The sequence below is a fragment of the Lithobates pipiens genome, unplaced genomic scaffold (genome assembly GCF_037356315.1).
Source record: "Lithobates pipiens isolate NorthernLeopardFrog02 unplaced genomic scaffold, aLitPip1_a1.2 Scaffold_30, whole genome shotgun sequence".
NCBI lineage: Eukaryota > Metazoa > Chordata > Amphibia > Anura > Ranidae > Lithobates > Lithobates pipiens.
In genome coordinates this window covers 11,164,561-11,236,649 of record NW_027507791.1, presented here as the reverse complement: position 1 = coordinate 11,236,649, position 72,089 = coordinate 11,164,561, and the positions used below count along the sequence as shown (strand labels likewise).

The window sequence follows — 72,089 nt, the reverse complement described above, 5'->3', positions numbered from 1 at the left end:
CAGAGACTTTGTTCGAGCATCTCACCAGCTGCTAGGTCAGTGAGAGAGGCCTATCCGGTGGTTGCTAGATCCAGCCTGTGGAAGCTGTTTGTCCTCTGGATCAAGGAAATACCTCTAACCTGCAATTACAAGGTACCCGAATTCCCCTTAGCTCTCTATCCCTCTATTGCAAAATTCATGTTCTTTCAAATAAATCTTGCACCGGGACCCCCTAAGACGGACACAGTGAGCAGGCGAGGTAACGGTAAGCCCAACAAAAACCAGCAGCCCCTTCGGGGGTCAGTGCTACACCATATTTTATATTATAATATTACAGTATCACTTTGTAAGCCTGGCTTCACACTGCGATGTGGTGCAAATTTGATGCAGGTTTTTGTCCAGGGTGAGGTGCGATTTGCGGTGCGGAGGTGCAAACAAATTCACATTGCACCATAGAAGTTCACGACGCACCCACACCAAAGGAGCACAGGAGTCTTCTTCTTTTTTTTTTTCCTCCCGCATCAAATTTACAACGCTGAACCAAACACAGATATTCCTTCTATTCAAGTGACATGCGAATCTTGGGCTCCCTAACCGCATCTAAACCGCTCAAGATTCGCAGCAGTAGCCGTGACACCATCACTGTGCTGTACAGAGTGCAGAGCTGTGGGAGGGGCTCAGCAGACTCCACCCACTACAATCTGCCTGCAGAAAACTACAGGAGGGGGCGGAGACAAGACCAGTCACCCTGCACAAGGAGAGAGATCAGCAGTGATTGGTCTTTGTTACAGGAAGTCTCACACTGGATAACTGCACAGATATGGAAGTATCCTGTATTTAGATAATATTTGCTGATCCCAGAGTTAAGCTTTATAGTGATTGTAAACTGTCACCTTGTAAAACAAGACAATCGGTTTAAAATTTAAATGAAAGGCAAAACATTTGTGTATAGATATAAAAAATAAAATAAAATTATAAATACATTTCTTTTTACTTTTTTATAAGTGATCACATTCCCTCTGCAGAAGAGCTGGCAGATCAGACAAAAGAAGGCTTGCAGCTCCAGTTGAGGTGATGAAGCCTGATGGGTGGGTGGCGGTGCCCGCCTCGGCTCGCCTCCGCAATCAATGTATAAGAAGAACAGGCTGCACACCACAGCATGTGATCCAAAATCCTTCATTACTGTAAAGACTAAGCACTAATTGTAGTGTGAAATGCCTCTACCAGGCACTCTGGTTCTATTGTGTCACTCTGGGATGTCCCAATAAATAATTTTGGATCACATACTGTGGTGTGCAGCCTATTTTTCTTATGCATAGCTGGGGGGGAGGAGAAGCAGCAGGGCACTCAGCTTTCCAGTGAAAGACATGGGGGGGGGGGGGGGGGGGAGGTGTCAGGACAAGTCTGATCATTGGAAGCAGAGAAGGTTGAGTTCCCAGCATAGCTAGAGAACTGACCACGGTATGCTCTCCTACTTAGTGTGGTCAGTTTTTAATAGGAGAATATAGGGACTGTCAGGAACACCAGAGATTTCACAGAAAGGAAGCAATACAAAGAGAGGAGACTTTCTCATACAAGTACATGGTACAGCAGCCACATATCAGCAATATGAAATGTTGGGGTAACCAACACTTTAAGTAGCTGATATATAAGTAAATAGATTATAGATAGAAGGATGGATTAATAGATAGATAGATAGATAGATAGATAGATAGATAGATAGATAGATAGATAGATAGATAGGTAGATAAATAGAAGGATAAATTATAGATAAGTAGATGGATAGATTGATAGATTATATAGATAAAAGGATAGATAGACAGATAGATTGATAGACAGACAGACAGATTGATTATAGAGAAATAGATAAAACGATACATTTTAGATAGGTAGATGGATAGATCAATAGATTATATCGATAGATAGAAAAATAAATAGATAAAAGGATAGCCTATAGATAGGTAGCTGGATAAATGGATAGATTTTATAGATAGATTTTATAGATAGATAGATAGATAGATAGATAGATAGATAGATAGATAGATCTATAGAAGGATAGATTATAGATAGGTAGATAGATAGAATTTAACTAGAAGCATCCAGTAGATCAATAGATGACTAGATTATAGATAGATAGATTATAGATAGAATAGCTAGCTAGATAATAGAAGGCTAGATTATAGATAAGTAGATGGATAGATTGATAGATTTTATAGATAAAAGGATAGATAGACAGAAAGAAAAAAGAAAAGAAAGAAAGATAAATAGATAGATAGATAGATAGATAGATAGATAGATAGATAGATAGATAGATAGATAGATAGATAGATAGAGAGACAGAAGGGTAGATGGATAGATTATAGAGAAATAGATAGAAGGATATGTTTTAAATAGATAGATCAATAGATTATATTGATAAACAGAAAGATAGATAGATAAATAGATAGATTCATTATAGATAAATAGATAAAAGGATATCTTATAGATAGGTAGATGGATAGATTTTATAGATAGAAAGAAAGATAGATAGATGGATAGATCTATAGAAGGTAGATAGATAGGTAGAATATAACTAGAATGAAAAAGTAGATCAACAGATGACTAGAATATAGATAGATAGCTTATAGATAGGATATCTAGCTACAGTGCCTTGCGAAAGTATTCAGCCCCCTTGATTTTTTTCAACCTTTTGCCACATTTCAGGCTTCAAACAAAGATATAACATTTTTATTTTTTGTGAAGAATCACCAACAAGTGGGACCCAATTGTGAAGTGGAACGAAATCTATTGGATTTTTTAAACTTTTTTAACTAATAAAAAAATGAAAAGTGGGGCGTGCAAAATTATTCGCCCCCCTTGCGTTAATACTTTGTAGAGCCACCTTTTGCTGCGATTACAGCTGCAAGTCGCTTGGGGTATGTCTCTATCAGTTTTGCACATCGAGAGACTGAAATTCTTGCCCATTCTTCCTTGCAAAACAGCTCGAGCTCAGTGAGGTTGGATGGAGAGCGTTTGTGAACAGCAGTTTTCAGCTCTTTCCACAGATTCTCGATTGGATTCAGGTCTGGACTTTGACTTGGCCATTCTAACACCTGGATATGTTTATTTGTGAACCATTCCTTTGTAGATTTTGCTGTATGTTTGGGATCATTGTCTTGTTGGAAGATAAATCTCTGTCCCAGTTTCAGGTCTTTTGCAGACTCCAACAGGTTTTCATCCAGAATGGTCCTGTATTTGGCTGCATCCATCTTCCCCTCAATTTTAACCATCTTCCCTGTCCCTGCTGAAGAAAAGCAGGCCCAAACCATGATGCTGCCACCACCATGTTTGACAGTGGGGATGGTGTGTTGATGGTGATGAGCTGTGTTGCTTTTACGCCAAACATATCGTTTTTCATTGTGGGCAAAAACTTCAATTTTGGTTTCATCTGACCAGAGCACCTTCTTCCACATGTTTGGTGTGTCTCCCAGGTGGCTTGTGGCAAACTTTAGACGAGACTTTTTATGGATATCTTTAAGAAATGGCTTTCTTCTTGCCACTCTTCCATAAAGGCCAGATTTGTGCAGTGTACGACTGATTGTTGTCCTATGGACAGACTCTCCCACCTCAGCTGTAGTTCTCTGCAGTTCATCCAGAGTGATCATGGGCCTCTTCTCCTTGTCTGAGCTGAAAGTTTAGAGGGACGGCCAGGTCTTGGTAGATTTGCAGTGGTCTGATACTCCTTCCATTTCAAAATGATCGCTTGCACAGTGCTCCTTGGGATGTTTAAAGCTTGGGAAATCTTTTTGTATCCAAATCTGGCTTTAAACTTCTCCACAACAGTGTTACGGACCTGCCTGGTGTGTTCCTTGGTCTTCATGATGCTCTCTGCGCTTTCAACAGAACCCTGAGACTATCACAGAGCAGGTGCATTTATACAGAGACTTGATTACACACAGGTGGATTCTATTTATCCCCATCAGTCATTTAGGACAACATTGGATCATTCAGAGATCCTTGCTGAACTTCTGGAGTGATTTTGCTGCACTGAAAGTAAAGGGGGCCGAATAATTTTGCACGCACCACTTTTCAGTTTTTTATTTGCTAAAAAAGTTTAAAATATCCAATAGATTTTGTTCCACTTCACAATTGTGTCCCACTTGTTGGTGATTCTTCACAAAAAAATTAAAATTTTATATCTTTATGTTTGAAGCCTGAAATGTGGCAAAAGGTTGAAAAGTTCAAGGAGGCCGAATACTTTCGCAAGGCACTGTAGATAGAAGGATAGATTAAGTAGATGGATAGTTCGATAGATTATATAGATAAAAGGATAGATAGACAGAAAGAAAACATAAAAGAAAGATAGATAGATAGAAGGATAGATTTTAGATAGGTAGATGGATAGATCAATAGATTATATCGATAGACAGAAAGATAGATAGATAGATAGATAGATAGATAGATAGAAGGATAGATCTATAGATTGATAGATTATAGATAGAAGATAGATAGATTATAACTAGATGGATATAGTAGATCAATAGATTACTAGATTATAGATCGATAGGTAGATAGATAGAAGGGTAGATTGATTATAGAGAAATAGATAGAAGGATATATTTTAGATAGGTAGGTAGATGGATAGATCAATAGATTATATTGATAGATAGACAGAAAGATAAATAGATAGATAGATTAATTATAGATAAATAGATAAAAGGATAGTTTATAGATAGATAGATAGAAGTGTTAGGAATTTAGGTTCTTAGCAGGGACCTCTATGAATGGTTCTCGGCTCCCTGTGCTCCCAATGGATCATTGCCCTGTAACTGAATAAAATAAAGTCGGTTCTAATAGATGAGCTCCTTTCTATCGCTCAGACATGGCTCCCCTCTATGTCGGTGATATACACGTATTGGTGAGAATAAATGAGGAAGACTGCAGGGTGACAAAGCCTTGTCTGTCCTTCTCGCTGCGTTTTGTCTGCACACAATGTAGGACACGGGGACGTCCCCTAAGGCACAACTGCCAGATGTGATAAAGATTCCCCCGGCTGTGCGGGGACTGAAGATCTGGGGTGACAAATCCAATTAATTTGTGTCTTCCCTGTAAGACGTGGCAGAGCCTCTGCACATAGTCAGCGAGGCCTCATTACTACCCATCCCAGTGCTGTGCTACAGGAGTAATGACTAGAACATTTGGTGACAAAGCATCCCTTATACAAGACAAGGCCTCCTCTACAGATCTCTGTAATGTCAGCCATGGATGGGAAGATCTGTCAGCTGCCTCTCCCAGCTTTTGTGTTCTGATGTGATTTGTAGTACTTCAGCATGTGCACAGTGAATGGATCCAATGGCATACATGTTCCAGCTTGCTTTACATTTTTCTGGGAGCACATGCTTATTTCTTAAAGCGGAGTTCCCACTGTTAACAATTTATTTTTATTTTTTTAGGATGAATATGTTTTGTTTCTAAACATTATTTATAGCACTCATTTTTTTGTTTTGAATCAACGCTAGATTGCAGATATAATAGAGGAATATATCTTATATTCCTCTATGCTGGAAGTTTCCATAGTGCTTGTGGGCATGTGAAGCCCACAAGCACTATATTCCGGGCTCTGGTGCAGCTGAGCGACCAGCATGCACCGCCCGTTCCTGCGCATGCGCCGTACACTTCAGATGTTGCCATCACAACGGGCAGCGTCATCGGAAGTGCCTGCCCCTGTTGTTATGGCAACTAAGCCCTCAGCGCTGCCCAATGACTCCTGGGAAATGATGACAAGCATCTCCCAGGAGCACTAGCGAGCACGAGTGCCGAGGAAAATGACGTCAGGCGCTAGGAAGAGGAAGAGGCAGATTACGAGGGACCCCCTAGAAACAGTCATGAAAAGGTGAGTAAAAGAAATATATATTTTTTTTCCAGATGTTATTAATTGCTGAATAATGCAAAATAATTTTAGGAGTGAAACTCAACTTTAAGCCTCGTACACACAATCGGATTTTGTGTGATGACAGGCTGTTGGCGGAAAATCCGACCGTATGTACGCTCTATCGGACAATTGTTGCCGGATTTTCTGAGGACAAATGTTGGCTAGCAGGTTTTAAAATTTTCCACGGACAAATATCTGTTGGCGGATTTTCCGAGCATGTGTACACAAGTCCGTCGGACAAAAGTCCAAAGTACAAACACGCATGCTTGGAAGCAAGGACGAGCCCGAAGAGGTCGGTCTTGTAAACTAGGATTTGTAATGGAGTATTAACATTTGTGACGCGTCAAATTATGAAATCTCGAAATGCAGCGCACAATTCTCTTCTTCTTTAATGGGATAATAATGAAGCTGTTTTGCTGGTGATACTGATGGAGTTATTGCAAATTAATTTTCAAAGGCTTTTTTTTTCTAGTGATATCAAGAATAATATTATTATGCTATTTATTTTTTATTTGGGCAACTTACCACAACACCATTATCCCGTAGTTTTTAAGATCAAAGATACAACTATGTTGGTGTCCCTTGTCAATTTTACATTGTATTTTTTTAAATGTAACTGCCTACTCCCAAACTGTCATTTGAAGTAAAACACATAGCCAAGTATTATTCTACACAATTTTTTATTGTGCATTAAAAAAAGAAAACAAATAAAATTAGACATGCTATCTGCCAAAAGAACTTAACCAAAAGTACATTCTATGCATCCAAAAATATAGAAAATATAACAAATCATATCATTATTATTCAACCAAAAAATTAAATAAAAGCCCCATGCATGTGTCCTCCTTCTTAATATAGGGGGTCAACAATGGCAAGAGTTGGTGAAAGCAGGGGTCCATCATCCGGAGAGAATTCTGAAAATCGTCCGGATTATTCTCCTGGAGCTCCCACAGCAAAAGCATATGACATAATTGGACACGATTAATAAAGCAACCAATTTTTGGTCCAAGAAATCCTCCTCTTCCTGTTACTGGACTGAACTTTGGTCAAAGCAATAACTCCAAGGCCAATAATAAATAACGTGTTATCTCCTCCGATTCCAAAACATGGCTGGTTGACGAAAGGCCGTTCAGAAACTAACTGAAAAGCGCAAAATGAAAAGTGTGAAATGAAAAGCTTGAATCAGCAAACTTCTACTAACACGAAATTAGCAGAAGGAGCCCAAAGGGTGGCGTTAAAGAGCTGAAAAACCACGTAGTACGTCACTACGTTCATGTTTGTTGGCCGCCAATTCCTTGCCGTTTGTATGCAAGACAAAATCCAGCCACACGCCTGCAGACAAATGTCCGAGGTTTTGTCTGAGGAAAATCCGATCGTGCGTACGAGGCATTAGTCAGATGGTCAACTTGTGAAAATATAGCGCAGCACTAAAATTTTTAAATAATACATAAGTGAGTATAGCATGTAATAACTATAAAGTGCAAATGAAAAAGTAGCTGTAACTTATATACAATAATAATTTCATATGTGACCAACATAATACAAAAATACACACATTATATTATAAGTGCAATGGAATATAAAGTGCCAAATAAAAAATCCTTCAGCAATACAAATGTGAAAAAGTTCAGTAGTAGGTGGAATTTAATGAAAAAGATGCCACGTGAGATATGGAGCCTGGATCAAATATTTGACCACGTGATACCCGTCACCACAGTGAGATAAAAGGATGAAAGTCAGCGACCACCCTTATTCAGGGGGGTCACAAAGCTCTTGTTGCAGAGATGCCATGGAAGGATGTCCAGATGTCCTGAGCTTCTCCCACCAGAAGCCTCCACATACATCGGGTGAAGGTCAGTCCAGATCAGATATCCCCAATCCCAGGAAGTGCAAGTATGCAAAGAAACAAAAAACTCCAATGGTGCAGTATTGTCTCTTTAAGGTATTTTTCATGGTAAGTATTGCAGTGCTGCATACAAGTATTCTGACTCAAAAACGAGTCTCCAATACAAAATGAATAAAAAGGAATTCCTTACAAGTAAAAAGTCCACAAACATGTGGAGACGATCGCACTTGCGCAGAGAAACTTACCTTAAATCATCAGTGATGGTAACTTACCTAAAATAGGGGGCTACAAGTGTGCCGCACATAATATTCAGTGATTGTAATGCTACAGAAAACTGTCAGAGACTGCAGACATGCAACAGGAGATGTTCAGAGACTGCAAACATCTTACAGGAGATGGTCAGAGACTGCGGACATACTATAGGAGATGATCAGAGACTGCGGACATACTGGAGGAGATGGTCAGAGACTGCAGGCATACTACATGAGATGATCAAAGACTGCAGACATACTGCAGGAGATGATCAGAGACTGCAGACATACTACAGGGGATTATCAGAGACTGCGGACATACTACAGGAGATGATCAGAGACTGCGGACATACTACAGGGGATTATCAGAGACTGCGGACATACTACAGGAGATAGTCAGAGGGTACAGACATACTACAGGAGATGATCAGAGACTGCGGACATACTATAGGAGATGATCAGAGGCTGCAGGCATACTACAAGAGATGATCAGAGACTGCGGACATACTACAGGAGATGATCAGAGACTGCGGACATACTACAGGAGATGATCAGAGGCTGCAGGCATACTACAGGAGATGATCAGAGACTGTGGACATACTACAGGAGATGATCAGAGGCTGCAGGCATACTACAGGAGATGATCAGAGACTGCGGACATACTACCGGAGATGATCAGAGACTGCAGTCATGCTACAGGAGATGATCAGAGACTGCAGGCATACTACAGGAGATGATCAGAGACTGCGGACATGCTACAGGAGATGATCAGAGACTGTGGACATACTACAGAAGATGATCAGAGAGTGCGAACATACTACAGGAGATAATCAGAGACTGCAGACATACTACAGGAGATGATCAGAGACTGCGGACATACTACAGGAGATGATTAGAGACTGTGAACATACTACAGGAGATGATCAGAGACTGCGTACATGATACTGAAGATGGTCAGAGACTGTAGACATGGTGCAAGAGATGTTTGGAGACTGTGGACATACCACAGGAAATGGTCAGAGGGTGCAGACATACTACAGAAGAAGGTCAGACTGCATACATACTACAGCAGATGGTCAGAGGGTGCAGACATACTTGTTGCCTGAAGTTTTGCCTGAATTTAAAACTGAAACAAAGCCAAAGACGCACAAGACCTCTGTGCAATCCGCTCTGCAGCCACCCCGGAGATGTGTAAACCAGCTCCATTGAGAGCCAGTGTTCTGTCAAAAAATACTGTCTGCCCCGTATTGCGCAGGTGCAGCGCTTGCGCAGTACGGAGCACAAGGAGATTCAGAAAATCTCCGAAGATGAACAGCGCCTGCGCCGTGAGTCCAGGTGCAATCTCCACCATCCAAGTGGACATAGGGCTGCACATATTAGAGGGCCCCTGGTGGGCTCGCTTAGCTCAGCGCGCTTTGGGTATGGCCTCCCTTTGCTCGGCTCTTTTATATTCTAACTCTATGTCCACTTGGATGGTGGGGCTTGAACCTGGACTCACGGCGCAGGCGCCGTTCATCTTCGGATATTTTTGGAATCTACTTGTCATGTGTACTGCGCCTGCGCAGTACACAGCGGACACTATCCGACAGGGAACAGTATTTGACAGGACACTGGACCTAATCTCGGGTCATGCAAATTGGATGCGGAGAAACCCACTTCCAATTCGCACTGGTGTGAGTGTAGCCTAAAGGTCCATTCTAATTCTGTCGATCCTTGAATGTACCCCCCCATGATATGTGGCTGCTTTACCCTATAATATAATAATGATAACATAATTATATTCACTGATAGGCCACTTTAGCATGTCTTAAAGTGGTATTAAACCCAAAAGCAAACATTTATTATACTACAGGTAACTGAGATGTGGTGTTCTTAGATGTGGTGGCTGTATTCATTTTTTAGGCTTTATTTATTTTGCTTTTACCTGGAGATCTGGCCAGTAAGTATGTTGTTTTTCAACAGAGCAAGCTGTCCTGCAGATGTAGCAGTTAGAGGACTGAAATTTTTTAACATTTAACATGGATAGAGGTGCTTACAATGATCTACTTTTATTTATGTAAAACCTTTATCCCTAAAGAAAAAAAAAAAAAACCTGTTGCTGTGATTGCTTATAAAGTATTAGCTGCAGTTCAGCTTTAATTTGTTATTGTATTAGTGTATCTAAATCTGCTAGTAGATTTAACACCCTCCTCCCACAATTAAAAATGCTACTGTTCAGAGGTGACCCCTGTGCTCCTTCGTCCAGACTGGAGGCGCTCTAATACAGGAGGTGGATTACTTCATCAGAATTAGAATTAGAATTAGATCATCAGGTGAAAATAGAGGCGAAAAAAGCTTTAAGGAAAAAACAAATGAAAAAAAAAACAAATACAGCCACCACATCTATTGATTTATAAGCTGAAATATTTAAATTTTTTTTGGTTTTGGATTTAACCCTGCTTTAAAGGGGTTGTAAACCCTTGTTTAAAAAAAAAATAGCAAACATGTCATACTATCAGTGGCCATGAACCTCCTCTTCTGGGGCCCCTTTAAAGTGGAACTAAAGGCACATTTTCATTTTGCATAAAGTAGGGAATGGTTATAACCTGTCTTTTTTTTTTATGTCCCTATTGGAGGCACAGACTATAAGGTTGGCTCAGATAGGTCCTTACAACAGAGCCAAGTCATCCCTACTCCAGATTCTTCTTTGACCGTTGCATTTACTAAACATTTCTGGGGCCATGAGACATGAGAATGAAGGCAAAAGGGGATCAAACCCGGTACTAGCAAGGTGTACCTAATAAATCAGCCGGTGTGTGTATATGGGAGGCTCTGGATTTGGTTTAGCTGTAGCTCATTTTTGAAAGAAGTCAATTGAAATCATATGCGGCGTAGTAGCTCTAATGAGGCTGCTTCCCCTCAAAAAAATAGATAAAGGAGAAGTGTGGGGTAGCAAAAAGACAAACACACATCCTCACCTGTGTGGCTGCCGCATCAGTCTGATACTGCAGCTGACCGACACTGGCTCTAAAACAGAACTGAGCGATCACAAGACTGCTGATCGCTCATTTCTCAGTCTTCACTGAGCGCCAGGCTGTGGAGGGGGTGGAAGCGGATGGCTCAGCTTCTCAGTGGCGCTCTGAAAGGCTGAGCCAGGAATCTGGGTGGAGCCCAACATTATTGTCGGTATCCCTGCAGATCGCTGCAGTTGGCTGAATCTGGGTCACAGGCATGGGCGTCCGCAGAACTTTTTCCAAGGGGGGGCATCATTTCAAGGCCACTCATGCTCCGCCCCTTTTTGGCAATCTCATGAAAATCTTTCCACTGGTAATACATATGTGTTATATAACAGATAATTCATCTTCACTTTGTATTGGAAGTTACTCTGGTGGCTGTGTTCCATGCCCATATAGCCTAGAGAATGTACTTCTTTTTACATTGCAATACATCTGTTGTGGCCATATTTTGATCTCATATTGTCACTGTATAGGCTTTTTTCATAAAGATAAAAATATGGCAACAACAGATGTATTGCAATGTAAAAAGATGTACATTCTCAAGGCTATATGGGCATGGTACGCAGCCACCTAACTAACTTTGCGGACGCCCATGCTTTCAAATACCAGCCCTGGAAAAAATTTCATACCATCCTCACAGCATTATTATACCAGCCCAACAGCATGACGTCATTATTTTCTTGTTCATGAAAGGGAAAAACCATGCATTTTAAAGCACATTTGATTAAGAGAGTATTAGATATATATATATATATATATATATATATATATATATGTATTAAAATTCCAGTTAATAGTGGTAAGTGATCAATCATCAAGGGGGACCCCAGAAACTCAGAACGTGGGGGGGCCACCTTCTGCAGAAAGAATATTCTAAGGTAAGGGGGGTGGGTTACTCTCAGTGCCCCTTACATTATCGTATTGACTCCCCCCTTACATCAGTGACCCCCCCCCCCCCCCCCCGACTGGCCTGGCGGTGCTTTCACTGACCTCCTCTCAGGTGCACTGTGCAGGGCTCAGTCAGCCGGCTCCAGCTTGGTGGCTCTGGTTTTATCCTATAGTCTCCTGTCCACAGTCCACACAAGTCTGACTTCTCCCATGACCCCCATCTCGGCGGTGCTCCCACTCTTGACTCCTCTCCAGACTCCCTCAGAGACTGCAGACATGCTACAGGAGATGGACAGAGACTGCAGACTTGATGCAAGAGCTCAATGCAGCCTCACCAGTGCCCATCAAATTCAGCCTCACTATGCCCACCATTGCAGCCTCACTGTGCCCACCAAATGCAGCCTCACTGTGCCCATTAAATGCAGCCTCACTGTGCCCAACAAATGCAGCCTCACTGTGCCCATCATTGCAGCCCCTCCTGTGCCCCATATCCCAGTCTGCAGTCCCTGTCTGTGGGAAGGTGTGTTGTTGATGCTCAGTACAGTACCTTGCATGCCAGCAGGATATCCATGACGGCCAGCAGCAGGCAGGGTCTGTTCTCGTTTTGGATGGGGACGGTGCTCCTTCCAGAGGATCTGTCTGCTGTGAGATGGAGTGGTCCCTGGCCACCTGCACCTTCAGCCGTCCTCATTTTCCGGCCCCAGTCAGCCTGCCCTCTGGTCCTGGGGAAGTGAAGAGCACTGAGTGGGAGTTGGAGAAAAGGGGAGCAAAGAGTACTGGCGGGGTTGGAGAACACATGGGTGGGGGCAAAGAGCGATAGGGAGTGGAGATCACAGGGGTGGGGAGCGGAGAGCGCTGGGGGGGGACTTGAGAGTACTGGGGGGGCCAACAAGAACAGGGGTAGAGAGCACCGTAGGCTGAGAGCACTGGGGGCGCTAAGAGTGTGGGGTGGTGGAGAGCACTGGGGGGCAGAAAAACAGGATTGGAGAGCATGGGGGCTGGAGAGTACTGGGGGGGGTACAAAGAGTAGGGGGGGTGGAGAGCAATGGGGGGAGCTTGAGAGCACCAGTGGGGGTCAGAAAGAACAGGGGTGGAAAGCACGGGGGACTGGAGAGCACTATGGGGGGTGGAGAACACATGGGTGGGGGCAAAATGCAGGGGGAGTGGAGAGTACAGGGGTGGGGAGTGAAGAGTGCTGGGGGGGAGCCAAAAAGAACAGGGGTGGAGAGCATGGAGGGTAGAGAGCACTGGGGGGACTGAAGAGCACCAGGGGGGCAGAAAGAACAGGGATGGGGAGAATGGGGGGCTGGAGAGCACTGGGGTGGGGGCTGGAAAGTGATGGGGAGAGCTGAAGAGCACTGGGGGGGGGAGAAAGAACAGGGGGGAGTGGAGAGCACTGAGCGGAGAGCACTGGGGGGGGAAAGAACAGGGGGAGAGCACTGGGGAGGAGAACGGGGGGAGAGCACGGAGGGGAGAGCACTGGGGGGAGTGGAGAGCACTGGGGGGAACAGGGGGGGAGAGCACGGGGGGGGGGAAGAGCACTGGGATGATGGCTAGAGAAGGATGGGGAGAGCTGGGGAGCAGCAAGAACAGGGGAGGAGAAAACTGGGGGGGGGGGCAGGAGAGTGTGGTGGTGGAGGAGAGCACTGTGGGGGGGGGCAGGAGAGTGTGGTGGAGGAGAGCACTGGAGGGGGTGGCAGGAGAGTGTGGCGGTGGAGGAGACCACTGTGGGGGGGGGCAGGAGAGTGTGGTGGTGGAGGAGAGCACTGGAGGGGATGGCAGGAGAGTGTGGTGGTGGAGGAGACCACTGGGGGGCAGGAGAGTGCGGCGGTGGAGGAGAGCACGGGGGGGGGCAGGAGAGTGTGGTGGTGGAGGAGAGCACTGGAGGGGGTGGCAGGAGAGTGCGGTGGTGGAGGAGACCACTGGGGGGGGGGGGGTGGCAGGAGAGTGCGGTGGTGGAGGAGAGCGCTGGGGGGGGGGCAGGAGAGTGTGGTGGTGGAGGAGAGCACTGGGGGGCAGGAGAGTGCGGTGGTGGAAGAGAGCGCTGGGGGGGCAGGAGAGTGCGGTGGTGGAGGAGAGCACTGGGGGGGGGCAGGAGAGTGCAGTGGTGGAGGAGAGCACTGCAGCCCCCCCCCCCCTCGATCCTCCTACCCAGGCACTGTGGCACGGATGGGCATCTACTCCTCTGGATCACAGCGCTGGATGGCTGTGTTCGGCGGCCGCTCTGTAACACAGTCCTGCCCCTCCAGACCGGCTCATGTGATAGGCGGAACGTGATTCTCTCTACTATCATACGAGCTGGTCTGGGGGGCGGGACTGTGTTACAGAGCGGCCGCCGAACACAGAGGCAGCGCTGTGATCCAGAGGAGAGAGCGGAGGATGCAGCCGCCAGCAGACTCAGAAAAAAAAAAGCAGAATGGCGGCGGCGGCGGCGGCAACACCTTGGGGATTCCAGGGGGGGCACTTGACCCCCCTTGCCCCCTGCTGTGGACGCCCATGGTCACAGGAGAGCAGAAAAAATGCACTCCTGTGACCCAGCACATACATTTTCTTATCTTGCCACAGATTCTCAATTGGGTTTAGATCTGAACTGGGTCATTCTAACACATGAATATGCTTTGATCTAAACCATTCCATTGTAGCTCTGGCTGTATGTTTAGGGTCGTTGTCCTGCTGGAAGGTGAACCTCCGCCCCAGTCTCAAGTCTTTTGCAGACTGTACCAGGTTTTCTTCTAAGATTGCCCTGTATTTGGCTCCATCCTTACAAGTTACATTTTGGTCTCATATGACCTGAACACCTTCTTCTACATGTTTGTTGTGTCCCCCACATGGCTTCTCCCAAACTGCAAACAGGACATCTTATGGCTTTCTTTCAACAATGTCTTTCTTCTTGTCACTCATCCATAAAGGGCAGATTTGTGGAGAGCACGACAAAGCCCTTGTACACACGATCGGAGATTCCGACAGAATATGTCCGATCGGAGCGTTTTGTCGGATATTCCGACTGTGTGTGGTCTGCATCGGACTGTTTCCGTCTGAATATCCGTCGGACCAAATTTTCCAACTTGCCGGAAATATTTTCCAACAAAATGCTCCGATCGGACATACTCCGATCATGTGTAGAGAATTCCGATCGGACCAAGTGCCACGCATGCTCAGATCAAATTCCTACATCAAAGCTATTGGCTACTAGCCTGAACGTAGTCCCATCGTAACGAAATTACGTCATCACGTTCTGAACGATTGGATTTTCCGACAACTTTGTCCGACCGTGTGTATGCAACAGTTTCAGACAAGATCCGTTGGACAAAATCCGACGGATTTGGTTGTCGGAATCTCCGACCGTGTGTACAAGGGCTAATAATTGTCTTGTGGACAGATTCTCCCACCTGAACTGTGGATCTCTGCAGCTCCTCCAGAGTTACCATGGACCTCTTGGCTGCTTCTCTGATGAATGCTCTCCTTGCCCGGCCGGTCAGTTTAGGTGGACGGCCATGTCTTGGTAGGTTTGCAGTTGTGCCATACTCTTACCATTTCCAGATGATGGATTGAACAGTGCTCTGTTCAGAGATTGGGATTTTTTTTATAACCTAATCTTGCTTTAACCACTTACAGACCGGAAGATTTGGCTGCTGAATGACCTGGCCATTTTTGCGATTCGGCACTGCGTCGCTTTAACTGACAGTTGCGCGATGATGCAACGCTGTACCCAAGCCAAATTGATGTCCATATTTTCCCACAAATAGAGCTTTCTTTTGGGGGGTATTTGATCACTTCTGAATTTTGAAAAAAAAAAAAAAACAATATTTTTTACTTTTTGCTATAATAAATATCCCCAAAAATGTATTTAAAAAACAAATTTCTTCCTCAGTTTAGGCCAATATATATTCTTCTACATATTATTGGTAAAAAAAAAAAAAAAAGCAATAAGCGTATATTGAATAGTTTGCACAAAAGTTATAGTGTCTACAAACTATGGGAAAGATTTATGGCATTTTTGTGGCATTTTTATTATTATATTTTTTTTTTACTAGTAATGGCAGTGATCTGCGAATTTTAGCGGTACTGCGACATTGCAACAGACAGATCTGACACTTTTGATACATTTTTGGGATCATTGGCATTTATACAGCGATCAGTGCTATAAAAATGCACTGTTTCTGAGTGTCGGGGAGTTTACACACACAAATCCCTGTTCCTGCTCTCGTGCACGTGGCTGGCGGCGATCGCGCCCAGCGGCCACGAGCATCAGGTTCCCCGCCGTGCAACGGGCACCTGTTATCCCCTCTTAAAGGTACAGATGTACCTATATGGTGATTTGCGGGAGCGAACCACTTTGCCGAAGTATATCGACATAAGCCAGTTGGCAAGTGGTTAAACTTCTCCACAACTTTATCCCTGACCTGTCTGGTGTGTTCCTTGGCCTTCATGATGTTGTTTGTTTACTAAGGTTCTCTAACAAACCTATGAGGGCTTCACAGCTGTATTGATACTGAGATTCAATTACACATAGGTGGACTCTATTTACTAATTAGGTGACTTCTGAAGGCAATTGGTTCCACTAGATTTTAGTTAGAGGTATCAGAGTAAAGGGGGCTGAATACAAATGCCCCCCACACTTTTCAGATATTTATGTATAAAAACATTTGAAAACCATTTATCATTTTCCTTCCACTTCACAGTTATGTGCCGCTTTGTGTTGGTCTTTCGCATAAAATCCCAATAAAATACAATTATGTTTTTGGTTGTAACATGACAAGATGTGGAAAATTTCAAGGGGTATGAATACTTTTTCAAGGCACTGTAAATGTGACAGCAGAACCTATTATCAGATGTACCTTAGTAGACACCAATTCATGGATTCGCTCATCATTTACCTGGTAAATTGTTAGTGGAAAGTACTTTGTACAGACTCCATTATCTGCTGTCCCTCTTCACCGCAGAGAGCGGGCGTTGTAGGCGCAGATAGGAATAGCTTGTTCTAATTTTACAACTCGAGGCTCTGTGTGGAATAGAATGATTTCACCCTGTACCGAACATCCTGTTCCATTGTTCCGGCTGCAGCAAATGATGAAAACAGCAGACAATTTATTATTATTATTTTTTTTTTTCAAAGAGAAAAATCTTGATGAGAGTATCAATTTTTTGGTTGAGCTAAGCTATCCCCATATTATCCAGAAGGTGGCAGTGTGGTACAATCCAGTGCAGAAATATTCTCAGCCATACATGGAGTTTATCGGAATTCTTTACAGGGAGAAGCTCACCCCTGGCTCCTGTTTGGAAATGCTGATTGCCTGGCTGTCTCAGTTTTTTTTTTTCAGAGTCATTGATCTGGCACAAGTATGCAGCAAGGGGAGAAACAACTCCTGATCTGATTTGTACCAGTAAAGTAATATAAACTGGATCGGCATGGCAGCCAGATCAGCGGGGACCGGTCTTGTGCTGGGAGGATCGGAGTATTAGGTAAGTGTATCCTGGCTCTCCGATCCCCTAGATCAGGGGTCTCTACACTTTCTAAACAAAGGGCCAGTTTACCGTCCTTCAGACTTTAGGAGGGCCAGACTGTGGTCAGTGGAAGTGAAAAATCACAAAGCTCCCCTGTGGTTAGGTGGAAGAGGAATAGTTCCCAATTATTGGTATTAGTGAGAGGAATAGTTCCCCCATTATTGGTGTCAGTGGGAGGAATAGTGCCCCTTCATTAGTGTCAGTGGGAGGAATAGTGCCCCATCATCGGTATCAGTGGGAGGAATAGTGCCCCATCATCGGTATCAGTGGGAGGAATAGTGCCCCATCATTGGTATCAGTGGGAGGAATAGTGCCCCTTCATTAGTGTCAGTGGGAGGAATAGTGCCCCTTCATTGATGTCAGTGGGAGGAATAGTGACCCATTATTGGTGTCAGTGGGAGGAATAGTGACCCATTATTGGTGTCAGTGGCAGGAATAGTGCCCCATCATTGGTGTCAGTGGGAGGAATAGTGACCCATTATTGGTGTCAGTGGCAGGAATAGTGCCCCTTCATTGATGTCAGTGGGAGGAATAGTGACCCATTGTTGGTGTCAGTGGGAGGAATAGTGACCCATTATTGCTGTCAGTGGGAGGAATAGTGCCCCATCATTGATGTCAGTGGGAGGAATAGTGTCCCATCATTGATGTCAGTGGGAGGAATAGTGCCCCTTCATTGATGTCAGTGGGAGGAATAGTGACCCATTATTGGTGTCAGTGGCAGGAATAGTGCCCCTTCATTGATGTCAGTGGGAGGAATAGTGACCCATTGTTGGTGTCAGTGGGAGGAATAGTGACCCATTATTGCTGTCAGTGGGAGGAATAGTGCCCCATCATTGATGTCAGTGGGAGGAATAGTGTCCCATCATTGATGTCAGTGGGAGGAATAGTAACCCATTATTGGTGTCAGTGGGAGGAATACTGCCCCATCATTGGTATCAGCAACACTGTATCCTGGCCCAGGCCTAAGGCAGCACTTTGCAGAGGGGCAGCATAGAAAGAGTCCCCGCTGGCTTGCGTTGCACTGTTAGTGTAGCGCCAGTCTTATGGGGTGGACTGGGCTGAGAGGCAAATTAGTCTAGCGCCCCCATAAAGCAGCCACACTGCTTCCAGTATGCGGGCGGCAGGCATTCCGCAAATTTAGGGGGGAGGGCAACGCTTCTAATTTTGACTGTCTCATCGTGCTGGACCACAAACCTTCCTCACTGTCCTATATGTTTTCTGCTGCACCATTGGCATGGTTATATCTTCTTAGTCCTCTCCATGAAATTATCACAAATTTATGTATAATGTAGAACTAGAGGCAACATTTTTCTTTCATTTTGGATAGAATAAGGGAGGGTTATAGCCCCTGTCAGTTTATTTTATTTTTTTACAATCCCTGTCCCATTGCAGAGATTTCCCTTCACTTCCTGCCCCATAGCCAAACAGGAAATGAGAGGAAATCTATGCAAATTAAGGGAATCCATTGCCCCCCCCAGGTCCACAGAACTCGTGTCCCCACTCGAAAATGTCTCGGTGAGTCTCAAACAGCAAGGGTTGTGGCCTTGACAGAAAGGGGTGGGTCATATTTAAATTAGAGGATGCATGAGTTTAGTCAGGCCTAGGGCAGCACAAAAGCTAAATACACTACTGAGTATCAGTGGGAAAAATTGTGCCCCATTATTGGTATCAGTGGGAGGAATAGTGCCCCATTGCTGATGTACGTGGGAGGCATAGTGCCCCATCATTGGTGTCAAAGGAAGAATTTATGCTCTATCACTGGTGTCAGAAGAAAGAATAATCCCCATTGCTGATGTCAGAGGGAGGAATAGTGTCCCAAGGGGCCGGATAAGGGCTAGCAAAGGGCCACAGTTTGGAGACCACTGCCCTAGACAAAAACAAGCAATTAACCAATACAGCCTCACTGTATGGAAAAAAAACAAAAAAATTGCCTGGAATTCAAGTTTAAGTCTACTGACCCTCTAAGGCTCCATTCACACCTGGGCATTTTGGGACTGCAGCAGACTCGCTGCAACTCTGCTTGCGATCTTAAAGAGCACTACAATCGCAAAACGCAGGCTCAGGTGCCATTATTTTCAATTCTAAAACGCTGAGCAGTTTTGCTGCGATTGTAGTGCAATTTATTGCCTGGCAAATCGCATTGTGGGAAGCTTGCCATCTATTTCTTTTGGGCGACAAGCTTCACGCGTGGAGATTTGCTGCGCAATAAATTGCGATTGCAGTGCGTGTTGAGATGGCGGGCAGAATTGCAGCGATCCAGGCAGGTGAGTTTCAATTTTACCGCCCCCCGACAGCCCACCTGAACAAAGACATGCAGCCGCTTGGGGCTGTACACATAATGTGGCAAAGGTGGGTGTTTCTGCCACTGAACGTGACCTATGCTAGTCTATGGAGCCGCACAGCAACCGTCACACAACCCAATGTACTGCAGCATTTACAGGGTTAACTCAGGTGGTGAGGAGGTGATATACCAAATACCTCTGAAAAAGCGATCCACTATGGGTTGCTTTTCAGTAGGGGCAGCAGGGGCTTCCGTACATGTGAAAAAGCCCTAAGAATCCTTTCCACCTGTGTGCCTTTTGCATTCCTGCATTCTCCTCTGGGGGAACGATTGGCAAATCATACACACTCCTGCAACACATGACAATGTCTGTCTTTTTTTGCAAACGCATTCATTTGTAATCGCACCGACCAACACTTAATCGCTCTAGAGCACATGGTAACTTTTTCCATCGCATCTTGGTGCAAAGGGCCATGCACTTCTGTAGTGCGATTTATTTCTGCAGTAGCAGTCTATTCAAAGTAATGGGTTGCCCTAATGCAACGCACATTGGGGGGGATTTACTAAAACTAGAGCACTCAGAATCTGGTGCAGCTGTGCATGGTAGCCAATCAGCTTCTAGCATCAGCTTGACAATAAGGTCTGGTTCATTAATAATAATTTTTTTTTAAACGCCCCCCCCTCCCCTGAGACCACACCAGACCCTTTGGTCTGGAATGGGCTTTAAAGGAAACCGCCCACGTCAAGAAAAAAAAAGGCACCCCCCCAAAATCCATACCAGACCCTTATCCGAGCATGCAGCCCAGCAGGTAAAGAAAGGGTAGGGGGACGAGCGAGTTACCCTCCCCTCCTGGACCATCATACCATGCCACATGCCCTCAACATGGGGGCGTGGGTGCTTTGGGTAGGGGGCACTTTTTTTGGCGTGGGGTTTTCCCTTAAAATCCATACCAGACCGAGCACCCATCCCCCCCATGTTGAGGGCATGTGGCCTTGTATGGTTCAGGAGGGGGGGGTTCTTGCCCCTCCCTCCGTTCCTTTCCTGACCTGCCAGACTGCATGCTTGGATAAGGGTCTGGTATGGATTACGAGGGGGGCCAAACAACGTTTTTTTTTTTTGGTTTGGGGTTTTATGATCCTCAGAGGACAAGTCGTATGCCACAAGTCGGATCATTTAATGATCCGACTTAGATGCGACTTACATTCAAATCAATGTGCTCAAATCATGTCCAAGTCAAACCAAAGTGGTGCAGGAACCTTATTCGAAGTCGGACCAGTTAAGGCGGCTCTCCTAGGGAACCGTTGATTTATAGACGTCATGCAACATGTGTTCCCAAAGTGGGAGCGGATGTCGCACCAGTGTGTACCGGGCCTACAACCTGCAAGCTGATTGACTTCTATGCACAGCTGCACCAGATTTCGCACTCTCCGGTTTTATTAACTCAGCCCATTTGACATGCAGGAAAATGTACATCAGTGCACATGCGTTGCTGCTGTGCATAGATGTGAACAGGGGCGAAGCGCATCCACTGTCAAGGTGACATTCACATGGATGTCCTAGTCCTGATGTACTGGATATGTCACCGAGGTGACCGCACTGATCAGAGATTGCTAGACATGACATACTTTGGATTCTGGGACTTTAAAGTGGAACAAACACACTTGGCTCAGATCTCAGCACATTCGGCAGATTCATAAAGAAAACAGAACACAGAAGACAAACAAACGATTGTGCAATAGAGGTGACTCTGAACGGATTCTCAGATGATGACAGCTCCGCCGTGCACAACCATAGATAAACAAGTCTTAGGGCTCATTCACACTAGTGCCGTGACCGCCATTTTTTTCTGCACTGGAAGAACGCATTTGTGAGGTCAGGTACTGATGTTGGATGAGAAGGCCTGGCTCACAGTTACCCCTCTAATTCATCGCAAAGGTGTTCTATGAACATGTCTTTATGGACCTTGCTTTGTGCACTGGTGAGCAGTCATATTGGAAAAGGAAGGGGGTATCTCCAAACTGTTTCCACAACGTTGGAAGCATGAAATTGTCCAAAATGTCTTGGTATGCTGACATCTTCACTGGAACTAGGAGGCCAAGCCCAACCCCTGAAAAACAACCCACATCATAATACCCCCTCCACCAAATGATTTGGACCAGTGCACAAAGCAGTCCATAAAGACACGGATGAGCAAGTTTGGGGGGGAGGAACTTGATTGGCCTGCACAGAGTCCTGACCTCAACCCCATAGAACACCTTTGGGATGAAATGGAGTGGAGACTGTGAGCCAGGCTTTCTGGTCCAACATCAGTGCCTGACCTCACAAATGTGCTTCTGGAAGAATGGTCAAACATTCCCATAGACACACTCCTAAACCTTGTGGACGGCCTTCCCAGAAGAGTTGAAGCTGTTATAGCTGCAAAGGGTGGGCCAACTCAATATTCAACCCTACAGACTAAGACTGTTATACTATTAAATTTCATGTGGGTGTAAAGGCAGGTGTCCCAATACTTTTGGTAATATAGTGTATAAAGTAATAGTAGTGAAAAAAAAAAGCACTTGTGGGTTTAACACATTTTTTTTTTTTTTTGGTATGATTCTCCTTGAAGGGGGTGTGGCAGGGAGTTTGTCCTATGACAACATACTTTTGCTAGGCCTCTCTCTTTTCTATCTCAAAAAGTTGGGAGATATGATGTGTAGCACCTTGGAGTTTGGCAGGGAGCTCCTCACAAATTTACTTGCCAGGAGTATTTTTCCTGGTTGATCGTTTGCGATCTACTAATTTCTCCCTAAGTTTGGCCTTGTTGCACTTTTCTCTTATACCACTAGGTGGCAGGGTACTTGGTGGTATTAGATATGAGAAGGGCAACTCAAGATCAGATTATGAGTATATGGGGTATCTCAGCCAATGGGCAGGGGTTTTCTTGGATCCCTTGGCCTGCTGGGAGAGCCTATATATTCGGGTGGAGTCAGGTGATCGGTGTTCTGTGCCACCTGGGCGGTTGTCTGGGGGGACTTGTGTTGTGCTGCCTGGGCTGCTAGGCCAGAGATTGGGCCTATCCCGGGGGCATCTGGCTGCTAGGCTGTGTGGGGCCTATCCAGAAGTGAGAGATGAGCGCAGGGTTGGGACTGCATCTTGCAGCAGAACCAGAAGTGTCGGTTCTACCAGCTAGAGGACCTGTCGTGGTCGGAGGTAGAGGGGAAGCTGACGCCACTAAGGGAACATCCACTTTATTACCCGGGACCACAGTGAGTAACTGAAGCAAGTACCGGGGCAGAATTCTCCCCGAACGGGGCAGGTGGAGAATCTGGAAACTTCAGGTGGTGATCAAGTCAGGGACCCAACCAGCGGAGGTGGCACTTGCAGAGCAGCTTTGTGTGCCAAGCCAGGGACCGAGCAGGCCAGTGGGGTGAAGCTTGAGAAGTATCGGGAGTGCCAAGCCAGGGATCCAGCAGAGGGTGAAGCTTGAGGAAGATACCACCGTAAAGATTGGAGGAGCTCACGGGATTCAGTGGCAGTGAATCATCAAGTCTAGTGAGAGACTGGGAACTCAGTGTGTAGAAGAACTACAAGGAGAAGTTGTAATGAAGGTGAAAGAACGTTGCCATAGGAGACAGCATTCCTACACATGCAGATGTGGCTTCTTGCTGGAGGCCTTTCCCTGCATGGCTGCCCTCCTGTTAAAGTCTCGGAGTCTGCTAATTGAAACCTACAACTATTCAAGGGTGTCCTGGCCCTAACCCTCTTTCCCCCCCAAAAAGTTTGTAAGAGAAATAAATATCTCTTTTGCATTCAAGAAGTGTCTAGTGCCCAATAACTTTGCACCCACAATGCCTCACAACCCACCACATACAGAAGGATGTCCGCTATCTCTGGCCCCGGAGGTTCTCATTAGACTGAAGGAGGCTGGAGACTTTGCTATGGATACAATACCTTAGCAGGAGGATTCCCCCCATCCACATTGAGCGTGTGGATAGGGAAATTTTGTCTTTTTTTTTCCATTCAACTTGCTGGTTGAATTAAAAAAAAACAACGGACCAATCTATAGGCTGCTTTAAGGCTTGTGTGTTGTTGTACAGCATGTACGCTGGTTCTGTGTGAATAAGGGCAAAATCGAATGTTATTAGGTTATTTTCTCTCTGGGTTGAATGTTATTCATTCATAAACAATAGTGTAAATCAGGAAAATACTGCATTATGGCCACTAGATGGAGCCAAAAATGCAGACACAGGTGCTTCTGGCTTCCACTAGGGGCTAATGTGACTGTGACAACACAGGAGCATAAATGGGAGACAGTTGTCACCCAATAACAGGAAGTGTCTGAACAATGACCTTCGTGGTAGGATCACCAGGAATTATTTTAATGAAAACTGCAGATTTGAATATATTGAAAAGAACTTGAATGACATCCACTTGTTGGATTGTACAGTATATGAGATTAATGGGTTTGGATCCCCTTTCAGAAGCCAGGCCTTGTCCCTTGTCATAGTCTCTGCACAACCTTCCAAGTCATTGTCCAACTGTCACTAAACCGAACAGTCCAACTGCCACTGACTCGAACTGTCCAACCTTTCTAAACTGAATTGTCCAACCGCCACTGAATCAAATTGTCCAACCTTTCCGAACTGAATTGTCCAACCGCCACTAACTCGAACTGTCCAACTGCCACTGACTTGAATTGTCCAACTGCCACTGAACTGAATTGTCCAACCATGACTGAACCAAACTGTCCAAACCCCACTGAACCAAATTATCCAGCTGTCACTGAACTGAATTGTCCAACTGTCACTGAACCAAATTTTCCAACTGTCACTCAACCTAACTGTCCAACTGTTACTGAACTGAATTGTCCAACCGTCACTAAACCGAATTGTCTAACCGTCACTGAACCAAAATGTCCAACTGTCACTGAACCAAATTGTCCAACCGTCACTGAACCGAATTTGTCCATCTGTCACTGAACCTAATTGTCCAACTGTCACTGAACCAAATTTTCCAACTGTCACTGAACCAAATTGTCCGTCACTGAACCGAATTGCCCAACCATCACTGAACCTAATTGTCCAGCTGTCACTGAACCAAATTTTCCAACTCTCACTGAACCAAATTGTCAGTCACTGAACCGAATTGTTCAACTGTCACTGAACCAAATTTTCCAACCGTCACAGAACCAAATTGTCCGTCACTGAACCGAATTGTCCAACCGTCACTGAGCCTAATTGTCCAACTGTCACTGAACCAAATTTTCCAACTGTAACTGAACCAAATTGTCCATCCGTCACTGAACCTAATTGTCCAACTGTTACTAAGCCAAATTTTCCAACTGTCACTGAACCAAATTGTCCAACTGTTACTAAACCAAATTGTCCAACTGTCACTGAACCGTATTGTCCAACTGTCACTGAACCGAATTGTCCAACCGTTACTGAACTGTTTTGTGAGTCAGGAGAGGTTGGGAATGTACAGCCAATGTGAAGGTATCTGGCTCCATGGCTTATCAGATTCCTGAGAAACATTGTACCCACCTACCTGCATGCCGGATACTCTGTATAATTATTACTAATTCTCAGACAAACCGCCCTTTGTACCAGAAATGTTTCAATTTGTTACAAAGGTCACTGTCTGCCAGAAAAATATCTTTTCTTTTTTTTTCTAGATTTTATTGCGTTCAGGTTTTCTCACAGTGTCGCCCATGGTTTAGGCTATGTGACCGTGAAGAATCTAATACCGTCTAGTTATTGCATCATATATGTATCATGATATATGGCTGAATTTGTACTCTGCCTGAAACATGAGACTGCCAGAGCTGTCTTTGGCCTGTGACTGTCCACTAAGAACAAGCCTCTTCATCAGTGCAGTGAAGAGTCACAATGATATGCAGGAAGAAGCCTTGAAGTAGAACTAATAATAAATATCATATAATTTATATACAGTATATAAATTAAATGTATTCATAATTATGGTATATTTAGCAATAATTTACATATAAACACTAGTAATATTTTATTTATATATTTATATTAATTTATTATTATTAATAATAATACAAGTTTATATTTTATTATGTTTAATATTACTATAATAATATCCATACCGTAAATGTATGCATTATTACAATTTTGTATTAATATTATTAATATTAATGTAGAACTAATAATAAATATCATTTCATTTATATATAGTATGTATATTGTAAATGTATAGATTATTATAAGTTTGTATTAATATTATTAATAAATTATTTATTTAAATTATTAAACAAACATCATTTAATTTATATACACTATGTACATTAAATGTATTCATAATTACAGTACATTTAGCAATAATTTACATATAAACACTAGTAATATTTTATTTATATATTTATTATTATTATTATTAATAATAATAATACAAGTTTATATTTTATTATGCTTAATATTATTATAATAATATCCATACTGTAAATGTATGCGTTATTAAAATTTTGTATTAATATTATTATTAATAATGTAGAACTAATAATAAATATAATTTAATTTATATATAGTATATATATTGTAAATGTATAGATTATTATAAGTTTGTATTAATATTATTATTAATAAATTATTTATTTAAATTATTAAACAAACATCATTTAATTTATATACAGTATGTAAATTAAATGTATTCATAATTATAGTACATTTAGCAATAATTTACATATAAACACTAGTAATATTTAATTTATATATTTACTGGTATATTCATTTATTATTATTATTATTAATAATAATAATACAAATGTATATTTTATAATGTTTAATATTATTATTATAATATCCATAATGTAAATGTATGGATTATTAAAATGTTGTATTAATATTATTATTAATAAAATAGAACTAATAAATATAATTTTATGTATTTCCTGGTTGATATGTAGTATGCATATTGAATGTAATAATAATTAAAATATATTTAATTTGTGTTATATAATGAATAATAATAATTTACATATAAATACTAGTAATATTTAATTCAGGGGTTGACAAATTTGCTTGGAATCTAGGAGCCAGCTAAAAAAGTTAGGAGCCGGGTCCGTGACGGCGATCTGGACCTGTCCCTGGCCTGACATGGAGACGAGTGAGGGGAAGATAGCCCCAAGCCCCTCACCTGTCTCCAAGTCATTGCCCATAGCTCTTAGAGGGACATTTTATTTATTTTTTTCAAATGACAAATTTTTTTTAAATTGCATTTTAGTGTAAATATGAGATGTGAGGTCTCTCTGACCCCAGATCTCATATACAAGAGGACCTGTCATGCTTTTTTCTATTACAAGGGATTTTTACATTCCTTGTAATAGGAATAAAAGTGACACACATTTTTTTTTTTTTTTTAAAGAACCGTGAAAAAAATAAAAGTTAAAATAAAAAAATATATATTTTAAACACGCCCTGTCCCGCCAAGCTTGCGTGCAGAAGCGAACGCATATATGAAAGTGGTGTTCAAATCACACATGTGAGGTATCGCTGCGATCGGTAGAGTGAGAGCAATAATTCTAGCCCCAGACCTCCTCTGTAACTTAAAAAGTGCAACCTGTAGAATTTTTTAAATGTCGCCTATGGAGATATTAAAGGGTAAAAGTTTGTCGCCATTCCATGAGCGGGCGCAATTTTGAAGCATGACATGTTTGGTATCGATTTACTCGACGCAACATTATCTTTCACAATATTAAAAAAAATTGGGCTAACTTTACTGTTGTCTTATTTTTTGTTTTTTATTAAATACATTTTCCCCAAAAAAGTGCGCTTGTAAGTCCGCTGTGCAAATACGGTGTGACAGACAGTATTGCAACGACCACCATTTTATTCTTTAGGGTGTTAGAATAAAATATATATATAATTTTTAGGGGTTCTGAGTAAAGGGAAGGAAGATAGGCTGGCAGGCAGGGAAAATTAGCATTGCATCCATTAGCATTGCTGGTTGTAATTCCAACGGCCACCACAAGAGGGTGCCAGATTCCAGAAGGAACCATAGGATCGTAGAAGGCCTCAAAGCCGGGGGCTAAATTACCGGCCGCCGGCGGCGCGGCCCGACGCGATCGCGCCGGGGGGGTCCGCGGAGACAGCATACCCCCAGCTGTGCTGCCCCAGGCGCCAGTTCGCTAATTCTAGTCGCAAATGCGACCTGGCGCCCGGGTTTTGTCGAGCCCTGATTTAATTTATATACTTATCATATCATTATTTTTGTTATTAATAATAATAATAATAATTATCATCATCATAATGTAAATTTAATTTAGATATTTACATTAAAACCCGCTCAAAGCCTCAAGGTATTTCCATAAGGCGATTTGAGATCGCGGGTGGAATCGCCGAAATTCTGCCTGCGGTTCCAAATCGAACTGCCATAGCGGAAAAGTGCACCACGAGTGTTTGGGCGGCATTCATTTCGAACGCCACCTCAAACGCGATGCAGTTCTGCCACGATTGCCACTATTTTAGAATACAAAATAAAAGTAAAGTAAAGTAATTTTTTTTAAATCAGAGTCAGTGTGTTTTAGGGAGCACAAAAAAAAAAGAAGCAAAATGCGCACTATTGTTTCCGGGTTGTACTACGGGTACAAACAACAACTAAGATGCACATATGTGGCATCGCTGTGATCATCAGGAGCAGCAGAATTTATTTTTGTGTTAGTGCCCGTTCACACTACCGCGACTTGTCAGGCGACTTAGCCGCCTGACAAGTCGCGCTCCGTTCTGTACTATGGAACCGTTCTAATAGGAGCGACTCAAGTCGCTCCGACTTAGAAAAAGGTTCCTGTAGTATTTTTGGGGCGACTTCAGGCGACTTGCATTGACTTCTATACAGAAGTCATTTTGCAAGTCGCCGCTGAAGTCGTGTGCAGGTCGCGTCTGTGAGTCGCGCTGCAAGTCGCGTCGCCCCTGTGTGAACGGGCACTTATTCTTTGGTGGTAGGTTATGGTAGTAGTAACAAGAAATATACACCTAAGCTAAAAGAAAAAAGAAAAAGTTTTTTTTTTTTTTTTTTTTTTACTATTTTGGATCAGTTTTCCTTTGATAATAAAATAAAAATCAGGAGATATCCATTACCATTTACCACCAAATGAAAGCCCAATTGGTCCTACAAACAATGCAGTATAATCCACCTGGATGCACAAAGTAGTTGTGATGATATGTACGGTTTTACTAACACATGTCAAAGTTGCAAATTGTGCTTAGGCATTAGCATTTGTTTTACCCTTAGGGTCCTTTCACACGGGGCGGATCAGTTCTGATCCGCCCCGTGGATGTCCGTTTGCTCAGCGGGGATCACTCCGCCGATCCCCGCTGAGCAGGGAGATGACAGCTCCGTCTCTGCACACTGCGCAGGGACGGATCTGTCACAGCGCCGCTCTCCCCTATGGGAGATCGGATGACGACGGACCGCAGTGCCCGTCGTCACCCGATCCGATCCGCAGACGGATGGAAAAATAGCTTTTTCCTCCGTTACACTTTTTCGGATCGGAGCGGGTCGGATGTCAGCGGACATGTCACCGCTGACATCCGACGCTCCATAGACCTCTATGGAGCACCCGTTCAGGTCCGCCTAAAAAACTGACAGGCGGGCCTGAACGGGACGTCGGTGTGAAAGAGGCCTTAGGCATGAAGAAGTTAAACAACGTTAAACACACATGCAATGCGATTTGCCATTGTGGGCAGAATAGTGATGAGTCTGCCCTTGACCTCGAATCGCCAGAAGTGAACGGGGCCTAAAGAGGTTGTAGAGGCTGAAGGTTTATTTTACCTCCATGCATTATATGCATGAAGGTAAAAAAGCTTCAGTGGATGCGGAAGGTGGAAGATATAAACAAGTTGGAGGACCTGGTGCTTACAGCCCAAGATCGTCAGGAGGCGTATCGTAAGAATTGGTCCCTTTGGAATGCGTTTATATACTCAGATGAGGGCAAACTCCTGTTTGGCAACTAATTGTATTGCTGTCTTTCTGAGGCATGCCGTACGGGTGACGCTGATCCCACCCCTTCCTTCCCCCCCCCTCCCTCCGCGCCCGCTACCGCCTTCCTTTGCCTTTCCGCCCCCACCCCTCTTCCCCATCCCTCATTCTTTTCTATTGCTCTCTTGCTTTTATCTCTGTCCGCACTCCCTTTCTGGGCAGCGGTCCCTAACCTACTCATGAGACTCTTATGTCAGGGCTCGAAATGAGGCTTTGGCGTATCTGCCTTATGGAACATGGCACAGATGTCAGTACCGGTACTGACCAGTTGGGTCTTACCTACGAGGACAGTGGACGGGGCATGTTAGATTGATGGATTATATGTTGCCATGCCTGTAGACGTATAGTGAGTTTGTGAGGCTGCGCCCTCTTTTCTTTTCTTTTTGTTTATTTCTTGTTGTCTGTTGGGGGTCCTCCCCGTATGTGTGTTCTTATTCTTTCAAAAAACTAATAAAGTTGATATTTGCAAAAAAAAAAAAAAGCTTCAGTGTGCAGCTCCCCCGTCAGCCCCCCTAATTCTCCATTCCCGCCTGAGTGCAGCGTTTTCCTGCATTTTTCTGGCATTTTTTTTAAGCTTTTTTGCAGCTTTTTTAAAGTGTTTTAGAAGTTTATTACAAGCAGAGCTCCCAACTGTCCCTGATTTGGAGCAATGTCCCTCTTTCCTCCTCATTTGTCCCTCATTTTGGTCTGATCTATATAGATGTATATAAAATGCACTTTTTATCTATCAAAGTTTTTTCCAGCGCTAAACCTTTCATCTGATTTCTGAATTGCTGCATTTTTAAATTCCAAAAAGCCAATATAAAGGAATAGTAGTGGTACAAAAAAGCACTTGTGAGTTTCATCAATCTTGTACAATTCTTCTTTAACCACTTCCCGACCAGCGCACGACGATGTATGTCGACAGAATGGCACGGGCAGGCATATTGGCGTACAGGTACGACCAATATTCAATGCCGCCCTGCCATCGGGAGCGCGCCGCCGGCGGCGTGCTCCCATGCTGGTCGGGACCCCCGTGAGTCCGGTCGCGGGACCCGCGGACTCGATCGCCGCTGGCATCCCCGCGATCGTCTCACGGAGCGGCCGAATGGAGGAAATGCTGTGTAAACAGCATTTCTCCATTCTGCCTAGCAACTAGTGACGCTGATCTCTGCTCCATGTGATTGGAGCAGAGATCAGTGTTCACTAAATGAAAGCCCAACCCCCCCACAGTTAGTTACACACCCCTAGGAACACTTAACCCCTACACTGCCACCCCTTGGTTAACCCCTTCACTGCCAGTGTCATTTACACAGGAATCACTGCATTTATATAGCAGTGATTACTGTATAAATGACAATGGTCCCAAAAATGTGTCAAAAATGTCCGATGGGTCCCCCACAATGTCGCAGTCACAATAAAAATCGCTGATCGCCGCCATTACTAGTAAAAAAAAATAATAAAAAATTATTAATAAAAATGCTATAAAACTATCCCTATTTTGTAAACGCTATAACTTTTGCGCAAACCAATCAATAATCGCTTATTGCGATTTTTTTTACCAAAAATATGTAGAAGAATACGTATCGGCCTAGACTGAGGGAAAAAAATGTTTTTTTATATATTTTTGGGGGATATTTATTATAACAAAAAGTAAAAAATAATGCGTTTTTTTCAAAATTGTCGCTCTATTTTTGTTTATAGCGCAAAAAATAAAAACCGCAGGGGTGATCAAATACCACCAAAAGAAAGCTCTATTTGTGGGAAAAAAAGGACGTCAATTTTGTTTGGGAGCCACGTCGCACGACTGCGCAATTGTCAGTTAAAGCGACACAGTGCCGAATCGCAAAAAGTGGTCTGGTCTTTGACCAGCAAATTGGTCCGGTCTGAAAGTGGTTAAGGGGGCGTGGCAAGGGGTGTGTTATAAGCGTTTTACAGCTTCGGGCGTTTTTGTTTAGCCAAAAGTCTATGTGGCCAAAGACACTTGTAATCTGCCAAAAAGAAGCTCAAGTGCTTTGAGCGATAGGCGTTTTGCTTCAGGGGCCAGAACGCTCAGATATGAACAAGGGCCATTGAAATTAATGGCATTTGACTTGTTGAGCTCCTTGGAGCTACAAGCTTCATGCAGAAAATCGCTCAGGTGTGAACGAAGCTTAATACTTACCTAAGCCCAATCCAGAGATGTGCGCGAGAGCCTCGGCTCTCTGGGTCGCCCGATTGGTTGAGATGCCATTGGCTCCTGCTGCTGTCAATCACAGGCAGGGAGCTGGGAGGCGGGGCTAAGCCATACTCTCTGTGTCTTATGGACAGGATTGAGCACACAATTGAGCCAGGAGTGCTGGCGGGGGGCCCCTAGAAAAGGCAAATCGGGCGCTGCTATGTACAGGACTACTGCACAGAGCAGGTAAGTATAACATGTTATTTTTTTTAAAACAAATTTCCCTTACAATCACTTTAACCCCTTGGCACTGGCTGCCACCGGCCCTTTAAGGGGTTTGCTATGCTGGGAGGCAGGACGGGGTTTATGGAAAAGTGACTGTCGTGATTGGCAGTCACATGATCCATGAGTCGCTGGTAACAGTGCCAGGAGCAGGCAAGGCGCGTGCTCTTGGCATAACACTGCCGGTGTCATTGCACGCAAATATGCGGCCGATCGACACCAAGGCCCAGCCGTCGGGAGGCTGCATTTGTGTGCGTTTGGCGCCAAGAGGTTACGGTGGTTCAGCACTTCTTATTTCTGATTGATTGTGAAGGATAGAAGAGTGATGGCAGAAAAAAAGACCAAGTGGACCATCGAGCCAGCGCCATTTTTTTGCTTAGAATGTTTATTAGAGTACAGATCTGTTTGTCCCAAGCGTGTTTGAATCCACTAACTGACGACTGACTCACCACCAGTGGCGGCCCGTGCACAGAGCATTGCATCCGGAGCCCACCCAGTTGTGTTGCAACAGAGAATGAAAATTCACTGTTGCAACACTGATCCTTCTCCTGGCCAATCGAGAAGCAGGTCTGATAACCGTCACCAGATTGGCTGAAAGGACAAGCAATCCTATTCTACGCCTAGGAAGTGGGGAGAAGACGTACGGCGATCTCAGAAGGGAAGAGGACACAGGAGACCATGCCACTGCAGCCTGATCCCCTGCCCGCTGAGCCCCGCTGCTGTGTGCCCACCGATCTCGGCGCTGTGTGCCCACCGATCCCGGCGCTGCGTGCCTGCTGATCCCCGATGTGTCTGCCGATTCCCGGCGCTGCGTGCCTGCTGAACCCCACCGCTGTGTGCCCACTGAATCCCGATGTGCCTGCCGATCCCGCTGCTGAGTGCCCACCAATCCCTCTATGTGCCCACTGATCCCCATTGCTGTGTGCCTGCCGATCCCCGCCGCTGTGTGCCCACCAATCCCTGCTGCTGAGTGCCCGCTGATCCCCTATGTGTCCACCAATCCCTGCTGCTGTGTGCCCACCGATCCCCGTCGATGTGTGGCCACCGATTCCCGATGTGCCTGCCGATCCCTGCCGCTGTGTGCCCGCCGATTCCTGATGTGCCCACCCATCCTCGCTGCTGAGTGCCCACCGATTTCAGATGTGTCCGCCGAACCCCGCTGCTGTGTGCCTGCCGATCCCCGATGTGCCCGCTGGCGATGGGGTAAATTATGGTGGACTGGCAGACAGCATGGAGGGGGGGAATTGGTTGGGTTTTGAGGTGCCACGGGGGGTTGGTTGTTTGCCGCCCCCTACAAACAAAAAAACACCAGCTCAAACTGCTCACCACCTCTGCTGGAAGTCTATTCCAAGCATCAACTACTCTTTTGGTAAAATAATACTTTCTCAGATGGTATTGCTCTATACTCCTGCTAGTTGGAGGTCACGTCCCCAGCTTTATATTGAGAGTCCTGCCCTCCCGACCCTTAGTCACACTCCATGTATTTAAGTCATCATCGTCATAGCGTCTTGCTTTACAACAGTTCAGGTTACACAACAGTAGCCGCATATTTGTCCCGGCAGAACAATAACGCCCGGCAGCATTGTCTGCAGCCGTGATTGACGCAGGCAACGATCTATTAGGATGTCACAAAGCGGTTACCAGTGTCACGTAAGTGGCTGGTAAACAAGAGGAGTTGCCAACACTCTATTACAGGCTGGATAGATCCATCATAGAGGACAACACTTTGGGGTTGATTTACTAAAGGCAAATAGATGGTGCACTCTGCAAGTACAGCTGCTCCGGAGCTTTGTAAATGAGCAGAAGCTCTGCTGACTTCCATCATCCAATCATGTGCAAGCAATAATGCTTTTTTTTTCCTTGCACGTGATTGTGTATTCTTTATAAAGTGAACCCTTACCTCATTTACTCTGGAGCAACTGCACTGACAAAGTGCACAGTCTATTTGATTTTAGTAAATCAACCCCAGAGACTCATGCCTTGGAGCCAGGGCTGCTGTTAGAAATCAAGGGGGCCCCAGACTGCCTACCTGAAAGGGTCCCCCCCCCCCAAGAAATATCAAATGATATTTTTGCTAAAAGAATACAAAAATAAAACATTATACACACTCACCAGCCACTTATTAGGTATACCTTTTCTATTGCTTGGTAACACAAATTTCTAAACAGCCAATCACATGGCAGCGACTCAATGCATTTAGTCTAGGCGTGGTGAAGACGACTTGCTGAAGTTAAAACTGAGCATCAGAATGGGGAAGAAAGGGGATTTAAGTGATTTTGAATGTGGCATGGTTGGTGGTGCCAGACGTGCTGGTCCGAGTATTTCAAAAACGGCTGATCTACTGGGATTTTCACACACAAACATCTCTCGAGTTTACAGAGAATGGTGGGGAAAAGAGAAAATATCCAGTGAGTGGCAGTTGTGTGGAGGAAGATGCCTCCTTGATGTCAGAGGAGAATGGGCAGACTGGTTCCGGATGATAGAAAGCCAACAGTAACTCAACCACTTGTTACATCCAAGGTATGCAGACTACCATCTCTGAATGCACAACACATCTATCCTTTAAGCAGACGGGCTACAGCAGCAGAAGACCACACCGGGTGCCACTCCTGTCAGCTAAGAACAAGAAACTGAGGCTACAATTCACCAAAATTGGACAATAGAAGATTGAAAAAACGTTTCCTGGTCTGATGAGTCTGGATTTCTGCTGCGACATTCAGACGGTTGGGTCAGAATTTGGCGTAAACAACATGAAAGCATGGATCCATCCTGCCTCGTATCACCGGTTCAGGCTGGTGGTGGTGATGAAATGATGTGGGGGATATTTTCTTGGCACACTTTGGGTACCAATTGATCATCATTTAAACCCCACGACCTACCTGAGTATTGTTGCTGACCATATCCCTCCCTTTATGACTACAGTGTCCCCATCTTCTGATGGCTCCATCCAGCAGGATAATGCACCATGTCACAAAGCACCAATCATCTCACCACTGGACAATGAGGTCACTGTCCTCCAATGGCCTCCACACTCACCACATCTCATCCAATAGACCACCTTTGGGATGTGGTGTAACAGGAGATTCCCATCATGGATGAGCAGCCGACAAATCTGAAGCTGTTGTGATGTTATCATATCACTATGGAGCAAAATCTCTGAGGAATATTTCCAACACCTTGTTGTTTCTCCGCCATGAAGAATGAAGGAAAAAGGGGGTATAACCCGGTACTCAAGCATGAAGTCGAGACTCCGATAAGTCGTCATCCTGGATTTGGGGATCCGGGGGGAAAATTCATCTTCTATTTGAAGGCAGAAACAAAGTTTTGGCTGGATTTCTATATTACATTCTATGGGCCATTCAGAGGTTTGTGTCCTGGCGCGTTGCGTTAACGGATGTGCGTCAATGTGCACTTTTCTGCGCATGCTAAATAAAATCTGGATGTCAACTGAATGGACTGGCAATGCAGCCAAATGTCCAAAAAAATGGACAGATGCCATTTTTGGCAATGCAGCATGTCAAGGCGCACAGGGGTACATTACCGCGTAGTGCGCTGTAATAGGTGTGCATTGGATCACTCATAACATGCCTTCAATTGGCTGTAGAATCTTCCATATAACCAGTTTATTGACTGGCCTCAGGTGATACACAGAGATTAAACAAATCCTCCTGCATACGTTGTAGCTGTTTATCTGCAGACTTCTTTTCTTAAAGTGGAGTTCCACCCAAAAATTTAACTTCCGCTATTCCGGTCCCTCCCCCTCCCCCCTCCGTGTCACAGGGGAGCAGATACCTGTCGTCTAATACAGATATTTTGCTCCCAATTCCAGGCATAGAGCCCAGAGCCACCCATGGGTATCTATGCCACTTCCTGTCCCCCCCCCCCGCTATATTGTGGGAGATACACGGATCCCAGAACACAGCAGGCACCAGTGGGATAGCGCAGCGTGAGTCGCGCATGCACAGTAGGGAACCAGGAAGTTCCTTATTCCCTCACCGAGCATGGCGGCGGGAGCACCCAACAGCCGAGGGACAGATCGGCTTCGGGTGCTGACATTGCGGGCACCCTGGACAGGTAAGTGTCCTTATTTTAAAAGTCAGGAGCTGCAGTATTTGTAGCTGCTGACTTATAAAAAAACAAACAAAAAAAAAAGCGGAACTCTGCTTTAACATCCATTCAAAGAAGAAGAATGTATAAAGCTTGTCTGAGCTGTCAGAAAAGAAACAGGTGGAAAGTTACACTCAGTGAGGAGAACTCTGAAAGCTGATTGGAGGGAAGGCTCACCCCCCCTCCCCTTCTTCACAGCAGGACCAGGACAAGGTGTGGGCAGGAGGGACTGCTGCCCAGGGCACTGTGGTATCATATAAGGTGGGAGGGCACAGTGAGGAGTTTGGGGTGGGGAGGGGTGGAAGGATTTGTGTTGGAAGGGGGAATTTGTGTGTGTGTGCTAGGAGTGGTGATTTACAGGGATCTGTGTCAGGAGGGGGGGATTGGGGATTTTTGTGCTGGAAGAGGTGATATGGGAGATGGGGAGGGGGTGGAATTCTGCTAGGTTTTTTTGTGTGGGGGGGGGGGGGGGGTGGGAGGATTTGTTCTAGTAGGGATGATTGGGAGCAGTTGTACCGGGGGGGGGATTTGTGCTAGTAGGAGTGATTGTGGGTATACATTTTTTTGGGAGGGGGCTGGGGGTGGTTGTGCTAGGAGGGGGGATTGGGGGTATAAGTTTTTTTTAGGGGGGGGATTTGTGGTAGTATGGGTGATTGGGGTATACTTGTTTTGGGGGGGGGGGGGGCTGGAGGGGGATTTGTGCTAGGAGGGGGAATTATGGGGTATACATTTTGGGGGGGTTGTGTGTTAGTAGGGGTGATTGGGGTATACATTTTGGGGGGCTGGAGGGGGGATTTGTGCTAGTAGGGGTGATTGGGTATACATTTTTTGGGGGGCTGGGGTGGGGAATTTGTGCTAGGAAGGGGGATGGGGTATACATTTTTTGGGGGGCTGGGGTGGGGAATTTGTGCTAGGAGGGGGGATTGGGGTGCAATTTGTGCTGGGAAAGGGGGATTTGGAGTGGGGGAAAGGTGTTTTTTTTGTGGGGGGGGTGGGGAATTGTGCTTGGGGATGAGGGGGGGGCAAAGATTTTTCCTGGGAGGGGGATTTCAGCAGGGGGGTGGATTTGTACTGGAAGGAGGGGAAAGGTATGCTTAGGGGTTAATCATGTATATTAGTGCTCAGTTTCTGAGCCATTGGGGGATTTTTGCTGACATATAATGCTCATGCATTCTGGGTGGGGTGCAGCTCGGCACATTAGCCCTGGGATGTAGATGACCTTGTCCCACCACTGCTTCACAGCACACAGGAACAGAGCTGAGGCTGTCAATCACAGGTGGTGTGCTGGAGCTCCCTCCCCTGTCACCTTTTTCTCTTGGGGCCAAAGGAACGAAGCAGCAGACAGAAATGACACGTAATGCTCTGGATTGAGACAAACACACTATAGAGGGATATGCTTTGTTCATATTTCATGTCTGAGGTTTACAGCCACTTTAACTTGCGCTGTGCCAACGCAAATGTTTTGTTTCACCCCTCAATGTTCACATATAATGGAGTGAACCTTGGACCCAGCGCTGCCCAGTTTTAGTCCTCAAATTCTTTCTTGGGTGTGACAATAACAGTTTATCGATTATGAGCGGAGTTTGGGTGTGTATGAGGACGGGGCGATCTTAGACAGGGTGAGCAAACACAACTATTATATGCTTATTATGCAAAAACAATGTGGGTGAGATGACATGAAGAAGGGTGGCATGCTGCCCATTCCTTGGCGGTGACAAAGAGGAGCCATGATGGGAAGGGCCACACACTACCAGATTAGTCATTGTACCCGTACAACCGCTCTAGAGAAGGAAGTGCCGGGGATTATCCACATGAAGGGTTACAGGCAGGGCTGTGGGTGAGTTGGTACCACCTGTCCTCCTGTATGGGGCCCAGGCCAACAGGCGAGTGAATCGGATGAGGGCAGGATGGATGCTTGGTGCAGCAGTGGGGGGGGGGGGCGATTATGGGTCTCTCCCCCTCTCCCATATGGGTCTCTCCCCCCCTGTATGGGTCTCTCTGCCCCCCCCCCCATATGGGTCTCTCTGCCCCCCTGTATGGGTCTTTCTGCAGCAGCTGAAAACCGGCTCCTTCTCTCCCTCCAGCCAACTTTCAGCAGCTGCTAGAGAGAGAGCCATACAGGGGAATCGGTTCAAGTAATTGCCCCCTGCCACACCTATCGCTCTCCCTGGGCACCAAACATTACCCCCTGCTGCCCAGGCCCCCCCTGTGTGCTCCCCACCACCACCACTGTGCTGCCTGCTTCCCTCTTCACATTTCTGCCGGCAGTTGCTGGGACACCATAGTATCCTTCAGGATGGAGTGTCCAGTAAATATGTTACATTTACCAGCCTTTTCCTTTCCTGAATGGACACAATGTGTTATCAGTATGGATCGTTTATTGTGTTCATTCATAACTGAAGCATAGTAAAATGTGTTTATTTGGCAGGGAGGGTGCCTGGTCCAGCGACGGGGGACGATTACTGGAACCGATCCCCTGTACGGTTCTCTCTGCAGCAGCTGAAAGTTGGCTTCTTTTCCTCTCCCTCCTGCCAGCTTTCAGCTGCTGCAGAGAGCTCCGTACTGGGGATCAGTTCCAGTAACTGCCCCCCTGCCACACCAAGCACCCTTCCTGGGCACCTAACATTACCCCCCCACATACACACACACACACCACCACCACCACTGTGCTGCCTGCTTCCCACTTCTCCATTCCACCAGCAGTTGCAGGGACACCATAGGATTCTTCAGGATGGAGGGTCCAGTAAATATGTCACATTTACCAGCCCTTTCCTTTCCCGAATAAACTCACTGTGTTCATTCATAACTGAAGCCTAGTAAAATGTGTTTATTTGGCAGGGAGGGTGCTTTGTGGGGCAGGGGGGCAATTACTGGAACTGATCCCCTGTATGCATCTCTCTGCAGCAGCCGAAAGCTGGCTTCTTCTCCTCCCCCTCCCGCCAACTTTCAACTGCTGCAGAGAGATCCATACAGGTGATCAGTTCCAGTCATTTGTACCCCTGCCACACCAAGCACTCTCACTGGGGCATCTAACATTACCCCCTGTGAACCTGGCACAGCCTGGCGGGACAGCTATGAGGCTTTGTGTCAGGCCAGACAAGAAGGGCCTGATGCAATCGCCGGGCAATACTGTCTGCCAACGGCACCCATATTAGTGGATGGAGCAGCACCACTACTCTGTCTGATGGACATGATTGGGGTGCGGTGAAGAAGGACTTCAATGTGAAATCTTTCTCCATATAGGATGAGGCCGGCGGCACGGTGCTGATCCACCGCAAATCCCAGCGCTGTCCGATGAACAGGGACCAGGACAATGGGGAGCATGGGATGATGGGGCTTGTAGTTCTACACTTACCATGCAGAAGGATGAGGAAGTTAGCATGCTAGGACTTGTGGTACTAAAATCACCATGCAGAAGAATGAACAACATGTCATGCTGGGACTTGTAGTTCTACCCTGACCGGGAGGATGGGGATATGTCATGATGGGACTTGTAGTTCTACAATAACCAGGAAGATGGGGACACGTCATGCTGGGACTTGTAGTTCTACAATAATCAGGAAGCTGGGGACGTGTCGTGCTGGGACTTGTAGTTCTACAATAACCAGGAGGATGGGGACATGTCATGCTGGGACTTGTAGTTCTACAATAATCAGGAGGATGGGGACATGTCATGCTGGGACTTGTAGTTCTACAATAACCAGGAGGATGGGGACATGTCATGCTGGGACTTGTAGTTCTACAATAATCAGGAGGATGGGGACGTGTCATGCTGGGACTTGTAGTTCTACAATAAGCAGGAGGATGGGGACATGTTAGGCTGGGACTTGTAGTTCTACAATAACCAGGAGGATGGGGACATGTCAGGCTGGGACTTGTAGTTCTACAATAAGCAGGAGGATGGGTGTGTGTCATGCTGGGACTTGTAGTTCTACAATAATCAGGAATATGGGGACATGTCACACTGGGACTTGTACTTCTACAATAACCAGGAGGATGGGGACGTGTCATGCTGGGACTTGTAGTTCTACAATAACCAGGATGGGGACAGGTCATGCTGGGACTTGTACTTCTACAATAACCAGGAGGATGAGGACGTGTCACACTGGGACTTGTACTTCTACAATAACCAGGAGGATGAGGACGTGTCATGCTGGGACTTGTAGTTCTACAATAACCAGGAGGTTGGGGACATGTCATGCTCGGACTTGTAGTTCTACAATAACCAGGAGGATGGGGGCATGTCACACTGGGACTTGTACTTCTACAATAACCAGGAGGATGGGGACGTGTCACACTGGGACTTGTACTTCTACAATAACCAGGAGGATGAGGACGTGTCATGCTGGGACTTGTAGTTCTACAATAACCAGGAGGTTGGGGACATGTCATGCTCGGACTTGTAGTTCTACAATAACCAGGAGGATGGGGACGTGTCACACTGGGACTTGTAGTTCTACAATAAAAAGGAGGATGGGGACGTTTCATGCTGGGACTTGTAGTTCTACAATAACCAGGAGGATGGGGACATCTCATGCTGGGACTTGTAGTTCTACAATAACCAGGATGGGGACATGTCATGCTGGGACTTGTAGTTCTACAATAACCAGGAGGATGGGGACGTGTCACGCTGGGACTTGTAGTACAATAACCAGGAGGATGGGGACGCGTCACACTGGGACTTGTAGTTCTACAATAACCAGGAGGATGGGGACATGTCACACTGGGACTTGTAGTTCTACAATAAAAAGGAGGATGGGGACGTTTCATGCTGGGACTTGTAGTTCTACAATAACCAGGAGGATGGGGACATCTCATGCTGGGACTTGTAGTTCTACAATAACCAGGATGGGGACATGTCATGCTGGGACTTGTAGTTCTACAATAACCAGGAGGATGGGGACGTGTCACGCTGGGACTTGTAGTACAATAACCAGGAGGATGGGGACGCGTCACACTGGGACTTGTAGTTCTACAATAACCAGGAGGATGGGGACGTGTCACGCTGGGACTTGTAGTACAATAACCAGGAGGATGGGGACGCGTCACACTGGGACTTGTAGTTCTACAATAACCAGGAGGATGGGGACATGTCACACTGGGACTTGTAGTTCTACAATAAAAAGGAGGATGGGGACGTTTCATGCTGGGACTTGTAGTTCTACAATAACCAGGAGGATGGGGACATCTCATGCTGGGACTTGTAGTTCTACAATAACCAGGATGGGGACATGTCATGCTGGGACTTGTAGTTCTACAATAACCAGGAGGATGGGGACGTGTCACGCTGGGACTTGTAGTACAATAACCAGGAGGATGGGGACGCGTCACACTGGGACTTGTAGTTCTACAATAACCAGGAGGATGGGGACGTGTCACGCTGGGACTTGTAGTACAATAACCAGGAGGATGGGGACGCGTCACACTGGGACTTGTAGTTCTACAATAACCAGGAGGATGGGGGCGTGTCATGCTGGGACTTGTTGTTCTACAATAATCAGGAGGATGGGGGTGTGTCATGCTGGGACTTGTAGTTGTACAATAACCAGGAGGATGGGGACGTGTCATGCTGGGACTTGTAGTTCTACAATAAGCAGGAGGATGGGGACATGTCATGCTGGGACTTGTAGTACTACAATAGCCAGGAGGATGGGGACATGTCAGGCTGGGACTTGTAGTTCTACAATAAGCAGGAAGACGGGGGTGTGTCACACTGGGACTTGTAGTTCTACAATAATCAGGAAGATGGGGACATGTCACACTGGGACTTGTAGTTCTACAATAACCAGGAGGATGGGGACGTGTCATGCTGGGACTTGTAGTTCTACAATAACCATGATGGGGACAGGTCATGCTGAGACTTGTAGTTCTACAATAATCAGGAGGATGGGGACGTTTCATGCTGGGCGTTGTAGTTCTACAATAAGCAGGATGGGAACATGTCATGCTGGGACTTGTAGTTCTACAATAACCAGGAGGATGGGGACGTGTCATGCTGGGACTTGTAGTTCTACAATAACCATGATGGGGACATGTCATGCTGGGACTTGTAGTTCTACAATAAAAATAAGGATGGGGACGTTTCATGCTGGGCGTTGTAGTTCTACAATAACCAGGAGGATGGGGAAATCTCATGCTGGGACTTGTAGTTCTACAATAACCAGGATGGGGACATGTCATGCTGGGACTTGTAGTTCTACAATAACCAGGAGGATGGGGACGTGTCACGCTGGGACTTGTAGTTCTACAATAACCAGGAGGATGGGGACGTGTCACGCTGGGACTTGTAGTACAATAACCAGGAGGATGGGGACGCGTCACACTGGGACTTGTAGTTCTACAATAACCAGGAGGATGGGGACATGTCACACTGGGACTTGTAGTTCTACAATAATCAGGAGGATGGGGGGGTGTCATGCTGGGACTTGTAGTTGTACAATAACCAGGAGGATGGGGACGTGTCATGCTGGGACTTGTAGTTCTACAATAAGCAGGAGGATGGGGACATGTCATGCTGGGACTTGTAGTACTACAATAGCCAGGAGGATGGGGACATGTCAGGCTGGGACTTGTAGTTCTACAATAAGCAGGAAGACGGGGGTGTGTCACACTGGGACTTGTAGTTCTACAATAATCAGGAAGATGGGGACATGTCACACTGGGACTTGTAGTTCTACAATAACCATGATGGGGACAGGTCATGCTGAGACTTGTAGTTCTACAATAATCAGGAGGATGGGGACGTTTCATGCTGGGCGTTGTAGTTCTACAATAAGCAGGAGAATGGGAACATGTCATGCTGGGACTTGTAGTTCTACAATAACCAGGAGGATGGGGACATGTCATGCTGGGACTTGTAATTCTACAATAACCAGGATGGGGGATATGTCATGCTGGGTCTTGTAGTTCTACAATAATCAGGAGGATGGGGACGTGTCATGCTGGGACTTGTAGTTCTACAATAACCAGGATGGGGACATGTCACACTGGGACTTGTAGTTCTACAATAACCAGGAGGATGGGGACATGTCAAACTGGGACTTGTAGTTCTACAATAACCAGGAGGATGGGGACATGTCATGCTGGGACTTGTAATTCTACAATAACCAGGATGGGGGATATGTCATGCTGGGTCTTGTAGTTCTACAATAATCAGGAGGATGGGGACGTGTCATGCTGGGACTTGTAGTTCTACAATAACCAGGAGGATGGGGACATGTCAAACTGGGACTTGTAGTTCTACAATAACCAGGATGATGGGGTCATGTCATGCTGGGACTTGTTGTTCTACTTCTACAATAACCAGGAGGATGGGGACATGTCACACTGGGACTTGTAGTTCTACAATAACCAGGAGGATGGGGACATGCCATGCTGGGACTTGTAGTTCCACAATAACCAGGATGGGGATGTGTCATGCTGGGACTTGTAGTTCTACAATAATGAGGAGAATGGGGACATGTCTCGCTGGGACTTGTAGTTCTACAATAAAAAGGAGAATGGGGACGTTTCATGCTGGGCGTTGTAGTTCTACAATAATCAGGAGGATGGGGACATGTCATGCTGGGACTTGTAGTTCTACTTCTACAATAACCAGGAGGTAGGGACATGTCACACTGGGACTTGTAGTTCTACAATAACCAGGAGGATGGGGACATGTCATGCTGGGACTTGTAATTCTACAATAACCAGGATGGGGGATATGTCATGCTGGGTCTTGTAGTTCTACAATAATCAGGAGGATTGGGACGTGTCGTGCTGGGACTTGTAGTTCTACAATAACCAGGATGGGGACATGTCACGCTGTAACCTGTAGGATGAAAGCCCCGGATGAGGGGTGACCCCTCTGGCACACACAAACACCGGGGACACCCCGCTATCACTTTCCAACAGCCGCAACTTTCTTGGAACTTCGCCAGACTTTGACGTCACCACAGCGGAGAGGAAAAATGTAAAAGGAGGGGGCTCGCCCGTCTCCGGGGACCAATCAGAGTCGGGCGTGCCGGGAGGCGGCCAATCAGCGGCGGGCGGACAGTTCCGCGGACCTGACGACCTTCAGGACTCCGGGAATAAAAATGCCGATCGGAGACAGAGAAGGTTTGCTGGAGAGAAGCCGGGAGAGTGGCGACAAGGACGGGTGAGTCCGGGCCTGACATGGGGCCCCTGACTGCAAGGATGGCTTCACCCCCTCCCATAGGGGCCCCCCATCTACTGCAATGACAGGTCAATTCCCCCAACCCCTCCATACTGCAATGACAGGTCCATCCTCCTCCACGGATCTGTACCGCTGGGGGCCCATCTACTGCAATGATAGATGAAACCCTTTCCATCCCTCTGATGCTGGGGGCCCCATATACTGCAATTATTAATTCACCCCCTTCTATAGTGCTGGGGGCCCCATATACTGCAATTATTAATTCACCCCCTTCTATAGTGCTGGGGGCCCCAATCTACTGCAATGCTGATGATTGCAGAATTCTCTCCAATAATGCAGAAATCATTGATGGTGCATTGAGAGGACCCTCCTCCCTTCCCCATGTGCATTGATATGGGGGCCCTATAGATCCTCCTTTGGGTGCTGTATATGAACCCCCACCCCATGTGCTGTGTCATGATCAGCCTGCATGCTGTCCGTGCTGCCGCTCCCTTCTGCATGGAGGATATATCTGCAGGCATTGCTCCATTCCCTCCAATGCAGTGCCTTGACCAGGGGATCTGTAGATCCATGCAGTGCCCTGACCTGGTGATCTGTAAATCCATGCAGTGCCCTGACCAGGTGTTCTGTAGATCCATGAAGTGCCCTGACCAGGTGTTCTGTAGATCCATGCAGTGCCCTGACCAGGCAATCTGTAGATCCATGCAGTGCCCTGACTTGGTGATCTGTAAATCCATGCAGTGCCCTGACCAGGTGTTCTGTAGATCCATGCAGTGCCCTGACCAGGTGTTCTGTAGATCCACGCAGTGCCCTGACCAGGTGATCTGTAGATCCATGCAGTGCCCTGACCAGGCGATCTGTAGATCCATGCAGTGCCCTGATCAGGTGTTCTGTAGAACCATGCAGTGCCCTGACCTGGCGATCTGTAGATCCATGCAGTGCCCTGACCAGGTGATCTATAGATCAGCAGTGCCCTAACCTGGTGATCTGTAGATCCATGCAGTGCTCTGACCAGGCGATCTGTAGAACCATGCAGTGCCCTGACCAGGCGATCTGTAGATCCATGCAGTGCCCTGACCTGGCGATCTGTATATCCATGCAGTGCCCTGACCAGGCAATCTGTAGATCCATGCAGTGCCCTGACCAGGCAATCTGTAGATCCATGCAATGCCCTGACCAGGCGATCTGTAGATCCATGCAGTGCCCTGACCAGGCGATCTGTCGATCCATGCAGTGCCCTGATCAGGTGTTCTATAGAACAATGCAGTGCACTGACCAGGGATCTGTAGATCCATGCAGTGCCCTGACCAGGCGATCTGTAGATCCATGCAGTGCACTGACCAGGCGATCTGTAGATCAATGCAGTGCCCTGACCAGGCGATCTGTAGATACATGCAGTGCCCCGACCAGGCGATCTGTAGATCCATGCAGTGCTCTGACCAGGCGATCTGTAGAACCATGCAGTGCCCTGACCAGGCGATCTGTAGATCCATGCAGTGCCCTGACCTGGCGATCTGTATATCCATGCAGTGCCCTGACCAGGCAATCTGTAGATCCATGCAGTGCCCTGACCAGGCAATCTGTAGATCCATGCAATGCCCTGACCAGGCGATCTGTAGATCCATGCAGTGCCCTGACCAGGCGATCTGTCGATCCATGCAGTGCCATGACCAGGCAATCTGTAGATCCATGCAGTGCCCTGACCAGGCAATCTGTAGATCCATGCAGTGCCCTGACCAGGCGATCTGTAGATCCATGCAGTGCCCTGACCAGGCGATCTGTCGATCCATGCAGTGCCATGACCAGGCGAGATCCATGCAGTGCCCTGACCAGGCGATCTGTAGCTCCATGCAGTGCCCTGACCAGGCGTTCTGTAGAACCATGCAGTGCCCTGACCAGGCGATCTGTAGATCCATGCAGTTCCCTGACCAGGCGTTCTGTAGAACCATGCAGTGCCCTGACCAGGCGATCTGTAGATCCATGCAGTGCCCTGACCTGGCGATCTGTAAATCCATGCAGTGCCCTGACCAGGCGATCTGTAGATCCATGCAGTGCCATGACCAGGCGATCTGTAGATCCATGCAGTGCCCTGACCAGGTGTTCTGTAGAACCATGCAGTGCCCTGACCAGGCGATCTGTAGATCCATGCAGTGCCCTGATCAGGTGTTCTATAGAACAATGCAGTGCACTGACCAGGGATCTGTAGATCCATGCAGTGCCCTGACCAGGCGATCTGTAGATCCATGCAGTGCACTGACCAGGCGATCTGTAGATCAATGCAGTGCCCTGACCAGGCGATCTGTAGATACATGCAGTGCCCCGACCAGGCGATCTGTAGATCCATGCAGTGCTCTGACCAGGCCATCTGTAGAACCATGCAGTGCCCTGACCAGGCGATCTGTAGATCCATGCAGTGCCCTGACCTGGCGATCTGTATATCCATGCAGTGCCCTGACCAGGCAATCTGTAGATCCATGCAGTGCCCTGACCAGGCAATCTGTAGATCCATGCAATGCCCTGACCAGGCGATCTGTAGATCCATGCAGTGCCCTGACCAGGCGATCTGTCGATCCATGCAGTGCCATGACCAGGCAATCTGTAGATCCATGCAGTGCCCTGACCAGGCAATCTGTAGATCCATGCAGTGCCCTGACCAGGCGATCTGTAGATCCATGCAGTGCCCTGACCAGGCGATCTGTCGATCCATGCAGTGCCATGACCAGGCGAGATCCATGCAGTGCCCTGACCAGGCGATCTGTAGCTCCATGCAGTGCCCTGACCAGGCGTTCTGTAGAACCATGCAGTGCCCTGACCAGGCGATCTGTAGATCCATGCAGTGCCCTGACCAGGCGTTCTGTAGAACCATGCAGTGCCCTGACCAGGCGATCTGTAGATCCATGCAGTGCCCTGACCTGGCGATCTGTAAATCCATGCAGTGCCCTGACCAGGCGATCTGTAGATCCATGCAGTGCCATGACCAGGCGATCTGTAGATCCATGCAGTGCCCTGACCAGGTGTTCTGTAGAACCATGCAGTGCCCTGACCAGGCGATCTGTAGATCCATGCAGTGCCCTGACCAGGCGATCTGTAGATCCATGCAGTGCCCTGACCAGGCGATCTGCAGATCCATGCAGTGCCCTGACCAGGCGTTCTGTAGATCCATGCAGTGCCCTGACCAGGTGATCTGTAGATCCATGCAGTGCCCTGACCTGGTGATCTGTAGATCCATGTAGTGCCTTGACCAGGCGATCTGTAGATCCATGCAGTGCCTGGCAGGGCTCTAACCTCCTGATGGAAGGCAGTGGGCCCCATTCACACTCCTATAACATAAGCAGAAGGATCTAGTAGCAATGTCACAACTCATTGGACTCTTTTTTAAAGCCCAGCTCCAGGAAAAGAACAATGGATCCCTTGGAGTGGGGCTGCCCCATGCACTGCAAGGGTTAAATGCACATTTACAGTGTCTCACAAAAGTGAGTACACCCCTTACATTTTTGTAAATATTTTATTGTATCTTTTCATGTGACAACACTGAAGAAATGACACTTTGCTACAATGTAAAGTAGTGAGTGTACAGCTTGTATACCAGTGTAAATTTGCTGTCCTCTCAAAATAACTCAACACACAGCCATTAATGTGTAAGCCGCTGGCAACAAAAGTGTGTACACCCCTAAGTGAAAATGTCCAAATTGGGCCAAAAGTTTCAATATTTTGTGTGGCCACCATTATTTTCCAGCACTGCCTTAACCCTCTTGGGCATGGAGTTCACCAGAGCTTCACAAGTCCTCTTCCACTCCTCCATGATGACATCACAGAGCTGGTGGATGTTAGAGACCTTGCGCTCCTCCACCTTCCATTTGAGGATGCCCCACAGATGCCCAATAGGGTTTAGTTCTGGAGACATGCTTAGCCAGTCCATCATCTTTACCCTCAGCTTCTTTAGCAAGGCAGTGGTCATCTTGCAGGTGTGTTTGGGGTCGTTAATATGTTGGAAAACTGCCCTGCAGCCCAGTCACCGAAGGGAGGAGATCATGCTCTGCTTCACAAACCATGAATCAGACCGAGACAGAAGTACAGTTAGGCTCGGTTCACACAGGGGGCGATGCGAGGCGACACGACTTGCCGCGCCGCGACCTGCCGCGACCTCAGCAGCGACTTGCAAATGACTTCTGTATAGAAGTCAATGCAAGTCGCCCCGAGGTCGCCCAAAAGTAGTACAGGAACCTTTTTTCTAAGTCGGAGCGACTCGAGTCGCTCCTCTTAGAACGGTTCCGTAGTACAGAACGGGGGTGACTTGTCAGGTCGCGGCACGGCAAGTCGTGTCGCCTCGTGTTGCCCCCTGTGTGAACCGAGCCTTAAATCACACTTGTTTAATAATAAAAATAAATAGAACAAACATAGTCAAAACATAGCCAAAGTTCGGTAACCGAAACGGATAGTCAGACAAGCCAGAAAGCCAGGAATCAGCATACTGGAACAGAAAGCAGGATCTGGAGCCAGAAGGAATGTCAGCCAAGCAAGTCTTTAACAGGAGTTCTGGAGAAAGTCTCTGTGATGTTAGAGAAGGCAGAGATCATCTGGGCTCGATGGCTTAAGTAGGCAGGACTGGATTTCAGGAATGTAATTGAAACGTGATAAGAAAAGAGCCAATCGCGCTCTTCTGGGAGAGAGGTGCTTAGCCTCAGACAAGAATGTGAGATACCTATGATCAGAAACAATGAGAATCGGCACAGTGATACCTATCGAGGAGATGTCTCCATTCTTTCAGGGCTAAAATGATCGCTAACAGCTCTGTCCCCAATCTTGTAATTGCACTCCACAGGTGACCATTTCTTGGAAAAGTAGCCACAAGGATGCATAGCTCTCTCAGAGGTAGGAGGTTGAGACAGAAGGGCAGCAAATCCATCAACCTCAAGGATAAAAGGTAACGTAGGATCAGGATGTGCCAAGACAGGAGCAGAAACAAAGGCAGCCTTGAGACTCAAAGGTCTTAATGGACTCTGGAGAACAACCCTGTTGGCTACCGTCCTTTCTGGTCATATCAGTCAGGGGCTTGACCAGAGACGAGAAGTTACGAATAAACTTCCGATAATAGTTGACGAAGCCCAGGAAACGCTGCAGAGGAAGTAAAGCCACGGGTCGGGCTACTGTAGGACTGCTGAAAGTTTCTCTGGGTCCATCGAAAAACCAGCAGTGGAAATTGCATAACTCAGGAATATAACCTGTTCACGATGGAACTTGCACTTCTCCAGTTTACAATAGAGATTGTTCTCTCTTAGTTTCTGAAGCACACGACAGACATCTGTGTGGTGGCTCTCCAGGGACTTTGAAAATATGAGGATAACATGGAGATAAACCACCACACATAACTGCAACAAATCTAAATTCCTGGAAAACTGCCAGAGCGTTACAAAGGCCAAATGGCATTACGAGGTACTCATAATGGCCTGTTCTGGTATTAAACGCAGTTTTCCACTCGTCACCCTCCTTAATCCTCATGAGTAAGCCCCTCTCAAATCAAGCTTCATGAAAACCGTTGCTCCCTGTTCTGAGTGGAACCTGTCTTGTTAAATCGCTGTATGGTCTTGGCCACCGTGCTGCAGCTCAATTTCAGAGTCTTGGCAATCTTCTTATAGCCTAGGCCAGTGATGGTGAACCTTGGCATCCCAGATGTTTTGGAACTACATTTCCCATGATGCTCATGCACTCTGCAGTGTAGTGGAGCATCATGGGAAATGTAGTTTCAAAACATCCGGGGTGCCAAGGTTCGCCATAACTGATCTAGGCCATATTTATGTAGAGCAACAATTATTTTTTCAGATCCTCAGAGAGTTCTTTGCCATGAGGTGCCAGGTTGAATTTTCAGTGACCGGTATGAGAGAGTGAGAGCGATAACACCAAATTTAACAAACCTGCTCCCCATTCACACCTGAAACCTCGTAACATGAACAAGTCACATGACAGCGGGGAGGGAAAATGGCTAATTGGGCCCAATTTCTGACATTTTTACTTAGGGGTGTACTCACTTTTGTTGCTAGCGGTTAAGACATTAATGGCTGTGTGTTGAGTTATTTTGAGGGGACGGCAAATTTACACTGTTATACAAGCTGTACACTCCAACCATATGTGACTTCTTAAAGAAGAACTTATTAATTTATTAAAATATATATATTATATATTTTAGAATAATAATAAAAAAAACCTAATTTATAAAAAAAAAAAACTGTATTAAACCCAATAACCAACCTTTTTTTTACCAGTTCCTAGCTGTGGTGGCTGCATTTGTTTCCTTTTTAAGGCTTCCTTTCTTCTATTTTAATCTGATGATCTGGCCAATAAGTCTGTTGTTTTTCAAAAGAACAAGCTCTCCAGCAGAATGTAGCAGTTACAGGGATGAGACAAACCATTCAACACTGGCAAGGGGGTGCCAACAATGATCAGTTTTATCAAAACCTTTAGCCCAGTGGGGGGGGGGGCAGTTTGCTGTAACTGATTATAAAGTGTGAACTGGAGTTTGGCTTCCGTTTGTTAGTGTATCTAAATTTGCTAATCCTTCTAACACTCCCCCTCTCCCCCTGCCAGCCTGACAATGCTGCTGCCTGCTGTGCCCCTTGTGCTCCTTCATCCAGAGTGGGGGCGCTTTAATACAGAAGTAACCCAGCAGGGGCAGAATTTTGCTCGATCTGCTGGGCGTTGGGGGAGGGTGTCTGAAATGGTTATGGCCCACAGAAAAATTTGGAAAAAAATGGGGTGGGGATAGTCGAGATCCACTTTAAGTTTCAGGAATGTTATGACCACTAGATGGGGCTGAGGAGCACGGGAAATGCATACCATACTTCCTTGTCGTAAGAGATACAATGTAACATCTTTAGAGAACACTAGACGGAACTAGCAAATCAACCAAATAATACAAAAAATATATTATTATTATACAGGATTTAGTCTCGGTTCACACTGGTGCGTTGCAAGAACCAGCACGATTTCTGTGTCGGTTCCCGCATTGCATCTGACTTGTACAGGAATCGGATCGCATGCTTGTTAACACCATTTCCATTATTCCCTAGGGTCTCTGCTAAATATATATATATATATATATATATATATATATATATATATATATATATATATATATATATATATATATACATATTGTTTGTGTGGGGGTTCTGAGTAATTTTCTAGCAAGAAAAATACAAATTTTAACTTGTAACCAACAACAAATATCAGAGAAAGTTTTAAAAAGGTTTAGTCTATAAGTGGTTAAACTGACCTCATTTACAGACCGAAGTTCATCCCTTTGATCTAATTATAAAATAATTGTATCTATTCTCTTCTCTATTTCTCTCAGTGCTGAGGAATGTTGATAAAAATTTGCCGGCTTTTTTTTTTGACAACTAGGTTCTGCACTGTTTATATAGAATCGCAGAAATGGCTGATTAGGATTGTGAGGTGGGGGTTGAATCAAGATCGTGATCTTTTTAACGATTAATCGTGCAGCTCTAGTGTGGACCAAAAAAAGGGTCCTGCACCATTCTGGTGCAAAAGCGATTTTGCCTATACAAACTGTATGATTATACGAATAATAATAAATAAATGTAAAATAAATACACAAATAAATAAAAAAAAAATTCAATAAATGAATACTGTTTAAAGAGGAAGTAAACCCTGATGGGTTTACTTCCTCTTTTTTTCCCTGCAAAGGTAAAGCATAATGGACTACTATGCATCGCATAGTAGCTCATTATGTGTCACTTACCTGACACAGGAGCCAGCGAAGTCGCCGCTGATCCCTGTAGTCCGCCGCATCCATGTTGCTGGTGGCGTCTCGCAGCTCCGACGAATCACAGCGGCGAAGCCGCGATGACGTCACTCCCGCGCATGCGCACGGGAGTCGCGTCTCGCAGCTCCGCCGCTGCCACTCGGCGAAGCCGCGATGACGTCACTCCCGCGCATGCGCACGGGAGTCGACAAATTAGGCAAATCCATTCATGGATTTGCCGCATTTAGTGCGCCTGCGCGCCGCTATCTATGGCGCATGCGCCGTAGACAGCGGTGCCCATTTTCGGGCAAATATCTCCTAAACCATATAGGTTTAGGAGATATTGCTTGGACCTACAGGTAAGCCATAATCTAGGCTTACCTGTAGGTCCAAGTTGTTTGGAAGGGTTTACTTCCTCTTTAACAATAAATAAATAATTAACCCTTAACTTTAACCCTTACAAAAATAAAATAATAATAAACGACTAAACAACCCAACACAAAATTAATATTATTATTATTATTATTATTATTAATAGTGTATTTTTTTGTTCCAGTCTGGGTGTTTATTGTTTTTATACTACTTCAGCGCGATTTCAAAGTCGACGGTCAATGCCATTTCATGTGCGGTTTGCCAACATCTGTGCGACTTCATGCACAGATGTCTATGCAAGTCGCACTTGAAATCGCAAAAAATAGAGCAGGGACCTTTTTCAAATCTGTGAACGGTTCCATAGGCATGAATAGGATGCAACTTGTCATGCGATTTTTAAACTGTCAAATCTCATGACAAGTCGCACCGGTGTGTGTGGGGGCTAAACGTAGAATGTTTCGCATTTTTTTCTGCATGGAATGTGGCAAAACAATTTAAAAATGCACATATCCTCAGTTGAAGTAAAGAAAAAAAAAAAGAGGGGGTGCATCCAAAAACGCACCGTAATGTGTAAAAAACTTGCATCTGGAACGCAGAATTTACGGTGTGAACTGGCCCTAAATGCCCTTCAAATACAGAAATATAATGTGTCGATCTCCCAGGAATGTACTCCTTTTGTGTGCTGACAGTCTGCACATTTTTGTGGTCAAACCTGCCCAGTTTTCTTCCGATAAACGACTGAACCCCTCCCCCCCCATCCTTTTTTCCACAACATAGATACACCTAACCGCCGGTGTTCGTTGTGGTAACGCACACACCTTAACCGCTAGACGACCAGCCGTCGCAGTTATAATTTCCATAGCTGTACGTCGATCCTTTAAAACGTCGTAGCAGGTGCGTGCACGTGCCCGCCACGTGTCCCCGGAGCCGATGCGCGTGCCTGGTGGTTCGAGATGTCCACCGGGCACCTGCAATCGCATTGAGACAGTACGAGCCAGTTCTCTCAGGGGAAGGGAGACCGATCGTGTGTTTATACTAAGTATGAACACCAATCGGTCTCCTCCCCTAGTCACTCCCATCCCCCGTACAGTTGGAACACTCCCAGGGAACACACTTAACCATTTGATCGCTCCCTAGTGTTAACCCCTTCCCTGCCAGTGATATTTCTATAGTAAATAGTGGCTATTTCTCTTTCGTTCATTGACGGACACAGCACCTTTAATCTTGACCTTAGGGTTATATTGCCACCTTCAGGAGAGGACTAGGCAGAACATGTGAAAACAGCAAAACTGCACAGTACCGCCCAGGGGGCGGTCCTACTGGCTATAACCTCTCACTCTGCTATTTTTAGCTCTGATTGCTGTAAAATTGTCACTGATCCCAAAATAGTGTCAAAAGTGTCCGATCTGTCCGCCGCAATGTCTCAGTCACGATAAAAATATGTATTCTGCTACATATTTTTGCTAAGAAAAATGTCAATAAGCGTATATTGATTGGTTTGCGCAAAAGTTATAGCTTCTACAAAAGGGGGATATTTTAAATTTTTCTTTTTTTTACTAGTAATGGTGGCGAACAGCATCTTATAGCGGGACTGCGATATTGCTACGGAAATTCTGACACGAATTGATACTTTTTGGGGACTGGTGATCAGTGCTAAAAATATGGACCGTTCTTTTGGCGGTATTTGATAACCTCTGCTTTTTTAAATTTGTATGTGCTATAAACAAAAAAAGACCGACAATTATATATATATATATTTTTTTACTATCTGCCAGTGGTGGCCCATCCATTAGGGGCGCACGGGGCCTCACTATCCATGTGTCTAGCTCCCTAATCTACATGCAGGGCGCCGGATGCATGGATTACAATGGGTTTTTTTTTTTTTTTTAAGCATGTGATCAGAGCCAGAGGCTCTAATAGGCTTCAAAAAAAGGTGGGCTCGGGGGGCAGAGCACTGGACCCCCTGAGTTGTGTGACAATAGAAAAATAAAAATTCACTATTGTGACACTGATCCTCCTCTCGGCCAGGGAAGCCGGTCTTGAGACCCATTACCCGATTGGCTAAAAAAGGACAGGCGATCCTATTGGACACTTAGGAGGAGGAGGGGGGAGATGCACAGCGGATGCCACCATGATGCAGAGGGGGGTGAGATGTGATGGAAGCCGCCCGTGGGGGGGTGGGTGTTGGTGGTCCCCCGACCATCAGAAGTACTGTCACTGTATCAATGACACTGGCTGGGAAGGGATTAACAGTTGCGATCAAAGAGTTAACTGTGTGCCTAGCCAGTGTTTCTGTGTACTATGGGAGGTGCTTTTAGTAGGGGAAGGCATGGATCCATGCCCATGCTTTGCAGGAACACAGAATCCATGCCTTCCCTCCTGTCAGAATGGAAATCTGCCTTGTTTACATACAGACTGCCATTCTGCCTTTGCAAGGAATGATCGGCAGATGCCAGCAGACATCGAGTCCGTGGCACCCACTGTTTATAATCACAGCAGGAGTCAGGTGCTGGTAGTGTGCATGCCCGCCCCCTACCCAGAAAAGCTGGATCACGTTTATATACGGCTGCTGCCGTGTAGCAGTAAAGCTGCTATGGGGCGAACAGCAAGTGGTTAAAATTGTATTTATTTTTTTGTCCCTTACAAGGAACCATAGCAATTTCATGCTCATAAAAATGCATGCCAACGTGCATCAACACACAAAAAAAATGTACGCCAATGGAAGGCAGCGCACATCCATTTTTTTTTTTTTTGCATTTTCATGCATTTTAAATGCATGTTTATGTGTGAAACAGGCCCTATGACTGTAGCATGCAGTGTCGTGTGCTTACGGCCTTTCCTCCAACATAGCGATGCACACCAAGCCTTATTATTCTGTAATCTGAGATGAGAACTAGGAGGGCTTAATGGATTCATTGAGATAACACAGGAAGCCTGCACAGGAGAGCTCTGAAATTCTAACAGGAGCAAAAGGGTGTTTTTTTTTACTCGAACAGATATAACAAAATGCTTTCTATGGGGTATTTATAAGAACAAAAGGGAAGTTGACTGTTAGAGTTTGCATACATGTTAATCAGTATATATAACATGGGAGTGTTGTATGCATGAAACACTTTGTGGTGGATTTATAAAAAAACAAACGACAGCTGTTCTTCCATAAAACCATATTTGTTCCATATGAATGGGACAAACAAATGTTCTCAGGTATACTCTCTGCAGATCAAATGTTTGAATAGGAAAAATACCACATTATGACCACTAGATGGAGGTAAGGATCATACTTATTTCCTGTTAACCACTTAAGCCCCGGGCCAATCTGCAGTCAAAGACCCCTTTTTGCGATTCGGCACTGCGTCGCTTTAACTGACAATTGTGCGGTCGTGCGACGTGGCTCCCAAACAATTGGCGTCCTTTTTTTCCCCCATAAATAGAGCTTTCTTTTGGTGGTATTTGATCACTTCTGTAGTTTTTATTTTTTGCGCTATAAACAAAAATAGAGCGACAATTTAGAAAAAAATGCAATATTTTTTTACTTTTTGCTATAACAAATATCCCCCAAAAATATATAAAAAAAATTTTTTTCCCTCAGTTTAGGCCGATACGTATTCTTCTACATATTTTTGGTTAAAAAAATCGCAATTAGCGATTATTGATTGGTTTGCACAAAAGTTAAAGCGTTTAAAAAATAGGGGATAGTTTTATAGCATTTTTATTAATTTTTTTTTACTAGTAATGGCAGCGATCAGTGATTTTTATTGTGACTGCGACATTATGGCAGACACATCAGACATTTTTGGGACCATTGTCATTTATACAGCAATCAGTGCTATTTAAATGCACTGATTCCTGTGTAAATGACACTGGCAGTGAAGGAGTTAACCGATAGGGGGCTGTGTAGGTGTTGTGTATGACGTTATGTGTTTTTTTTATTGTAGGGGGTGTTGCCTGGCATGTGACATCATTGATCGTCCTTCCCTATAAAAGGGAACAGACAATCAGTGACAGCCACACTAGGAATCATGGGGAGAGGTTTGTTTACACAGACCTCTCCTCGTTCTTCAGCTCTGTGACCCGATCGCGGGGCACCAGCGGCAATCGGGTCCGCTGGTCCCGCAGCCACGGTCACGGGGCTCAGGACTGAGTCAGGAGAGCGTCGCTGGCGGCGCACTCCCGACCCACGGCTGGGCACTTAAAGAATCACGTACCGGTACGTGATTGTGCCCAGCCGTGCCATTCTGCCGACGTATATCGGCGTGAGGCGGTCCTTAAGCAGTTAAAGTCAGCACCATCTAGTGGCTGCAATGTGATATTTTACACATCCACACATTTAATCTACAGGGAATATAGTACAGGAACATTCAATTTTGCCCCATTCGCATGGAACAAGTGTACGGGCAGATGCAATAGGTGAAACAACTATGTGAATTTTATTGTAAATACATCCCCTTGTGTATGCTATACAGTGGCTTGTGTAAGCCATATATACAGTGGGGGAAAATAATGATTTTATCCCCTGCAGATTTTGTAAGTTTGCCCACTTACAAAGAAATTAAGGGTCTATAATTTTTATCATAGGTGTATTTTAAATCAGTGGTCATCAACCCTGTGCTCAGGGCCCACTAACAGGCCAGGTTTTATGTATGTATTACCTTAGGGGAGATGCAGACTAGAATACTGAAATTACTGAGTAGCAAATGAGATCACCTGTGATATATTTCAGTTATCTTGCAAACCTGGCCTGTTAGTGGGCCCTGAGGACAAGGTTGATGACCACTGTTTTAAATGATAGAGATACAATATCAACCAAAAATCCAGAAAAAACACATAATACAAATGTTATAAATAGATTTGCAGTTCAGTGAGTATAAATAAGTATTTGATCCCCAAGCAAAACATGACTTACCGTGTTTCCCCGAAAATAAGACCTACCCCGAAAATAAGACCTAGCGTTATTTTCCAGGAAAGCTCAAATATAAGCCCTACCCTGAAAATAAGCCCCAGTTTAAAATGCTTGTAGAATCCTATAATCCACTCTATTTCTGGAGTATATAATGTACAATGTGTGTGTTTCTGTAATATAATTGTGCCAAATACCTTTGGTACAGCCCTCTGCCCCCCCCCCCCCCCCCCGCCGCAGTGCTCGGAGCGTGGAAGAGAGCTCCGGTGGATCACAGAAGTACTGAACGGTGCTAAAAGGAAGATATTTATATTACAGAAACACATACATTGTACATTATATAATACTGTAATAGAGTGGATTATAGGATTTTACAAGCATTTTACATGGTTCAAACTGGGGATTCCTGACAGGCGGGGAGGGAGAGAAGACATCACATTACATGGTAAGAGCTACCCTAAAAATAAGCCCTACTGTGTCTTTTGTTGCCAAATTTAATATAAGGCCCGGGCTTATTTTCAGGGAAACATGGTAGTACTTGGTGGAGACACCCTTGTTGGCAAGCACAGAGGTTAAGACGTTTTTTTGTAGTTGGCACATATCTCAGGAGGCATTGTGGTCCACTCTTCTTTACAGATCTTCTCTAAATCTCTAAATAAGGTTTCTCGGCTGTCGCTTCACAACTTGAAGTTTCAGCTCCCTCCATATATTGTAGGACCAACCTACTTGTTCTCTTCGTTCCTCTCAAGACCTTCTGCTCTCTAGCTCCTTCGTCACCTCTTCCCTTACTCGCCTCCAAGACTTTTCCAAAGCATCTCCAATCCTATGGAATTCCCTACCCCAATCTGTCCACTTATCTCCTACTCTATTCGCTTTCATGCGATCCCTGAAAACCCTCCTCTTCAGAGAAGCCTACCCTACCCACACCTAACAACTGTTTTTTCGTTTTCTCCATCAGCTCACCCCCCTACAGTTATTAGTTATTTGTTTCCACTTGACCCTCCCTTCTAGATTGTAAGCTCTAATGAGCCGGGCCCCTCTGATCTCTCCTGTATTGATTTTGTTGGCGCTATATAAATCCTGTATAATAATAATCCATTGGCAAAGTCGGCCTGTACCCAACGAGTCCCCCTCCTCAAGAAGGCCCATGTACAGTCATGCCAATGAACATCTAAATGATTCAGAGAAGGATTGGGAGAAAGTGCTGTGGTTAGATGAGACCAAAATTTAGCTCTTTGGCATTAACTTGACTTGCCATGTTTGGAAGAAGAAAAATCCTTACTATGACCCTAAGAACACCATGCCAACAGTCAAGCACCGAGGTGGAAACATGATGCTTCGGAGCTGTTTCTCTGCTAAAGGTACAGGCTGACTTTGCTGCATTGAGGGACCAATGGACAGGGGCCATGTATTGTAAAGTCTTGGATGAGAACCTTCTTCCCTCAGCCAGAACACTGAAGATGGGTCATGGATGGGTCTTCCAGCATGACAATGACCCAAAACATACCACCAAGGCAACAAAGGAGTGGCCCAAGAAGAAGCATATTGATGTCATGGAGTGGCCTAGTCAGTCTCCAGACCTTAATCCTATCATTGTTTATGGAGGGAGCTCAAACTTCGAGTTGCCAAGTGACAGCTAAGAAACATTAAGGATTTAGAGAAAATCCAAAAAGAATAGTGGACCAAAATCCCTCCTGAGATGTGTGCAAACCTGGTCACCAACTACAAGACATGTCTGACCTCTATGCTTGCCAACAAGGGTTTCTCCACCAAGTACTAAGTCATGTTTTGCTTGGGGATCAAATACTTATTTTACTCACTGAACTACAACTCAATTTAGAACATTTGTATCGTGTTTTTTCTGGATTTCTGGTTGATATTCTGTTTCTATCATTTAAAATACACCTATGATAAAAATAATAGACCCTTCATTTCTTTGTAAGTGGGCAAACTTACAAAATCTGCAGGAGATCAAATCATTATTTTCCCCACTGTGTACCGTATATATATATATATATATATATATATATATATATATATATATATATATCATGACCCTTCCTTCTTTTCAGGGTTTTTTGCACACTATTTGGTATACAGAGTGTTTATATAGTATATACCTTCTGTGTTTTCTGGTATATCCTGTTCTTGTGTATATACTCAAGCTGTCATTAGTATAAACATTATTTGTATTTAGTGTATACCTATGCATGCAGTGTTATTATGCTTTGTGTGTATGCAGTATTAATGTATGTGGACAGCGCCAATATTTCTGTTATTTCACTCAACTGTCCATTGACATTTTAGGAGGAGCACCCCCTGTGTCCACTGATGTGTTCCCCCTGCAGCCAGAGCCCCAGACGTGGATATGCCGGGCAGTGTGCGTTGGGTGCCTTCCAGCAATCCCTCTGACTACCAGTCGCAGAAACAATGCAAGAGGACATCGTTTGCCTTCTACCAGGCGGTGCGGGACCTGCTGCCAGTCTGGGTGCTGGAGGACATGCGTCTGATGGAGGCCCTACACTGGGAGGAGGGTGGCCGGGTCAGCTCCTACACCCCCTCCGAAGCTCTGCTCTATGCACTGGTCCACGACCATTTGGCCTATGCCCGTTACCTGCTCAGCCACTTCCCCCATGATGCCCTGGACGTGCCCAGCAAAAGCTTCAGCTGCTGCCAGTCAGCGGCTCCCCATCTCAGCATGGCCGTACGCTACGACCGGGCGCAGATCCTCCGTGAGATCCTGCTCACCCTGCGGACTTTTCCCCCCTCCAACCGAGCTGCCTACCTCAACAGGCACGGGTGCCAGCGGGTGGAGATGGGCAAGACCCCTGTGCACCTGGCCTGCGAGCTGCAAAGAGCCGAGTGCCTGGCCCTACTGTTGGGGCATGGCGCCTGCCCCTACGCCAAGGACTGCAGCGGCGACACCCCTTTGGACTACCTGTTGCAGCTCATCAGCAGCAGCCCGCAGGACATGCGTCTCAAGCGGCTGTGCCTGGACTCGCTCCTTCTCTACATGCCCAGGGGGCTACCCCCTATCACCCGCCACAGATTGCAGGAGGACCACGATGCCTGGAGGGAGGCACTGGGCCAGGAGCTGTACGCCTGGTTAACTGGTGCCTCTCCCCCCAACCTCTTCACCATATCAATGCAGAGCCTGCTCAGGTCCCTGCCAGCGAACAGATTCCCCGAGGCCCTGGAGGAGCTGCCCCTGCCCGATTTTCTGAGACCTCTGGCCTTAAAAAAGCAAATCCCAAAATAGAAACCTTGCAGTGGACATGTGCCTGGACTGCGCATGCAGCAACCACTTACGTGGACGGTGTTGATATTACCCGCGTCGTATTCTTTTACATTGTTATTTAACACTAATGACATACTTTCCTTTAAAAAAAAAAGCAAAACACCTGTGTGAGAAGCCGCTGATGGAAGCTGTCAACCCCCGACCTACTAGTCCTTGGGCAGTGACAATATGAAACTATTACATTAAATAGCAGCTTCCATCAGAAGCTTCTGACTCAAGTATTTTGCTTTGTGAGGTTACCTTTTAATCTTTTTTTTTTTTAACAGAAATACAGGTATCAGCCTGGCCTCACATTTTCATCTTCGTCATGATTTCAATGGTGGTAATATTGCATTAGTACAAAGGTAAGCTGCCCATGCTCCAAGTCTTCAAGCCATGCTGAGACTTGTAGTTCCACCAACTTTTGAGAGGCCTGATATCTTTGGAGCTTCTGTAGAACTACAAGTGTCAGCAGTCTGTAAGACTCACCACACACAATAAAATCTGATTGTACAATCTCTTTTAGCTCTACCAACAACTATGTAGTCCACTTGATTGGAGACAGATTGGGTAGATTAGGTAGGTCCTGATATTACATAGCTTTAGTAAATCTGAAGTTGATTGTAATGAGATTGGATGGTCCAATTTGTAACATATATGGTCATCTTTGGTTTTGGATAGAGTAATGAGTGGTGAGAACCCCTTGACGTTTTTTTTTGCTGTCTGTGTCCTGTTGGGGAGGATTTTCCTCACTTCCTGTCCAGCAGACACAACAGGAATTGAGAATGAGAGAAGAGGTGTCCTTATTGAAGGGTTCCCCCCTCACTTCCTGTATCGATAAAAATGATGTACTTTCAAATCCAAGAGACAATGATCATCCCGGGCAAAATTAAGGGGATAAATGTAAACAGACAGCAATAAAAGCCCGACAGAGATTCTCACCCTTTCACGCTTTATCCAAAACTATAAAAAACAGCTTTGGCTTTTGATATACTTTAAAGCTGAAGTGCCAAAAAAAGCCAAACAAATTCTTCTTTAATTTTTCATTAATCTTAGGCTTGAAAAGCCTCTGATTGGTTGCCGTGGCAAAACACCCCCACACTTTTCCTGCAGCTTTACGAGACCATTGAGGAGTTCCATTTTTGCAGAATGTATTTTTACACTGGATAATAATGCAGACGGGGTGGCACTGTAGACCACAAATGTATTGTACAAATTGTATTGCCAAGGGCACTAAAGATTGTAGTTATGAAAAAAATTTGCAGAGCTTTTCGTCCTGTGATGTACAAAATGGTCAAAAACAAATGTTATTAGGCTATTTTCTCTCCAGGCCAAATGTTATTCGTAATACAGAATAGAATGAATCAGGAAAGCACTGCATTATGGCCACTAGATGACGCTGATGATCATAGGAAATAAATGCTTATCTACCGTGATAGTCCACTCCATCTAGTGGCCAAAAGGTGGTATTTTCCTGATTCACTCTATTCTATATGAAGAATAACATTCGACCTGGAAAAAAAAAGTCTAATAACTTTAGCCTTTGCCCTATCTGCACAGAATGAAAGAAGATGCAGTTTCACAGGACAAATAGCTCAGCTAATTTTTCATATATACACCCCTTAGTTTCCGTTTCATCTGCCTCTCTGATTCAAAGACACAGTACTGAGGGAGGTGTAATATCAATTATTTCTATGACAGTCACTCTCACTGCGTTGGACTTCCTCGGCATATTCGTTATTCCACCGCGCTTGCATTGTCATTATTTAATCAACGCAATTAATAGGAAGCTGCCCTGTTTGAGGCGGAATTAATAAACCACCTCCCTCACGCTAGTACTTTTTTATTGTGCTCCCCTGCCACTTTATTGGTGTCCTCAAAATTGTTGGTATTTCGGGGTAAGGGGGAGCATGTGACCTTCTCCCTCTCCACGAGAAAGCAGAGCACGGGCCTGAGTGGCCAATCACAATTTCCGAAAACCACTATGTGAGGGAAAGGAAGGAGCTCATTAGCCCTGTGTAAGCTCTGACATGGAGCTTACACAGGGATTAGACTCCGTGCTCTGCTCAGGCCGGGGCAGTAAGGTGAAGGAAAGTATCAGTGGGTGATATAAGAGAGGCGGATGGAGGAAACTGCCGTGCCCTGGTCAGTGTTCGTTAATTGCTGCTTACTTTGCACTCAAAAGACATTTTTGAGTTTTTATTCTTCGGGATAAAACTTTACTTTGTACAGCTTTTTTTTTATTTTTTTTTTTTTTTATGTAAAATAAAAGGGCTACAGTTTATTTATAGAAACCACTGGCTGAGTACAAAAAGGGCAATAAGGCAACTGACATGGTGGCCCTCTTTCCTGGTAGCCTGTCAGCAGTGGACAAAGTTGTATTGGCTAAATAATGGGGAACATTTCTAACACTTGTGCAGGCTGAAAAATAGACAGCTAAACAGTGAAAATCATGCAGTCCTAAAATAAGTTGTCTTCTCTTCAGACTGAACAGTGTTTGTTAATGTCCCCAATTTAGACAAATGTTTCATAGTACCTGAAATAGGAACTACATTGCCCATAGCAACCAAAGTAAATTTGCCTTAACTGTCGCTAGTCAAGAAGCTCATTGGTTGCTATGGGCAACACGGACAGTTCCTCATTCAGACATTTTCATATATAAGGCTTGTTTTATCATGGGCTCTAGGTTTATTTTGTAATGGTGCATTCCAAAAAATGGATGAGCTGCGCAAGAAGTTTAACTTTACTTCAGAAAATGGAGGACCTGTCACCTGAGGAGGGGGGTTTTGTTGTCTGAATCAACCATTTTAAACGACCGTGTCCCAAACCAAAAATGTGTGCGTTCCTTCACTAAGCACATGCAAAGGTTTTGTGTTGGCAGCCATTTTCTTTTCTGAAGAAATAATTATGACGATCATTTTGTGTAAGCATTTAGAAGGCTGCAGCCTGTAAATGCACTGACTCAATATCAATAGTCCCCTTATACTATATAATATCACTGTTGAAGATGGCTTTTTCAGTTTTGTGCAGTCATTGTGAGTGTTCACAAGGCTGCAGCCTGTAAATGCGCTGGCTCGATGTCATTAGTCCCCTCATACTATATAATATCACTTTTGAAGATGGCTTCTTCAGTTTTGTGCGGTCATGAGGCTGTGCCCTGTAAATTCACTTAAGGGCCTGCCTTAACTTCATTAGTCTCCCTTTATACTAATAGCACGTGTGAAGATGGCTTCCTCCACTGTGTGGTCAGAGTGAGCGTACACAAGGCTGCGACCTGTATATTCATTAAGGGCCTGGCACGATGTATAATAAATAATGGAGATGGCTTCCTTCATTTTGCACAGCCAGAGTAGACGTTCATGAGGCTGTGGCCTGTATAACTTAGGAGAATAGTTATATGTCATTAGTCCCCTCATACTAAACAATATCACTCTTGAAGTTGATTTCCTCCATTTTGTGCAGCCAGAGTGAGCATTCATGAGGCTGTGGCCTGTAAATTCATTGAGGGCCTGGCTTGACTTCATTAGCTCCCTCAAACAAACAAATAGCACTCTCCTTTCATTTTGAGGAGTCACGGTGAGCAGTCCTTAAGCTGCAGCCTGTAAATTCACTTGAGAGCCTGGCTAAATTTTATTAGTCTCCTCATAATAAACAACAGTACTCTTTAAGATAGCTTCCTCCATTTCATGCTGCCAGAGTGAGCGTTCGCGAGGCTGCAGCCTGTAAATTCACTCAAGACTCTGGTTTGATGGCAATAGTCCCCCCTCATGATAAATAATAACACTTCTAAAGGTAGCTTCATCTATTATTTTGTGCAGCCAGAGTGAGCATTCAGGAGGCTGTGGCCTGTAAATTCACTTGAGGTCCTGGCTCAATGTCAATAGTTTCCTCATCATAAATAAGAACACTTCTAAAAGAGGCTTAAAGCGGAGGTCCACCCTAAAATGGAGCTCCGCTCATCGGAATCCCCCCCCCCCCTCCGGTGCCACGATCGGCACCTTTCAGGGGGGAGGGGGGTGCAGTTACCTGGATAATCCAGGTAACTGCACCCACTTCCGGGCTAGCTCTCTGCGGAAAGGGGCGTACGTTACGCCCCTTTCCGCAAGCGCCCGCCCCCTTCAGCAAGTGCCCCGCTGCCTGCTGGGAAACACACAGCTCCCAGAGGCAGCGGGGACCGTCCGGATTGCGCCGCGCGGCTCGCGCATGCGCAGTAGGGAACCGGGAAATGAAGCCGAAAGGCTCCATTTCCTGATTCCCATACCCAAGATGGCGGCAGGACCCGTCAGACGAGCGAGCGATCGGCTTCGGGTGCCGACATCGCGGGCGCGCTGGACAGGTAAGTGTCACTATTTAAAAGTCAGCAGCTGCAGTATTTGTAGCTGCTGGCTTTTAAAAAAAAAAAAAAAAAACGCGGAGTCCCGGTGGACTCCCGCTTTAACCACTAAGGCTCGGTTCACACAGGGGCGACTTGTCCTGGCGACTTCGCCGCCTGACAAGTCGCCCCTGTTCTGTACTACGGAACCGTTCTAATAGGAGCGACTCGAGTCGCTCCGACTTAGAAAAAAGGTTCCTGTACTACTTTGGCGGCGACTTCGGGCGACTTGCATTGACTTCTATACAGAAGTCGTTTTGCAAGTCGCCGCTGAGGTGGCGGCAGGTCGCGGCGCTGCAAGTCGTGCCGCGTCCTGTGTGAACCGAGCCGGACCAATCCTCTTTTTGAGATTTGTTGTTTACAAGTTAAAAAAAAAAACTTTTTTTTTTTAAACTAGAAAATTACTTAGAACCCCCAAACATTATACATTTTTTTGTAACACCCCAGAGAATAAAATGGTGGTCGTTACAATACTTTTTGTCACACCATATTTGCGCAGCGGTCTTACAAGCACACTTGTTTTTGAAAAAATACACTTTTAGCTCATTTTTTTTTTATATTGTGAAAGATAATGTTACGTCACATAAATTAATACCTAACATGTCATGCATTAAAATTGCGCCTGCTTGTGGAATCGCGACAAAATTTTACTCTAAAAAATCTCCATAGGCGACATTTAAAAAATTCTACAGGTTGCAAGTTTTGAATTACAGATGAGGACTGGGGCTCGAATTATTGCTCTCGCTCTACTGATCTCAGCGATACCTCACATGCGTGGTTTAAACACCGTTCTCATATGAGGGAAATACTCACATATGCATTTGCTTTTGCACGCGAGCTTGGCGGGACAAGGCACGTTTAAAAATATTTTTTTTCTTATTTATTTTACCTTTTTATTTTTACACTGTTCTGTTAAAAAAAAAAAAGTGTCACTTTTATTCCTATTACATGGAATCATCCATTGTAATAGGAAAAAAAGCATGACAGGACCTCTTAAATTTGACATCTGGGCTCAAAAAGACATCAGATGTCATATTTACACTAAAATTAAATAAATAAAATAAAAAAGTTGTCATTTCAAAAAAAAATGGCCTTTTAAGAGCTATGGAAAGGAAGTGACGTTTTGACGTCACTTCCGCCCTGCAATGAAATGGAGATGGGTGGGGGCCATCTTCCCCTCACTCATCTTCATACCCAGGAACGAGAAGGATCCGATCACCTCCGCCGCTGCCGACGTGTCCAGTAAGTGGCGGAGGGGCCTCTCTCTCGCCGCCGATTAAAAGTGATTTTGCAGCAAATCCGCCTCAGAGACCACTATTATCGAAAACTGGAAGAAGAGGATACGAGGGTTATGGCAGCTAGTTGCTGCCATAACAAAGATATCCCTCTTCAAAGTTAGGACATATATCAGTGTGCATCGGTCCGGAAGTCGTTAATCCATTTTGTTCAGCCAGAGTGAGCATTTATTAGCCTGGCTAATTTCCATTAGTCCCCTCATATTAATTACTATCTCTCTTGACAATGGCTCCCTCCATTTTGTATACAGTTTCTTCACAGCTTCACCCCTTTTTTGCAGAAAACCCATTAAGAAGTCTCAGGTTATGATATAATTTGCACTAGTTCATATCGGTGCATTTCATGTAGCAGAATTTGGACCTTGTGTAATAAATCTGAGGGGGGTGTGGAGGTAGACCATTCTTGGCAACCAGTCAGCTTTTATCAGCCATTTTCTAGTGAAGCATAACCATGAAAGCTAGCACCTAATTGGTTGCCATGGGTGACGCCATATTTTCCACACTTCCCTCCAGCTGAAAAGCACTGGGCCTGCCATTCTTTAAAGCAGGGTGTAGATATTACCGGAAATGCAATGTACCAATGAGCACTTTACAGAATGTACAATACGACGGATATTATATATATATTGGGGTGTGCATGTAAATATACATGTTGTGTGCCTGAAGCTGATCTCCGTTTACCTCAGATTTTTATTTTCCAGTACTGTATGTACTTTTTATGTATAACATTTTATTTATTTCTCATCTTTGTTATGCTGAACAATAAAATGGTACTGAGATGGTTTGTGTTTTTTCCAGGCCTAGCCGTTATCCCAAAAAAATCTTTACAATTTCAAATGAAGAAATTTATTTGTGCAAAAACATAGCAAGAGTGTATATCTGCTTAACCTTAAGGCTCGGTTCACACAGGGGCGACTTGTTCAGGCGACTTCGCCGCCTGACAAGTCGCGCCCCGTTCTGTACTATGGAACCGTTCTAATAGGAGCGACTCAAGTCGCTCCGACTTAGAAAAAAGGTTCCTGTACTACTTTGGGGCGACTTCAGGCGACTTGCATTGACTTCTATACAGAAGTCGTTTTGCAAGTCGCCGCTGATCGTGTGCAGGTCGCGGCGCTGAAAGTCGTGTCGCCCTTGTGTGAACCGAGCCTTACCCTAAACTCCCAGGATGTTGCTAAGCTGTTGCTAAGGGAGGCCTATCTATTACTGCTTACCTTCACCATCGCAAGAGTGAAGTCTCAAACTCTAAGCTCAGGGCTATTGCATCAGGGAAGAGAAAGAGCATGTGGGGAGGTTTGAATCAGAGAAAGAGCTTGCTTTTGTGATAATGAAGGTGAACAGTGATAGCTAGGCCTTGCAAAGCAACAACCTGGGAGTTTTCAAGTCAGGCTTCATGAGGTACATAAATGGCCTACACCTATAGCAACGGTATTATTCAGTACTGGTCAGAGCTGCACAGCTTGTTTTTCATTTTTAGACTACCCTCATCACTGCGTAGACAGTTTTTTGGTAAAGGTAAACTAATCCTTTGAGCTTAGAGCTACTACAGCAGGGAAGAGTGAGCGTACATCATGGGGTTTGAATTGGCTGGGGTGTCTTAGCAACATCTGAGCAACAAAGCAGGGTGGGATGATGCCACCTCTGGAAGTTTTTCAATCCAGTTTCAGGAGTTACCTAAATGGCCTACACCTATAGCAAGGGAATTATTCAACCTTGTCAAAGTTGCACCATTTATTTCATCGATATGCACCCCTTACCTGCATAGGCAGGTTTTGGTAAAGGTGAACTAACCCTTTAAAGCTTGGTGAATTGAGTTTATGTCTAGACAGATTTCTGGCAAACATCCCAATGCAGTGCACACCCAGATGTATAGACATCGTTACAGGGTAAGAGACGTCTTAGGCATACATGATTGACAGGTGAAAAAGACTAACTCAGTGTGCAGTTTGCAGTTACATGTTCCTTAAGACCTTGGGGTCTAGAACAAACCTGAAATTACGACTTCCATTGTACAGCCAGGTGTAACTTTGCCGTTAGCTGTGTAACTTGTACAAATATGTCAGCTAGATTGTAGATGAAGATAATGAGTCTGTATATGTAGTGCTCCTGCCCGTGTTCATTATAGGAGAGGCAGGTGAGGAAGAATGTGAATAATAGGAGAGGTATGTAAAGAGAACCTTGCATCAGATGTGGAAGAGAACCTGCCTATGCCCGTAACTAAACAACCAGGTGAGTACCTGCCCCAGTCATTGAATGTAAAGAGCACCTGTCTCTATATACTGCTAGAGCAACAGGTATAAGGCACCTTCCATCATTGTAACAGATGAGACTGTGGCTGTAGATGTGGATCTGCCAGTTACTGGAGAGGCCAATAAAGAGCATCTGCCTATGTTATTTATGAGATAGTTTGGTAAATAGCACCAGTCTATGTCAATCATTAAGCACCATACACACGATTGGACTTTCTGATGGGAAATGTTCGATGTCAGGCTGTTGGCGTAAAATCCGACCACGTGTGTGCTCCAGCAGACAATTGTTGTTGGACTTTCCGCCAACAAATGTCGGCTAGCAGGTCTTCAAATTTTCCGCCAACAAATGTGTGTTGTCGGATTTTACGATCGTGTGTACACAAGTCCATCCGACAAAAGTCCAAAGTACAAACACGCATGCTCTGAAGCAAGGACAGCCAGAAGCGATCGGTCTTGTAAACTAACGCTCGTAATGGAGAAATACCATTCGTGACGTGGCAAATTATGAAATCTCCAAATGCAGTGCACAATTCTCTTCTTCTTTAATGGGATAATAATGAAGCTGCTTTGCTGGTGATACTGATGGTGTTATTGCAATCTAATTTTCAAAGGTTTTTTTTTCCTAGTGATATCAAGAATAATATTATTATGCTTTTTTTTTTTTTATTTGGGCAAGTTACCACACCACCATTATCCCGTAGTTTTTAAGATCAAAGTTACAACTATGTTGGTGTCCCTTGTCAATTTTACGTTGTATTTTTTTTTAATGTAACTGCCTACTCCCAAACTGTCATTTGAAGTAAAACACATAGCCAAGTATTATTCTACACATTTGTTTTATTGCGCATTAAAAAAAGAAAACACATACAATTAGACATGCTATCCGCCAATAGAATTTAACCAAAAAGTGCATTCTATGCATCCAAAAATATAGAAAATAGAACAAATCAAATCATTATTCAACCAAAAAAATTATGTCAAGACAATAACTCCAAGGCCAATAATAAAGAACACCTTATCTCCGATTCCGCAACATGTCTGGTTGACGAATGGCCGTTCAGAAAAGCATGAAATAAAAAGCGCAAACTGAAAATCACTAAATGAAAAATGCGAAAAGAAAAGCGCAAATCAACACTCACCAAACTTCTACTAACACTAAATTAGCAGAAGGAGCCCAAAGGGTGGCACTAAAGAGCTGAAAAACCACATAGTACGTCACTACGTTCGGAATTGTTGGCCAAAATTTGTGTGAACATGTGTATTCAAGACAAGCTTGAACCAACGCCCTTTGGATCAAAATTCCACGATTTTGTGGGCGGAAAGTGAGATCGTGTGTATGAGGCATAAGAGAGAGAAAGGGAACCTGCCCATTTTAATGGGAGAAGTAAAGAGAACTTGCCTATGTTATTCATGAGATAAGTAGGTAAGGAGCGCTAGTGTATGTTTTTCATTGGTGAAGTAGTTAAAAAAAAAAAAAAAGTTGTTAACAGGAGAGGTAAGTAATCGAACAAGGTTATATCCGATTATTGGTGAAACACCCAAATGGATTGGCACCACATCCAAGAATAAAAATATGTGAAGAGTGGATGGGGGAATAGGGATTTTAACGGTGCAAAAAGTAGAGAAATGAGAAAAAGTTGTAACCGTAATATTTAGAAAAATCAATAAATTTTTAATAAATGTAAAGTTAAAAAGGACATGTAAACAGTAGTTAATAAGAAAATAGGCAGGAATTCATATAAATGGTGGTCAAAAAAGCAGGTCACATAGAGAAAAAAAATGGATTGCACATTATCCCGACATGTTTCGCTATGATGCTTCTTCAGGGGATGTACAGATTTGGACTATGATTTCAAGAATAACTGTACAGATATGGAAACAAAAACAGTACAAATGAACATAAATTCATATAATAAATCAATATAATGCATATAACAGATAAAAATGAAAACATGTGTGTGGCATTACAAAAATCCCGTTTACCCCGCGTTTGAATCCACCCTGGACAACCACTGCCAAACGACGGGACCAAAACTAAGTCCCCCAAGGAAGAGTGTCCTGTATGGTCACAGAGGACACACAAGGGCCTGGCTACATAAACAAAAAATAGAAAAAGGGGGACAGGTTCACGATCATGGAGAGCGCAAAAGAGAACATAAAACAAAAAACACACAGAGGTGTTTTACTTACTTAAAACCAAAAATATACCAACAAAAATGGAGGGCAGACTTTAAGATAGCCCGCTGAATAGTGTCAGTGGGGTGTCTTTCTTGAAATGAACAACTTAAAAATGAAACAAAAGGGGTGTATGAGGGTAAATGCTAAAGATAAGACGATTGTGGTAAAGGATATGAGAGGTAAGTAATGAGGTCTGTGTCCATCATTGAAGAGGTAGGTAAAGGAAACCTGCCTATGTTATTAATTGGAGAGGTAAGTAACACACACCAGTCTATGTCCATTGTTGGAGAGGTAGGTAAAGGAAACCTGCCTATGTTACTAAAGGGACAGGTAGGTTAAGAGCGCTAGTCCGCTAGCCCAAGCCCATCATTGGAGAGATAGATGAAGGGAACCTACTTATGTTATTAATGGGAATGGTAGGCCAAAAGTGCTGGTCCACGTCCATCATTGAAGAGGTAGGTAAAGCAAACATGCCTATATTATTATTTGTAGAGGTAGGTAACACATGCTAGTCCATGTCCATCGTTGGAAAGGTAGGTAAAAGGAACCTGCCTATGTTATTAATGGGACAGGTACAGTGCCTTGAAGAAGTATTCATACCCCATTAAATTTTCCACATTTTGTCATGTTGCAACCAAAAAGGTAAATGTATTTTATTGGAATTTTATGTGATAGGCCAACACAAAGTGGCACATAATTGTGAAGTGGAAGGAAATTGATAAATGGTTTTCTGAATTTTTTACAAATAAATATGTAAAAAATGTGGCGTACGTTTGTAAGTCAATACTTTGTAGAACCGCCTTTCGCTGCAATTACAGCTTCAAGTCATTTTGGGGATGTCTCTACCAGCTTTGGACATCTAGAGAGTGACATTATTGCCCATTCTTCTTTGCAAAATAGCTCAAGCTCTGTCAGATAGGATTGAGTGCGTCTGTGTACAGCAATTTTCAAGTCTTTCCACAGATTCTCAATTGGATTTAGGTCTGGACTTTGGGCCATTCTAACACATGAATATGCTTTGATCGAAACCATTCCATTGTAGCTCTGGCTGTAAGTTTAGGCTCGTTGTCCTGCTGGAAGATGAACCTCCACCCCAGTCTCAAGTCTTTTGCAGACTCTAGCAGGTTTTCTTTTAAGATTGGCCTGTATTTGGCTCCATCCATCTTCCCATCAACTCTGACCAGCTTCCCTGTCCCTGCTGAAGAAAAACATCCCCACAACATGATGCTGCCCCCATCATGTTTCACGGTGGGGATGGTGTGTTCAGGGTGATGTGCAGTGTTAGTTTTCCACCACACATAGCGTTTTGCTTTTAGGCCAAAAAGTTAAATTCATATGGCTTTCTTGCAACAATGGATTTCTTCTTGCCACTC

At 45.0% G+C, this 72,089-nt stretch overlaps 1 protein-coding gene across 3 annotated transcripts; it reads left to right on the top strand.

Annotated features, from left to right (window-relative positions):
- Positions 1-44,144: 44,144 nt before the first annotated feature.
- On the top strand, positions 44,145-67,071 carry ANKRD9 (ankyrin repeat domain 9). Of its 3 annotated transcripts, none has more exons than XM_077463703.1 (2): positions 44,145-44,302; positions 59,656-67,071. In XM_077463703.1, the coding sequence occupies exon 2, from the start codon at positions 59,717-59,719 to the stop codon at positions 60,605-60,607; it is 891 nt and encodes a 296-aa protein (XP_077319829.1). In that variant the 5' UTR covers positions 44,145-44,302; positions 59,656-59,716; the 3' UTR covers positions 60,608-67,071. The 3 variants fall into 3 exon arrangements, with proteins under 3 accessions (XP_077319829.1, XP_077319831.1, XP_077319830.1); XM_077463705.1 differs by having other exon boundaries at positions 44,288-44,388; XM_077463704.1 differs by lacking the exon at positions 44,145-44,302 and adding an exon at positions 47,672-47,793.
- The last annotated feature ends 5,018 nt before the right edge of the window (positions 67,072-72,089 follow it).

Bases quoted from the DNA above. Each gene is read 5' to 3' on its own strand.
- ANKRD9 (XM_077463703.1), top strand. From the start codon at position 59,717: ATGCCGGGCAGTGTGCGTTGGGTGCCTTCCAGCAATCCCTCTGACTAC.